This window comes from Nannobrachium achirus, assembly GCF_963921795.1.
Source record: "Nannobrachium achirus genome assembly, chromosome: 11".
Classification (NCBI taxonomy): Eukaryota; Metazoa; Chordata; class Actinopteri; order Myctophiformes; family Myctophidae; genus Nannobrachium; species Nannobrachium achirus.
In genome coordinates, this window is record NC_137820.1 from 8045161 (window position 1) to 8117249 (window position 72089).

Genomic DNA, 72089 nt, shown 5'->3' on the forward strand with positions numbered 1-72089 from the left:
TGCTCATTGTAACCACACCTAGGGGTCTATTAGAGTAAAGTTAACTTCATAGACACATGCAAAACACTAACAGAAAAAGTACAAAACTATGGCACCACCTCTTTAAAGTACAGTACCAAATGCAAAATGTAGAAAGTACAGTAGGCTCATTAATTTAAAAAAAAGGAAAAGAAGGAAATGTTGAGCAAATGTACTTACACCACTACTTTTTAATGTGTTTTTATTATATAATTTATCTTGTTTGTTTACTTAAAGCTATACTGTGTAAGATGCTCAACTAGTGGTCAGTAGCCCTATAGCAAACCGCGGTCGCGTTCGCGTCTTTCGGCCGTTTTTCGTACCTTCACACCCCCGCGTCTGCCTCCACCTCGCCGAGAGCTATCTTTAGAGGGGTCCCTGGTTCCTGTGCGTTCAGGCATTCCGGAGAAACGGACTCCTTCACCCTGCCTGGTAGGCGAGATTACCTTTTGAGTATAGAGACACACGGGCGACTACAAATATGGCCGCCATAGCGACCCCACTTCAAGATGCGCTGTGATTGGCCGGCAGTGTATAACCCTCGCTGTGATTGGCCGGTAGTGTGATGACGTAATTTTGCCGCGAAATCCGGTCCCCGGTCAGAATCATAGAAAACATATTTACAGAAGGCTTTAGGGGATGAAATTAACGGAGTTGGTGTTCTAAAACTTTAGCGATTTAACAGTTAGGACAATTTTATGATTTGTTTTATAAAAAAAGTTACATGGTATAACTTTAAGTTTGATATTTTTTTTGTTTTTTTAAATAAATGCCTATGCTTTGTATCGTTAGCAGCACCCCTCGAAATTGAGATGCTACATCTCAAGATTTGTTTTTGTTACTAATAAAGAATGTCAACCATCATCATCATCATCATCATCAACATCATATTCTACCCTGCTGTGGGTTTAGCCCGCCCTCTAGTGGTTTCAAATTGCCAAAGTAAGCAGTGTTCAAACAATCAGAGTAGGGAGTTTTTATTCTTTGCACAAAGCATTGCTCTACAGCATTATAGCAATTTCAATAATTATTCCAATTTAAAGTAACTTACTTCCATTACACTCATGTTAACTGATTGGTTTGTATCTTATAGAGTAACACATTGATTGATTGATTGATTGATTGATTGATTGATTGATTGAAGAGTTTATTAGCAGTTTGCAATAGAAAAGAGTACCATTTCATGACAGCACAAATCACTGGTACAAGGTCAACTAAAAGGAGATCCTAGTAAGCTTTACGGCTTATTTACACAGGAACCACTTCTTGTATCTCATATAACATTGAAAGACAGACGGATAGAACAGAGTACTTTGCATAGGATAACATCAATTACAAAAGCAGAAAAGAAAATAATAAAAAACAGGGCGATAAAAACAATAGATGAGGGCTTAGTCTATTTACACGTCACTAGTAGCAGCCACCTGCGGGTGACCTGTCAGACTGATTTTGAAGGAGGCTAGGGATTTGCATTCCTTTAAGGCCTGCGGGAGGGCGTTCCACATGTTGGTGATATAGCTGGAGAACGAATTAGAGCCTTTTATAGTGTTAAATCGGGGTTGAACATGATTAGCGGAGCTACCTCTGGTGTTGTGATCGTGGACATCCTTGGCATTTTGCAAGTAGTTTGTCAGGTACATGGGTATCTTGGAGTTGTAGTGTATCTTGTACACCAGGCCCATTGCAAGATGCTGTACTCTGTCAGCTACTGTAAGCCAGCCCGCACTTATGTTCAAGGTTGTACTTTATTGTTACATCTTTTGTACAGGTACGTAAGAGTAAAACGTATTTTTGTTCGGCTTCCTTCAGACAATGCAGTGGTATATATGTATATAAATATATACAAAAAGCAGCAGAACAACAAAAAAACACAACACATCTAAGATAAAATAATAAGTAATAATGGCTTAGGAAAGAAAGTGTGCAAAAGAGCAAAGAGAATGTAAAAAGCATCCTCAGCTGTACATGTGCATAAAGCTTGGTATATTGTATACACCAATGGCATTATTTATATTATATATAAAGTTTGGTATATTGTACACCAATGGCATTATTTTTCCGTACTAGCTACTGTACAATAACATTTTGTAAAAAACTTCACAGTGTGTTCCATGTGCAACTTATGTAGTGATAAGCAGTTATTATATGGGCACATTGCCTAATAATGATGGCTGAATCAGGCAATCTGGTACACTTCCCCTTCTTGAGAACACTCTGAAGAAGGGGAAGTGTACTAGATTGCCTAATTGACTGAGTGTACACATGAAACCAAATGTATCCGTACAGGTCCATTTGGTTCCATTTGAGACCCAGGTGGGGATGGTAGAAACAGTGGCGTCAGTTCAGCAAAAGCTAGGGTATGGCAAAGATGGGAGTCCTCATGGAAAACAGGCATTATGGATAACACGGTTCTATTGTGAAAATAGCAAATCTACATGCTCACAACGCCTAGATCGGCTATTTTCACAATGTCTGAAAAAAAAAAGAAAAAAAAAAACGACTTGTCAGTTTTTTACACAGGTTTCTACAGTTTCTTGGGCTGGATATGGCAGCCTGGAATGGTTTTTCAAGTGCAGCTAAACTTAGCATGTTAGTAAACGTGCCACAATTAACAATAATGCATTGCACCTGTGCAGGTGAGAGTAGTCTCGCGTAGCCAGACAACTATTCCACAATCTCTGAATGCTATATAGAGTCTGGAACAGCAGCTCCCGAACGGCGAGTAATGGAAACGGGCATTAACGTTCAAAGAAATACATTTTAAAATGTCATTTCTGCTAAGCAGCACGCTAAACATGCTTATATGATTTTTATTTATATAATGATAAATGTGTGTGATGTGAGACTGAAACGGAAGTGACGTGGGGGCTTCACTTCCGCTTCATCTCGCACTCACCGTTTCTATTTCCGTCTGCCAGACTGTATGCTGGGAGCATTTGACCAAATCGCGGAGGCAACAGTCTGGCCACGCGAGACTAAGCTGAGAGTGACCATTATGTAAAATGTTGCATTTGTAGTTATTTTACTGTAATTCAACAACATAACCAGCGCAGATAGACAAAGAGACATTCATGGATTATATTTAAAAGTAACTTTTATTTCCCCCCCTGGACCCAGGGTATGGCAGTTGCATACCCCTGCCATACCCAATTGATGCCCCTGGGTAGAAATGTTTTTAATGGTAAAGCTGTCAGAGATCACTCGTACACGGGCATGATGGCACCATTGTTTAAAAGCCAAGTTTATTTACACAATGATATCAACAACAGATATACAGAGAAGAGTCATATTATCATACAGTATACTCATACAGTACCTCACTAAACAAACTGATACCAATACCTCTCAGCCTCAAAGAGATAGTTCACCCCCAAAATGACTTTTCCCCCCTATCGATTACTCAAAATTTACACTTTAGGAATTTCATGGTGATGTTTTAGTTTTTGTCACATTCCTAAAGCAAATTTTGAGTCTCCGACTGTGACTCTGGAATGTGACAAAAAACAAATAAATCTCCATGAATTCAAGGCTTCATTGTGGTGTGTAATTGATAGAAAAGATGTTATTTTAGTGCCCTCAATACCCCTCACGCCTGTCAAACACAATCTCCAAAGTGAGTCTTTCTTTTTCCTTTATTTATTCAGGGGAGTCCATTGAGAGCAAGCTCTCTTTTTTCAAGGACACCCTGATCACAGCATATAATATAACATAATACAGCAATGAAAAAGAAAAAACCTATTGAGTCATAATACAACATCAGAGATGCACGTAAACTGTGTTCCTCAAGCAGCACTTTAAATGTCTCTATTGAGACCAATGGAGACAGTTTGAGCGAGTCCTGAAGTTTTTCCCATTCGTGTGGAGCACAGTAAATAAAGGCAGACTTTCCTTGCTCACTGTTCATACGAGGACAGGTGTATCTATCTAATGTACGTGCGCCCAGGGACGTGCTGGCCATTGGGAAAAGCGGGACAACTCCCGAACGGCCGGTTCATTCCTGGCCGGTCCAGGCCGGCCATTAGGAAAAAAATAAGAAATAAAATGTCGGCCTTCGTTCCATTTTGGGGGCTGGGTGGCCAACAAAGTAAATCGTCACCGTCGGGCAGAAACCTTGTATCTCCAAGCTTCAAATTTGTAAATTCTTTCGCGAAGCAAAGCCCTGCTTCATCATAAAAGGCCGTCGCACAAAAGTAGTGAAGTAGTGAAAAGTAGTGATCTACAAGCACACAACGCCTCGCGGTGCGAGGCTTTGTGTGCTTGTAGATCGGCTGTTTTCACTAGTTTAAATCATTTTTAAAATGATAAATACAAAACAAACGGTTTTGGACGTACAAGGTTTCCACCCGACAACGACGAAATATAACTCATGTAACTGGCCCACTGGCTTGTCACATGATCTGAGATGGCAACTCTTTGAGTAGCAGCAGCGCTATAGAGAGAGATCTCTCTCCATAGCGCGCAATGAGGGCCTCTCCAACTCTTTTTCCCGGGCTGAATCAGGGGCCCAGCACGTCCCTGTGTGTGCCTGTGCAAGTGTTGATTGTCCAGTGACAACCACACAGCCACAACACTGGAGGGAGCCATCATAATCTTGGTACCACCCACATTTAGAACAGAACAAACATGGGGACATTTCACATTCTACTGCTCCATTAAAGAGGTGGTGCCATAGTTTTGTACTTTTTTCTGTTTAGTATTAGGTTAACATTGCCCTAATAGACCCCCTGGTGTGGTTATAATATGCCCTGTCTTCCCTGTGTATGTTTGGTTACTTCCTGAAAGATGAAAGCCTCTGAGTCAAAACGCCCAATTGAAATATAATGACATCATAATATCATCCCCTCCCCTTTTCACCATCCAACTGTAGGAGTGTTGTTTGTGTTATCCTTTTAGCCTTAATGACTTACTGTACCGTGCTGTTTTGACTAATAAAGTATTCAATCAATCAATCAATAATCATGTCCTGAACATAATTAACCCCTGTTCATTGTTCTCCATTAAAAATCATATTATTAAATTATTAAATTGATGGTAAGCCACAACCAAGCATCTATTTTGATGGGCTGCATCCATTGAGGTAAAAGGCATATATCTTTTAATAGGAAACGTGTTAATGTCAAAAAAAATCTCCTGTTAACATTAAGCCTTAATATATTTTTTTTAAATTTAAATCATGCATGTGAGTGGTGGTCGAACAGTGACAATGCATAAACACCGTGCTATTCTTCTGAGAACACCTGTCAGCTTACTCGGACTCCTCATCTGAATTCCCCACCAACCTGCATACTTCGTGTAGCTTGGCCACCAGCACTGTAGAATAGAGATAAATATCATTTATTTTTGGGGATGTTTACGGTTATAGGGTTAGAGAGAACAACTGTGTTATTGAGGTGAAACAATAAATAAAATTGACATTTTAATGCATTTTGCCACTTGCAAAATGTATTATACTAGAAGTTTGTGGCCCTTCGGGACGCAAAAGTCTAGAGTTCAGGCCGCTGCGCAGCCCTCACCACCATGTTGCGGCTGCGTGGTGTGTAATGGTCAAATATGGAGATTATAAGAGTATAATAGAGTATTGAGAAATTACCGATGTAACAATGCAACAGGATTAGGTCAATGTGATCAGGAGGAAGAAGCTGACTGTCTTTCAGTAAGAACTGGACTGGGACAAAAGATTTGACAGTAACAATTAGTTGCCTATCAAATCAAGTCTGGGACCCCTGAATAGAGATGAATATACAGCGCATTGCCCTGTTTGCAGTGTCTGTGGATTGGATAATCTAGGTGAAGTGAATGAATAGGCTCTCCCCTAATCCTGCTGTCCGGAGGTGGAAAAACGGAAGCACTAACACACAGCAAGAGTGGACAGTCTGCACTGAGATCATATGTATGTAGAATACACATCATATTTTGCTGTAGGCAAGTTTAGAGGATGTAATAGTAGTGGGTAACATGACATAAGAGTATAATAGAGTATTGAGAAATTACAAATGTAACAATGCAACAGGATTAGGTCAATGAGGTCAGGAGGAAGAGGCTGACTGTCTTTCAGCAAGAACTGGACTGGGACAAAATATTTAACAGTAACAATTAATTGCCTATCAAATCAAGTCTGGGACCCCTGAATATATGGCAGGATCGACGCCAGTTTAAAAGTATTTTCTGCAGGTTTGAAACTAGGATAGGATTGTGTTGTGTTGCGTCGTGTCCATTGATTAATTAATGCTTTTCGTTTTTTGATACGATAAGTTTAATTTATCATATAGAAAATTTAACAGTGTCTAATACCAGACGGATAGTCTAGATAATCCATGGTCTTTGATGATGCGACCAGTCCTTAATAATATCAGACAATATTTAATCCCAATGCTGTTTATTTTTAAATGCATCATTTTTTGTCCATTGCAACCAAGGAATCAATGTAAGACATTGCAATTAATTAAAACATCGCTATACTATTAAAAATCGGATTTGTAAAACACTGAAAAACACGGAAAACCCCATTCTACTAATGGGGGTTGGTGTATGTTTTTCCCCACCCTCGACTCCGCCCCCAGCTATGACGCGCTGATGACAGAACGCCGTGTTGGTGTATCGCTGACTTTCCTTTTTGGATGCCTTCAATTATTATTATCAAGGGGTAAAAATCACCTCATGACATGTTTTGCCCTACACGTGTGGGCCGAGAGGAGGAACTTAACTTTTAAGCTGCATCTACGAGTGAGGAGAGGACGTAAAGTACAGAGTAAAATACAGAGTAAAATGTACACAGAATGAAGTAAGTGGAGCGATAGTGTCCTTGTTTTCTTTGGCATAACTGTCTGTTACGGTCTGCAGTAGATATTGTTAAGCGTGGACGCTTGCGTCTTGGAGAGAATGTGTCCTCCTTTTCTTTGGCATAGCTGTCTGTGTCGCGGTCCGCAATGAACCTAGGTACCATGCATTTGCAGGTGAAGTTTGTCGCGGAATAGGACTGTGTGTGTGTGTGTGTGTGTGTGTGTGTGTGTGTGTGTGTGTGTGTGTGTGTGTGTGTGTGTGTGTGTGTGTGTGTGTGTGTGTGTGTGTGTGTGTGTGTGTGTGTGTGTGTGTGTGTGTGTGGCTGCGCCACGCTAAAAAATTAAAAATATCCCTGCTGTCGCTCTCTCTCTCTCTCTCCTCTCTCTGTCTATGCCGAAGCCCCTAGCAGGCATCTGTGTGTGTGTGTGTGTGTGTGTGTGTGTGTGTGTGTGTGTGTGTGTGTGTGTGTGTGTGCGTGCGTGCGTGCGTGCGTGCGTGCGTGCGTGTGTGTGTGCGTACTGGGCTGTAATTACACCGCAAATGTTGACCTATATAATCTGGTGATAATGATGGCGTCCACTGTGTATAATGTAAACAGACGTTAATAAAGTATTGGTGATGCGATGACGTGGTGTATAATGTTTGGCTTGCGTTGTAGTTGAGAACTATTTGAGGGGACTATTAACGCGACTGGGCGACCAATAGTGAAATAGGGACATTACCGCGATTGAGGTGAAAGAGAAAAGTAGAAAGTTGTGAGCTAACTATTAGCTATTTGGCTAACTGTTTCAGGGTCGATGTGAGGCTATTTTATACAGAGGCAAAAGATTAGGGTAATAACGAATACAAAAAATATAAATATAAATATATTATATATTATATTTATTATATAAATATATTTACATAGAGTATATATATATATTTACATAGAGTATATATATATATATATGTATATATATATATATATATATATATATATATATATATATATATATATATATAATATAGACGATAAACACAGTTACCTCCAGCTGTTGGCCTTTGGAAGGGGTCGAAAGCACAACAGTCGTTGATCAGTTCTCCCAGCATTTCAGGGCAGTCATCAGGAAGTGGTTCCAGCCCTCGCTTCTCCTCGTACACTCTCTGAAAGATGTCGACATCTGTGGTACAATCTGTTGTGTGAGAGAAATTGTTATAATACATACCGTATATAAAGTGTGCAAGAAAGGCACAGTAACTGTGTTAACCACTGTTTACAGGACATACACACCATTGAGAGGTTTCTTGCGGGTTGCGATTTCCCACAGGACCATTCCAAGACTGGGAAAAATAAAATAAAATAAAAATACAGTGTGGTTGGGTTCATTCATTCGTTTCAGTTAATTTATTATCCTCTGAATCTTATTGTTTTCATGCATTTTATTTGTTTGTATATAAAACATATATAGACCATATTTTGTTTTCTTCTCTAAAACCTTTTATCCCACTATTTGTGTAACCCTTTTTTTTCACCCGGTGTCAATTGTCTAATGTAATCATGTGCGCTACACTCCCTCTGCCAACCTATTACTGTAGAGGACTGACCTGTACATCTCACAGATCTTGCCGTATGGATAGTTGACATCCTCCAGCTGCTCTGGTGATTTGTAGCGCAGAGCGCACTCTGGGTTCTTGCAATTCCTTCTCAAGGACGTCTCCGTTTTTGCCAGCTCCAGACCACCCAGCTAGTCACAAAAAAGACAGCCAATGAACGATAATACAGTATAACAATTACCATTAGGAAATACAGAAAAGGGTGTAGGTGGCAGTGAATGATGTCTAGAAAACAAAAGCCATAGGAATATTTAAAGATCACATATTGCATTCAGCTGTGAACAAAATTACAAGACCAAATTAACAAAATATGCTTTATATTTAACTCATGCATACCTTAACTCCGTAGCTTTTGTCTACCATGAACTTGTCGCTGCTGATGGCCCTATGGACTTTGGATTTTTCCTTTGACTCATGTAGCCTAAGAGGCAACAATACCAGTAGTTAGTTGTCAGTGTGATACTTATCCGAATCAACTAGCTTTATATATATATACATATATATATATATATATATATATATATATATATATATATATATATATATATATATATATATATATATATATAGTTGTCAGTGTGTTACTTATCCGAATCAACTAGCTTTATATATATATATATATATATATGTCACGGTTTTTTTGCGTCTCAGAGAATTAGAGAAACGGAGCGCTTGCCGTGCCGCACAGGGCGGAACAAGCGGTCGCCACAACAACGTCCTCCAGGCGGAGCCACTCGATTGTCCACGACATTGCAAGCGGCGCGAAGGCCAGCGGACCTTGGTCCTGCTCTTCGCCCCCGAGCGCCGCAGGCGCGAGTGCCCGCGAAGAGCGGGCCAGGGCCGCGCGGCCGGCGGAGCGCCGCGCGAGTTACGAAGCCGTGGTGAATGCAATCGTTATATTTATGCCCAGGCCGTAAGGCCTGGGCAAGCCCACGATAAACGCCCTGTCCAAGTGACTACAATGGAGCTAATGGCTAAGCTAGGCTAGGCTAGGCTAGGCTAGGCTAGGCTAGGCTAGGCTAGTAAATAAAGAAAGAGAGTCGCAAACGAGTGACGTCAGCGCCTTCACTATTGAATGGCTGCGTCGCCATCTGGTGGTGATTAGTGTGTGGTGAACTACAAAACGAGCGCTCTTACCACAGTCTCCCTGAGTTACCCAGTTACCCTGTAACATATATATATATATATATATACATATACATATACACACACACACACACACACACACACACACACACACACACACACACACACACACACACACACACACACACACACACAATCAAAGGCTCCTCCTTTGATTCCTTTGAAGATTCTTACTGGTTGAACTTATTCTGAATCTTATTGATTCGTCTTTCTCTGTCAAAGACTCTCCACTGGGAACTCACGTGTAGATGCCCTGCGCAGCATCCAGACACATGCGAGCCTTCTTGCGCCAAGACAGTTTACGCCTGGGGTTGTCCAAAACCTCTCTCAGACTTCCCAACTTGCAGTACTCCATGACGATGAGTGCTGTTAGGGGAAAGGACATTTTGACAGCTACCTTTGATGTAGTTTTAGTCATAGCCTTTATCATATATTAGTAGTTTAGTTTATTCTAGTTTTTGTTGACTAAATATCTACAGATGATTTAGTCGACAAAATGTATTTTGGCAAGCCTTAAAGGCGTCTTAATGGCTAAGTTTACATTTGGTTGCATGCTGAGAATAGCAGATCACAACATTGTGAGCTTGTGCTGCAGATCTGCTATTTAAGTGAAACACCTGACATAAAATGACTTGTCTTAGATCTACTGGATCCCTATCTAACATTTTACTCATCAAAGCTTAGCTTTTATTCAGTTTTTAATTTTGTTTTCGTCAGTGTAAAAGGCAGTCAACATAACACATTTTCATCATAGTTTTAGTCCACGGAATTAACACTGATTGGAGACATAGAGAGTAGTAGAGATGAAAGCAGACGATATTGTGATTTCAATAATGCTTCTAAACAAGCACAATTATGCAAAAAAGGACTCACCATCGGCATCCTGGAATACGACGCCAAACATCCGCAGTATGAACGGTGATTCATAACGATGCATGTCTTTGATCTCCTCTTCGAATACCTTCACCACCTCGCTTTTAGGGAAACAAGACAGTTCATAGATTAACACCCTCTTAGGGAAATAACACAGTGCCCTAGAGATCATACATGGGCCACTGGCGACCCGGGGGCCACATGCTGCACCCAGCCAGGCCCGCTCTCTCCCCACACTGTATCTGATTGCCTATTGAAATGTTAAACTATTTGTTCAATTACAGAGGTGGTTCTGAAATATTTTGTGCCAGGGACCCACAGACATCAAACCTTTACAAACCTTTTCGTTATTCCCTTTTTACAAGCTTGCAGCTTGTAGATCTGCTATTTTTGAATAGCCCAACATATACCGGTACATGGGTAAAGTGGATGTGATGCTCTGTTAAATACTTTTGCTGGGGACCCCTTTGGTGAATGTCCCCCCAGAATAGGGATAATGCAATCTTTTTGCCACTAGTGGGGCAAGAAGATCCTCTGGGCCAAAACTATGATATCCCGTGCCAGGAAGTTGTCCCAGGCTCAGAATCTGAGCTGGGACAATAACGGATGTAGAGCCCTGTGCAAAGCTTCAAAACAGTCAGAATAGAAACCAAACAACAACACTACAACAATCTGCAGCCCATGTTTCGAGGTGAATCCTACCAGACTAGGGATAATGGGGTTTAAGTGGTTAACGTATAAAAGTTATTTTCGATCTGTGCTATTAAATGGAAATAATATTTTTTGTTTTTTGTCGCATTCCTAAAAAAAAGAAACCTGACGGCTTCCCCATCCAGTGCCATGCATTTGGGTCCCCATCCAGGGCCATCCATCCGGGTTACCATGCGGAATCAATGGGGGTAAATTTACTATAATCGCATTTTTGTCTTAGGAATGTGACAACTACAAAAAAAATATTATTGAACTCAAGTCTCTATGGAATGAGTAATCAATAGAAAAAAAGTCATTTTGGGGGTGAACTACTCCTTTAAGGGGAAATATTTACATATTTGAGATAAATGTAAGGTACTGTACAGTAACAGTGTAAATCAGGGGTGCCGTGGATAAAAAAGTTATTTACAGGGGTGCCCTGAGTCAAAAATGTTTGAGAACCACTGGACTATATTGTACTAACCTAGTCTATACACATTTGATCAATTAAAACATGTGCCACAAACCTTGATATGACGCCCTTTGGGTAGAGGTATCTTTTGATGGCCACAGGGAATTTCCTGTAGGCTCCCTTGTAGACCTCTGAGATGTTGGTCGTTATGATGGGCGTTTTGGGATAATCGAAGAGCAGGTCCCCAGGGATGATCTTCCGGATGTCTTTGGGGATGTTCTCAGACTTCTGAACTGGTCACGGCCAAACCATCAATGAGAAGAAAACAGAAATATCAGACATCAGAACATAAAATCCCTTTCTGGAGTAAAAAACATTGAATAAACACAAATAGCACAGTCTAAAAGGGTATTTCTCAATCAGGTGCCGCAGGATACTTTGATAATATTTGGAATTCATCAATATCACTTCAGATTCACCAATTAAATGCCCTATAGGCCTACTTAGTGAAACAGACATGAGTTCTTTTTCCATCTACACCAACTCTCTTCACCAAATATGTTTAACCACTTGGGGTTCAAGTGTCAAAAATAAAGTATAAATCTATTTAGAAAAACCTGTCTAAAGTTCGATAGTTTATTCGTTTGCAAACCATGCACTGTATTGGATGGGACTTTAAAGTTGTTTACTTACGCAATTCAATATTTCGTTCCACTTTCTTCGTACCCATGTTCAACACAGCATTCAGTTTCTCCATCATAGTATCCTGGTTCTCCATCATAGTATCCTGGTTGCTCTTCGTGTTCACTGTCAGAGCATCCATTTTCTCCATCATAGTATCCTGGTTGCTCTCGATATGTTGTAGCACTGTGAAATACATCTGATATTTAAGCCTCAATAAAGCTTTCCTCTGTACAGCTTTTATCATGAGACAAATGTGATGCACTTTTCCACTTAATTATATAATTAGACCTATTTCAAATAGAAAATCTAATAATAAAACTAGACCTATTTCAAACTGAAATCCAGTTTCCACTGACTGGAGTCTAGGTGGGGATTAGGGGTTAAGTGCCTTGTCATGGACAAGAAGTAGTGAAAATGGCAGATCTACAAGCTCACAACTGTGTCTTGTAGATCTACCATTTTCATTAGTTTGGGTCCTGGGCAAATGTCTAATTTATTGAGCTAAAAGGTTTGGGAACCATATGAAGTCTATACCTGTAGGCCTACAGTATATTTGGTAAATCAGCAATGTTATATAAAAATGCTGGATTTCAGGTTGAGGAGTTTGACATGATACGATCTCCTGTGCAAATTTAAAAAGAAAGTCCTGTACACTTCTGGCTCAAAGAACAATGATAAACTTCTTGCACAAACGTCTCACACTCACTTTTCTGGATCTCTGCGCAATCCTCCTTCCTGTCCGCCTCGTCCTCCTCCCGTTGAGAAGACGCCTGGAACAGCTTGCGCAGGTTACGATCCATCTCCACCTGCAGGTTCAGCGACAGCCTCTGGAAGGCGTCGTTGAGGCGGTTGTTCAAGCTCTCAAACTCTTCCGTGTGGTTGTAGGTTTTCAAGAAGCGCTTGATGAGGTCCTCCCTGTCGGAGGTGTACTTCTCGATAACCTCCGCGGCGAACTCAAGCGTGAGCTTGAGCTCCTCGAGGGCCGCGTTGACTTCGGGGGAGACCTGGGGGGCCCCCTTCTGCTGGGTGGCCCTCAGCACCTGCTCCAGGCCCTGCACGCGGTGCTTCACACGCTGCCATCGTTTCTTGTTGGCCTTCACCTCCTCGCAGAGAGCGCAGAGCTTTTCCGCTATGAGCAGGATGGGGTCTATTAATGCCTCCATGACTGGGAGGGAGAAAGAGGGAAAGATGGCAATAGACTGAATGAGAACTTTGCAGGCACAAACAACATTTTTGCCATGTGTAAACATTGTCTTCGTGTAGCCTATGTACAGTATTATCATGTCATAGTTATAGCTTGGACCAGGGATACTGAAATAGCTGAACCTGGGGGCCACATTACAAAAATGTCAAGGGTACAGTTGATAAAATGACAACTTTAATGATACTTCATAACTTCTGTCTTTCATTTGGCACCATGTTATTTCATTGTCGATCTTAAAACTGACACTGTTTTCTGGCAAATTAAACATAGTGGTGTTGAATTTGGATGAGATGGTAAAATGAAAGCATTCGTCCATTCTGGGTTAAAGTGCAGGTTCTCTGCATCAGCTTTTCGGCGCTTATGCTGAGGCTCATCTTTGCTGCTGCTCTGAATGAGTGCATGCAGTTTTCACTTCCTGGATGATTATTCATGTAATTATAATGTAATTAAGCTAAAGATAAGATAATAACTTCATTCTGCCTAAATGTTTCATTGATTGGTAGGCCAGTTGAAAGGCCGGAAGTGGCCCGCGGGCCTGAGTTTGATAGATAGATACCTTTATTATCCCATGGGGGGAAATCAGTCGCCCAGAGACAGCACAGCAGTATAAGGATATTTACAAAGAGAAGTATGGAAAAGAATACAAAAAGAACAGAGTACAGTAAAGAGCAAGGTACATCAAATAAAGGGAACTATACCGGTATATATAAAGGTGTCAAAACTGTTAGAGTATCACTGGCCTACACTATTAAGGATACACATCCATCTAACTGTTCTAACTCGGCCGTGACAAAGACTGCTACAGAATTGGAGGCACACCAGGTCCAAGGAGCCTCAGGCCACAGGTAACTATGCATGGAACAATATCCTATTAACCCTGTAAAGCATTGTGCTCATGACACATACTTTACTTTACCGCATTGAATACAAAGACACCACTGTCACACATATAACGTATTGTGCAGATTTCATCAGCTGTTGTAGCCTACTTAACAAATATTAAGCATGCATACATTACAACTATGTGCACTTCTGCTGTGACTGAAGACAGTCAACAGGGGAAGAGGAGGACACATGCAGGAAACTACTCACTACTAAACTACTTTTTTCCCCATGTAATGCCTTGTATCCCCTACAATACCATATTTGCTGCATGAATACAACAATGCCATTATCAAATGCACGTTGTTGCATGTGTACAGTCTGTAAGTAATCACAATAGCAAATACCTTCACTTCTAGCTGAGCACAGGACTGAGTATGAGCCAACAGTCAGATGCAAACATTGGAAACAGCCACAGGTCACTTCCCCCCATAACGTTCTGCATTGTAGCCACTACACTTACATCATTGTCATTCAAAAAGTACACAATAGGGGTGCCTGCTGGCCTAATGGTCAAGGCGCATACCACACTATGATGCCTGCTGACATCGCCGGTTCGATTCCCGATCCTGACGACCTTTGCCACATGTCATTCCCCATCTCTCTCCCCATTTCCTGTCAGTCTACTATCCTATCATAAAAAGCCCAAAAACAAATCTTAAAATATATATATATATATGTACACAACAACATAACTGTCACAAACATTGTCATCGACAGCAGTGGTTCTCAATCCTTTCGGGCCATGACCCCCAAATAATTTGAAAATAGCCAATTTACAAGATCACAACATCTCACGGTTGCGAGGCGTAGTGTGCTTGTAGATCGGCTATTTTCACAATATATATCAGGCCTCAACTCCTTTCCAACTGCTTATCAGGGTGGGTCCCCAGTTCAAATACGAATATGTTGGGGGGTCACGGCCTGAAAAGGTTGAGAACGGCCGCACTAACAAATCCAGGCAATGCATGGACATCATCAGACAGTACAATATGGTATCTATGGCTTCCAAGAACGTCACTGGTAGTGGTGTTCAAAGGACAAGGACAAGAACGTCACTGGTAGTGGTGTTCAAAGGACAAGAACGTCACTGGTAGTGGTGTTCAAAGGACAAGGACCACTGGTAGTGGTGTTCAAAGGACAAGGACCACTGGTAGTGGTGTTCAAAGGACAAGAACGTCACTGGTAGTGGTGTTCAAAGGACAAGGACCACTGGTAGTGGTGTTCAAAGGACAAGAACGTCACTGGTAGTGGTGTTCAAAGGACAAGGACCACTGGTAGTGGTGTTCAAAGGACAAGGACCACTGGTAGTGGTGTTCAAAGGACAAGGACCACTGGTAGTGGTGTTCAAAGGACAAGAACGTTACTGGTAGTGGTGTTCAAAGGACAAGAACGTTACTGGTAGTGGTGTTCAAAGGACAAGAACGTCACTGGTAGTGGTGTTCAAAGGACAAGAACGTCACTGGTAGTGGTGTTCAAAGGACAAGAACGTCACTGGTAGTGGTGTTCAAAGGACAAGGACCACTGGTAGTGGTGTTCAAAGGACAAGGACCACTGGTAGTGGTGTTCAAAGGACAAGAACGTTACTGGTAGTGGTGTTCAAAGGACAAGAACGTTACTGGTAGTGGTGTTCAAAGGACAAGAACGTCACTGGTAGTGGTGTTCAAAGGACAAGAACGTCACTGGTAGTGGTGTTCAAAGGACAAGGACCACTGGTAGTGGTGTTCAAAGGACAAGGACGTCACTGGTAGTGGTGTTGGTGGTAGTGGTAGTGGTGGTAGTGGTGGTGGTGGTAGTGGTGGTAGTGGTGGTAGTGGTGGTAGTGGTGTTCAAAGGACAAGGACCGAAGACGAGTGTGCAGATGTACAACATTCAGGGATGTGTGCAGAGAATGTTAGAGAGTCAGGGGCTGAACTTTCTAAAGGGGCCATTTGGTGAAAATATCGAAAATAGCAGATCTCCAAGCTCACAATGTATCACAGTGATGCGTTGTGAGATTTGAGGTCGGCTATTTTCAGTGCTTGATACCACTGAATTAAGCATAATCAAGTCAATACTGGAAATGTGGCTAACGGCATGGATTTCTACAGAATCTACACAGAGAGGGAAATTATTTCAACACAGGAGTTTGGAAATGGTCATCTTCTTGAATGCTTAAGGTATGGCATGGAAAGGGGGCATTTGCATTTCTTTTATCATAGTAAAGACTGCATTCATGGTCTGGAGAGGGTACTTTTTACATACGGATAAAAGGGCAGGGTCTCAAGCCCCCTTTGATGTCTATGTTTGCAATGAAATGGTGTAAAGAACAATGAAATGGTGAAACTGTTGGTTTAATGCGACAGGAAACACAAAGATTTTTGGCTTAGGAACGTGACAAAAACAAAAATATATCCATGAATTCAAGTCTCCATGGGATGAGTAATCGATAGGAAAAAAGGTCCTTTTGTGGTTGATCTGTCCCTTTAAGGGTTATAGGTTTATAGGTCATACTCAGCACAACAAGTCTGTGTTGTCCTACAATGTGTTTTGTTTTTGTTTTCTTCTCTTTCTCTCCTTCTTGGGACTGCACCCCGGGGCCATGCAGTGTAACAACATAAATGAACCTTAGACATCTAGACAAGAAAAACTGGTCCAGTTGTCAGCTGTCTCCCTGCTGCATGTCAAACTATTTCAAAATTCACTTCTTTAAAAAAAAACACACAAAGGAACTGAAAGCTTATGGTGAAATCAGTGTCATATTGTTCCTCAAGTCACTGTCACTACTAAAGGGCCAAGATCCATGCTCAACCTTATCAGCCTTTCCAGTGCAACCTTAGACGAAATCATCATGTCAAAGTGCCTCTACAGTTGAAGCGAAAGTGAAAAAAAAAAAAGAAAACTGGTTCATAAGTCCATGTGCCTCTAGTAGTAAAGTAGGTCATTTGAACAGTCTACTGTATACAGTAAGCACTACACTTTTCATCCATATGACTAAGAAATACTAAATACCCTGACTGAAACATAATGTTAATGTAACTCTGACAATCTCACAAAACTAAATCCTCTCCTCTCTCCCTGTTAAATGAACACTGAGAATGGATCATCTGAGTTCATTTGTATTGATACAAACACAGTTTAATACTTACTGCAGTCAGACTCAGCTCTGTAGCAGGCCTACAGTCTGCTCTGTCCTGGAGAGAGAACTGTGGACACAATAAACAGGAAGTAAGAAAAGGAAATTATACAGTAGCATCATTACATGTAAACTTTAGCAACTACGGTTCAGCAACTAAAAGTGATTTAAATACAACACAACAAAGAACGTATAAGGAGCTCATTTACCTGCAGTGAGTGGATGCAAAAGTGAAAGCAAACTACAGCTGGTTTTCTGTGCAATCTCTGCTCCTCCTATTTTCTCTGCTTCCTCTTTTTGTCTGACAAGACTGACATGACATGCCTCTGCTGTTCAGTGGTGGAAAGTAACTAAGTACATTTACTCAAGTACATACTGTACTTAAGTACAATTTTGAGGTACTTTTTACCTTGCTGGAGTACTGTAGGCTACTTCCAGTTTCAGTACTTTTAATACTACTCCATTACATCTCAAATACAATTACAAAGGCAAATGTTGTGCCTCTTTTACTTCACTACATTTATTTGAACACTTTAGTAGTTAATTTTATATTTTGATTATTATTACAAAACATACATTAACCAGCCCTATATCCAGCCCTCCCCATTTGAAAATAGCTGATCTGCAAGATTTGTATACATTTGAAAACTTTAAATGGGACATTCTGCATAATGAGTACTTTCTACTATCCGTACTTTAACCACATTTTGATGACAATACGTCTGTCAAGTGCATTCTGAATTCCGGACTTTGACTTGCAAGAGAGTATTTCTACATTGCAGCACTGATACTTTTACTAAAAAGTACTTTTTCCCACCGTTGTTGCTGTTGGAATCAATGGCTCCATGTCTGACACACCCATAAAGCAGGGATTGCTGACTTACTATTATGATTTGTTCAATTAAATAATAAATTAACAGAGAGGGACCAGCGCAGGTGTTCTGAAATACTCTTTAAAACACTCAAACCCTGTACTTGGTCTGCTCCTTCTTACAGTTTACAGTTTAGGCATTTAGCAGACGCTTTTAATCCAAAGCGACTTACAATAAGCAGATAACATCACAATAATAAACAAGATAATATGTCAGTACATCATCAACAATATAACAAATGCAAATGGATATCTATCTAGAAAAAACACAATATAATCAAAGTTCTAAAAACCTAAAAAAACAAAAACAAAACAAATGCTAACTAGCTTCATGTGTGGTCATTGATTTTTTTCTGTAGTGCTAAGGGTTTAGGTGGAGTCTGAAAAGGTGAGTCTTCAGTCCACGGTGAAAGCTAGCGAGTGAATCCGTTGTTCTAAGTGCGACAGGGAGTTTATTCCACAACTTGGGGGCCAGGAGGGCAAACTGTCTCGGACAAGTGGATTTTTGCCCTGGAGTTTTTAGCGAGGGTTCTGTCAGCATCCCTGTGTTGGCTGATCTAAGTGAACGGGTGGGGGTGTAGGGGTTGATCAGGTTTTGGAGGTACGGAGGAGCCATACCTTTGGCTGCTTTGAAGGTCAGCATCAGTGTTTTGTATTCAGTGCGGGCCGCAACCGGGAGCCAGCCCTTCTACACCAAAACAATTTGTCCTTGGCAGATTTGGGTCTGGCCCCGCTCAATTGTGAAACCATTTCCTCACCCCGAAGAGTTGGGTGACCAGTCAGACCAATTCAATCAATCAATCAATCTTTATTAGCGGACTCAGGTCCATAAAAGAGGGTAGCCTACAAGACATAAAACATAGTACAAGACATAAAAGAAACACGACAGGCAATAAAAATCTATACGAAAATGTAAAATAAATAGTACATAACTACAGGAACACACACAGGCATTTTAGCCAGTGTACCCTTAGTCTGGATGTATAGCGTGAACTGCTCATAAGGGGGCTTGAGAGCGCCACAATGATGCCGTTAGTAGATACATCCAAACGTTTCATGAATTTGAACATTACGTTTCTTAAAAGTGCTTTAAAAGTCCTCACTCCAGCAGTGACAAACCTCTCACTAGCAATGCCCCCTCTGGCTTTTTTAAGGAGTATTCTCATAGCATCATTATATGCAACTTGCAGCCTATGCATACTAGATTTCTTATAAGATGACCATAGATGAGCAGTATAGAGCGGTGTGGAATATGTCTTAAACAATGACACTTTCACTTTAGTAGAACATTGACTTACAAGCAATAGTGTTTGCTTGAGCATACAATTTTCTCTGAAGATATCATCATCATCAGTCATTTGATCAGTAATAAAGTGACCAAGGTATTTGATTCTATTCCAGACTTCCAGATTATTGTCTGATAATTTAAATACAGGAACATTAAGACGCTTGTCCGCTTTAGTTCTACTTATTAAAACAGCACTTTTGCTGGAATTGTATTTTATGTCATGATGTACACCATACAAAGAACATACTGTATGTCCAGGAGCTGCTGTAGACCAGCACTACTGGGACTCAATTGTGTCCAGAGCCATTATTTTTTTCCACCAGACTCATATCCACACAGTGTAGCTAAGCGAGGCTACCATAACGCGTCATGAGCTTGCAGATCTGTATGTTTGCTGAATGTTCATTCCAGAATGGGGACACTAGGGTTCATGTGGTTAATCGTTTATGGGTAACCAGAACACACTCGCCCCCAAAATGCTTGCCCCCAGTGAGGTGGAACACACGGACCCACTGTTAAAGATGGGGTGCCATGCTTTGTTTTACCCCCTAAAACATGATGATCAGGTATTGTAGGAAGATTGTTTTCCAAAACGGTGTACAGAAAGAGTTAAAATTATGTTTTTATGCGACCACACCCACCAGATCATTAAGTATGCCCGGTTGTCATGGTGGGTGGTGACCCAGAAGTTATCCACACCCACAGTGTTGGGTGTATGGTAAAAGGGGAGGGGTTGACTTTATGACGTCATTAACTCAGTGTTTTTCAGTTGGGCCTTTTGACTCAGAGGCTTTCAGCTCTCAGGAAGTAACCAACAATACACAGGGAAGGCACGTTTGCTCATTATAACCACACCCTGTGGTCTATTAGAGTAAAGTTAACTTCATAGACACATACAAAACAGAAAAAGTACAAAACTATGGCACCACCTCTTTAAAGTACTGTACCGAATGCAAAATGTAGAAAGTAGGCTCATTTAAAAAAAAAAAAAAAAATATGGAAATGTTGAGCAAATGTACTTTACACCACTACTTTTTAATGTGTTTTTATTAGGCTATATAATTTCTCTTGTTTGTTTACTTACGTTTGATATTGGTTGTTGTGTGTGTGTGTGTGTGTGTGTGTGTGTGTGTGTGTGTGTGTGTGTGTGTGTGTGTGTGTGTGTGCGTGCGTGCGTGCGTGTGTGTGTGTGTGTGTTTTATAAATGTCTATGCTTTGTATTGTTAGCAGCACCCCTCGAAATTTAGATGCTACATCTCAAGTTTTTTTTTTGTTACTAATAAAGAACGTCAATCATCATCATCATCATATTCTACCCTGCTGTGCGTTTAGCCCGCCCTCTAGTGGTTTCAAATTGCCAAAGTAAGCAGTGTTCAAACAATCAGAGTAGGGAGTTTTTAGTCTTTGCACAAAGCATTGCTCTGTAGCATTATAGTAATTTCAATAATTCTTTAAATTGAATGTAATTACTTCCATTGAACTCATGTTAACTGATATATTGGTTTGTGTCTTATAGAGTAACACATTGATTGGTTGATTGATTGATTGATTGATTGATTGATTGATTGATTGATTGAAGAGTTTATTAGCAGTTTGCAATAGAAAAGAGTAGTTTCATGACAGCACAAATCACTGGTACAAGGTCAACTAAAAGGATGTCCTAGTAAGCTTTAAGGCTTATTTACACAGGAACCACTTCTTGTATCTCATATAACATTGAAAGACAGACGGATAGAACAGAGTACTTTGCATAGGATAACATCAATTACAAAAGCAGAAAAGAAAATAATAAAAAACAGGGCGATAAAAACAATAGATGAGGGCTTAGTCTATTTACAAGTCACTAGTAGCACTGTAGCAGCCGTCTGAAGGTGACTTTACAGACTGATTTTGAAGGAGGCGAGGGATTTGCACTCCTTTAAGGCCTGCGGGAGGGCGTTCCACATGTTGGTGATATAGCTGGAGAACGAATTAGAGCCTTTTATTGTGTTAAATTGGGGTTAACATGATTAGTAGAGCTACCTCTGGTGTTGTGATTGTGGACATCCTTGGCATTTTGGAAGTAGTTTGTCAGGTACATGGGTATCTTGGAGGTGTAGTGTATCTTGTACACCAGGCCCATTGCAAGATGCTGTACTCTGTCAGCTACTGTAGGCCAGCCTGCACTTATGTTCAAGGTTGTACTTTATTGTTACATCTTTTGTACAGGTACGTAAGAGTAAAACGTATTTTTGTTCGGCTTCCTTCAGACAATGCAGTGGTATATAAGTAATAATGGCTTTATTTCTTACAGGATGATGGTATACCTGCTGGGCCTTAGGCCTGAAGCACCTCCAACGGTGCCGATGGAGGACTGTGCATGGCAGGGGCGTCCACTTCCCTGAGCCTAGCCTAAACCTGACCGCATACCATAAAAGGAGTTGTGCTGCAGGGTCTTCAGCTGGGGACCACCGCTCACTGATGTTTCGCCCCTTAGCCCAGAACATCTCCCGGTGGCGGGGCAGTGTACAGGAACGTCTCCCTGACACTCCCTGCAGCACAACTTATTTTGATGTTCCCCCCCAAGCCTTGTCTCGCCGCCTCAGCCAGAGCCAGTGGCTTGCCTTCTCTGCTTCCTCAGAGAGTTCCTTGGTGGCTTTGCTCAGTCTGGCTCCCCGTAGCCCCACATCTTTGAATAACCGTGACGTGGAGCTACCAACAAAACCCCTGGCTCCCACCTCCACCGGGTATGTCTTCGCGGTCCAACCGCTTTCTCTGCACTCTGCCACCAGGTCCGCATATTTCGCCATCTTCCTCTCATAGGCAGCCTCCAGTCCCTCCTCCCATGGCACTGTCAATTCAACCAGCAGCACTGTTTTCACTGCTGCTGACCACAGCACCACGTCAGGTCTTAAGGTGGTGGTACAGATTTCCTGTGGGAACCGGAGCTGTCTACCCAGGTCCACTTCCATCTTCCACTCCGCCCCTGGTGTTAATAGTTTGGAGGGTGTTGGTCTCTTGCTGGAGTGTCCTGTAGGATTCCCCTGCCTGTGGAAGTGGATCTGCTGTTGGCTCCTTGATGGACTCTGATTATTTGCCTCCTGCCGACTTTTCTCCAGCACCTCTGCCAGCTTCCTGAGCACTTGGTCGTGTCGCCATGTGAGTCGACCCTGTGTCAGGGCTGTTTTACATCCTGACAGGACATGCTGGAGTGAGGCATTGATGGTCCCACAGAGGTCAAAGAAGGAGTGCAAAAGGCAAAAGAGCAAAGAGAATGTAAAAAGCATCCTCAGCTGTACATGTGCATAAAGCTTGGTATATTGTATACACCAATGGCATTATGTTTCCGTACTAGCTACTGTACAATAACATTTTGTAAAACACTTCACAGTGTGTTCCATGTGCAACTCATGTAGTGATAAGCGGTGATTATATGGGCACATTGCCTAATAATGATGGCTGAATCTGGCAATCTGGTACGCTTCCCCTTCTTGAGAACACTCTCAAGAAGGGGAAGTGTACCAGATTGCCTAATTGACTGAGTGTACACATGAAACCAAATGTATCCGTACAGGTCCATTTGGTTCCATTTGAGACCCAGGTGGGGATGGTAGAAACAGTGGCGTTAGTTCAGCAAAAGCTAGGGTATGGCAAAGATGGGAGTCCTCATGGAAAATAGGCATTATGGATAACACGGTTCTATTGTGAAAATAGCAAATCTACATGCTCACAACGCCTAGATCGGCTATTTTCACAATGTCTGAAAAAAAAAAAAAAAAAGACTTGTCAGTTTTTTACACAGGTTTCTACGGTTTCTTGGGCTGGATATGGCAGCCTGGAATGGTTTTTCAAGTGCAGCTAAACTTAGCATGTTAGTAAACGTGCCACAATTAACAATAATGCATTGCACCTGTGCAGCTGACCTACGGAACCTGGGAATATACCATTTTGTCAAGCTGGAGAGTGACCAAAATGTAAAATTTTGCATTTGTAGTTATTTTACTGTAATTCAACAACATAATAACCAGCGCAGATAGACAAAGAGACATTCATGGATTTATATTTAAAAGTAACCTTTATTTCCCCCCCTGGACCCAGGGTATGGCAGTTGCATACCCCTGCCATACCCAATTGATGCCCCTGGGTAGAAATGTTTTTAATGGTAAAGCTGTCAGAGATCACTCGTACACGCGGGCATGATGGCACCATTGTTTAAAAGCCAAGTTTATTTACACAATGATATCAACAACAGATATACAGAGAAGAGTCATATTATCATACAGTATACTCATACAGTACCTCACTAAACAAACTGATACCAATACTTCTCAGCCTCAAAGAGATAGTTCACCAACCAAAATGACTTTTCCCCCCTATCGATTACTCAAAATGTACAATTTAGGAATTTCATGGTGATGTTTTTGTTTTTGTCACATTCCTAAAACTAATTTTGAGTCTCCGACTCCACCGGTCATCTAATTATTGTCTCTGGAATGCGACAAAAAACAAATAAATCTCCATGAATTCAAGGCTTCATTGTGGTGTGTAATTTATAGAAAAGATGTTATTTTAGTGCCCTCAATACCCCTCACGCCTGTCAAACACAATCTCCAAAGTGAGTCTTTCTTTTTCCTTTATTTATTCAGGGGAGTCCATTGAGAGCAAGCTCTCTTTTTTCAAGGACACCCTGATCACAGCATATAATATAACATAATACAGCAATGAAAAAACAAAAACCTATTGAGTCATAATACAACATCAGAGATGCACGTAAACTGTTTTCCTCAAGCAGCACTTTAAATGTCTCTATTGAGACCAATGGAGACAGTTTGAGCGAGTCCTGAAGTTTTTCCCATTCGTGTGGAGCACAGTAAATAAAGGCAGACTTTCCTTGCTCACTGTTCATACGAGGACAGGTGTATCTATGTGCGCCCAGGGACGTGCTGGCCATTGGGAAAAGCGGGACAACTTCCGAACGGCCAGTTCATTCCTGGCCGGTCCAGGCCGGCCATTAGGAAAAAAATAAGAAATAAAATGTCGGCCTTCGTTCCATTTTGGGGGCTGGGTGGCCAACAAAGTAAATCGTCACGGTCGGGCAGAAACCTTGTATATCCAAGTTTCAAATTTGTAAATTATTTCGCAAAGCAAAGCCCTGCTTCATCATAAAAGGCCGTCACACAAAAGTAGTGAAGTAGTGAAAAGTAGTGATCTACAAGCACAGGCGAGGCGTTGTGTGCTTGTAGATCAGCTGTTTTCACTAGTTTAAATCATTTTTAAAATGATCAATACAAAACAAACGGTTTTGGACGTACAAGGTTTCCACCCGACAATGACGAAATATAACTCATGTAACTGGCCCACTGGCTTGTCACTTCGTCATGATCTGAAATGGCAGATCTTTGAGTAGCAGCAGCGCTATAGAGATCTCTCTCTATGGCGCGCAATGAGGGCCTGTCCAACTCTTTTTCCCGGGCTGAATCAGGGGCCCAGCATGTCCCTGTGTGCGCCTGTGCAAGTATTGATTGTCCAGTGACAACCACACAGCCACAACACTGGAGGGAGCCATCATAATCTTGGCACCACCCACGTTTAGAACAGAACAAACATGGGGACATTTCACATTCTACTGCTCCATTAAAGAGGTGGTGCCATAGTTTTGTACTTTTTTGAGCGGTGGTTACACCGTCTCCTATACGTGGCCGTGTGTGTATGCGTCCGTCCGTCCGTGTGTGTGTGGTGTATGTAGCCTTTAGTATTAGGTTATCATTGCCCTAATAGACCCCCTGGTGTGGTTATAATATGCCCTGTCTTCCCTGTGTATATTTGGTTACTTCCTGAAAGATGAAAGCATCTGAGTCAAAACGCCCAATTGAAATATAATGACATCATAATATCATCCCCTCCCCTTTTCACCATCCAACTGTAGGAGTGTTGTTTGTGTTATCCTTTTAGCCTTAATGACTTACTGTACCGTGCTGTTTTGACTAATAAAGTATTCAATCAATCAATCAATAATCATGTCCTGAACATAATTAACCCCTGTTCATTGTTCTCCATTAAAAATCATATTATTAAATTATTAAATTGATGGTAAGCCACAACCAAGCATCTATTTTGATGGGCTGCATCCATTGAGGTAAAAGGCATATATATTTTTAATAGGAAACGTGTTAATGTCGAAAAGAAATCTCCTGTTAACATTAAGCCTTAATATATATATTTTTAATTTAAATCATGCATGTGAGTGGTGGTCGAACAGTGACAATGCATAAACACCGTGCTATTCTTCTGAGAACACCCGTCAGCTTACTCGGACTCCTCATCTGAATTCCCCACCAACCTGCATACTTCGTGTAGCTTGGCCACCAGCACTGTAGAATAGAGATAAATATCATTTATTTTTGGGGATGTTTACGGTTATAGGGTTAGAGAGAACAACTGTGTTATTGAGGTGAAACAATAAATAAAATTGACATTTTAATGTATTTTGCCACTTGCAAAATGTATTATACTAGAAGTTTGTGGCCCTTCGGGACGCAAAAGTCTAGAGTTCAGGCCGCTGCGCAGCCCTCACCACCATGTTGCGGCTGCGTGGTGTGTAATGGTCAAATATGGAGATATGTATGTAGAATACACATCATATTTTGCTGTAGGCAAGTTTAGAGGATGTAATAGTATTAGTAGTGGGTAACATGACATAAGAGTATAATAGAGTATTGAGAAATTACCGATGTAACAATGCAACAGGATTAGGTCAATGTGATCAGGAGGAAGAGGCTGACTGTCTTTCAGTAAGAACTGGACTGGGACAAAAGATTTGACAGTAACAATTAGTTGCCTATCAAATCAAGTCTGGGAAACCTGAATAGAGATGAATATACAGCGCATTGCCCTGTTTGCAGTGTCTGCGGATTGGATAATCTAGGTGAAGTGAATGAATAGGCTCTCCCCTAATCCTGCTGTCCGGAGGTGGAAAAACGGAAGCACTAACACACAGCAAGAGTGGACAGTCTGCACTGAGATCATATGTATGTAGAATACACATCATATTTTGCTGTAGGCAAGTTTAGAGGATGTAATAGTAGTGGGTAACATGACATAAGAGTATAATAGAGTATTGAGAAATTACAAATGTAACAATGCAACAGGATTAGGTCAATGAGGTCAGGAGGAAGAGGCTGACTGTCTTTCAGCAAGAACTGGACTGGGACAAAATATTTAACAGTAACAATTAATTGCCTATCAAATCAAGTCTGGGACCCCTGAATATATGGCAGGATCGACGCCAGTTTAAAAGTATTTTCTGCAGGTTTGAAACTAGGATAGGATTGTGTTGTGTTGCGTCGTGTCCATTGATTAATTAATGCTTTTAGTTTTTTGATACGATAAGTTTAATTTATCATATAGAAAATGTAACAGTGTCTAATACCAGACGGATAGTCTAGATAATCCATGGTCTTTGATGATGCGACCAGTCCTTAATAATATCAGACAATATTTAATCCCAATGCTGTTTATTTTTAAATGCATCATTTTTTGTCCATTGGCAACCAAGGAATCAATGTAAGACATTGCAATTAATTAAAACATCGCTATACTATTAAAAATCGGATTTGTAAAACACTGAAAAACACGGAAAACCCCATTCTACTAATGGGGGTTGGTGTATGTTTTTCCCCACCCTCGACTCCGCCCCCAGCTATGACGCGCTGATGACAGAACGCCGTGTTGTTGTATCGCTGACTTTCCTTTTTGGATGCCTCCAATTATTATTATCAAGGGGTAAAAATCACCTCATGACATGTTTTGCCCTACACGTGTGGGCCGAGAGGAGGAACTTAACTTTTAAGCTGCATCTACGAGTGAGGAGAGGACGCAGTTCAGAGTAAAATGTACACAGAATGAAGTAAGTGGAGCGATAGTGTCCTTGTTTTCTTTGGCATAACTGTCTGTTACGGTCTGCAGTAGATATTGTTAAGCGTGGACGCTTGCGTCTTGGAGAGAATGTGTCCTCCTTTTCTTTGGCATAGCTGTCTGTGTCGTGGTCCGCAATGAACCTAGGTACCATGCATTTGCAGGTGAAGTTTGTCGCGGAATAGGACTGTGTGTGTGTGTGTGTGTGTGTGTGTGTGTGTGTGTGTGTGTGTGTGTGTGTGTGTGTGTGTGTGTGTGTGTGTGCGTGCGTGCGTGCGTGCGTGCGTGCGTGCGTGCGTGCGTGTGTACTGGGCTGTAATTACACCGCAAATGTTGACCTATATAATCTGGTGATAATGATGGCGTCCACTGTGTATAATGTAAACAGACGTTAATAAAGTATTGGTGATGCGATGACGTGGTGTATAATGTTTGGCTTGCGTTGTAGTTGGGAACTATTTGAGGGGACTATTAACGCGGCCAATAGTGAAATAGGGACATTACCGCGATTGAGGTGAAAGAGAAAAGTAGAAAGTTGTGAGCTAACTATTAGCTATTTGGCTAACTGTTTCAGGGTCGATGTGAGGCTATTTTATACAGAGGCAAAAGATTAGGGTAATAACGAATACAACTGTATACAGAGGTTTGGAAACGACATCTTGCAAAGGTGACGTGGGTGTTTGAATTTTTAAGCTATATTTAGTATATGTAGTACATCTTGGCCAAGTGGTTTGGTATTAAGTTAGCGATACATACAGGTGACGACCCGGGAGTAGATCACTTATTGTGTTGTAATATAAAGTTAAGGGTCTCTTTTTTTCACATTTTGTCTACTGCAATGTTTCCCAAACAAGTTTGGGAAGTTTGACAATTCTTATGGGCCGCGAGTAAACACCACTTTATATCTTGATTTTCATTATTATAAATTTCAAAACATTTTCAAAAGAAATCCCCCCAAAATACTCAAATTGACATTGAAAAATATATTTACATAGAGTATATATATATATTTACATAGAGTATATATATATATATATATATATATATATATATATATATAATATAGACGATAAACACAGTTACCTCCAGCTGTTGGCCTTTGGAAGGCGTCGAAAGCACAACAGGCGTTGATCAGTTCTCCCAGCATTTCAGGGCAGTCATCAGGAAGTGGTTCCAGCCCTCGCTTCTCCTCACACACTCTCTTAAAGATCTGGAGATCGTTGGTACAATCTGTTGTATGAGAGAAATTGTTATAATACATACCGTACATAAAGTGTGCAAGAAAGGCACAGTAACTGTTTTCAGGACATACACACCATTGAGAGGTTTCTTGCGGGTTGCGATTTCCCACAGGACCATTCCAAGACTGGGAAAAATAAAATAAAATAAAAATACAGTGTGGTTGGGTTCATTCATTCGTTTCAGTTAATTTATTATCCTCTGAATCTTATTGTTTTCATGCATTTTATTTGTTAAAAAATATATAGACCATATTTTGTTTTCTTCTCTAAAACCTTTTATCCCACTATTTGTGTAACCCTTTTTTTCACCCGGTGTCAATTGTCTAATGTAATCCTGTGCGCTACACTCCCTCTGCAAACCTATTACTGTAGAGGACTGACCTGTAAATCTCACAGATCTTGCCGTATGGATAGTTGACATCCTCCAGCTGCTCTGGTGATTTGTAGCGCAGAGGAGCGCTCTCTGGGTTCTTGCAATTCCTTCTCAAGGACGTCTCCGTTTTTGCCAGCTCCAGACCACCCAGCTAGTCACAAAAAAGACAGCCAATGAATGATAATACAGTATAACAATTACCATTAGGAAATACAGAAAAGGGTGTAGGTGGCAGTGAATGATGTCTAGAAAACAAAAGCCATAGGAATATTTAAAGATCACATATTGCATTCAGCTGTGAACAAAATTACAAGACCAAATTAACAAAATATGCTTTATATTTAACTCATGCATACCTTAACTCCGTAGCTTTTGTCTACCATGAACTTGTCGCTGCTGATGGCCCTATGGACTTTGGATTTTTCCTTTGACTCATGTAGCCTAAGAGGCAACAATACCAGTAGTTAGTTGTCAGTGTGTTACTTATCCGAATCAACTAGCTTTATATATATATACATATATATATATATACACACTATATATATATATATATATATATATATATATATATATATATATATATATATATATATAGTTGTCAGTGTGTTACTTATCCGAATCAACTAGCTTTATATATATATATATATATATATATATATATATATATATATATATATATATATATATATATATATACATACATATACACACACACACACACACACACACACACACACACACACACACACACACACACACACACACAATCAAAGGCTCCTCCTTTGATTCCTTTTTAGATTCTTACTGGTTGAACTTATTCTGAATCTTATTGATTCGTCTTTCTCTGTCAAAGACTCTCCACTGGGAACTCACGTGTAGATGCCCTGTGCAGCATCCAGACACATGCGAGCCTTCTTGCGCCAAGACAGTTTACGCCTGGGGTTGTCCAAAACCTCTCTCAGACTTCCCAACTTGCAGTACTCCATGACGATGAGTGCTGTTAGGGGAAAGGACATTTTGACAGCTACCTTTGATGTAGTTTTAGTCATAGCCTTTATCACATATTAGTAGTTTAGTTTATTCTAGTTTTTGTTGACTAAATATCTACAGATGATTTAGTCGACAAAATGTATTTTGGCAGGCCTTAAAGGCGTCTTAATGGCTAAGTTTACATTTGGTTGCATGCTGAGAATAGCAGATCACAACATAGTGAGCTTGTGCTGCAGATCTGCTATTTAAGTGAAACACCTGACATAAAATGAATTGTCTTAGATCTACTGGATCCCTATCTAGCATTTTACTCATCAAAGCTTAGCTTTTATTCAGTTTTTAATTTTGTTTTCGTCAGTGTAAAAGGCAGTCAACATAAATGATAATTTTCATCATAGTTTTAGTCCACGGAATTAACACTGATTGGAGACATAGAGAGTAGTAGAGATGAAAGCAGACGATGTTGTGGTTTCAATAATGCTTCTAAACAAGCACAATTATGCAAAAAAGGACTCACCATCGGCATCCTGGAATACGACGCCAAACATCCGCAGTATGAACGGTGATTCATAACGATGCATGTCTTTGATCTCCTCTTCGAATACCTTCACCACCTCGCTTTTAGGGAAACAAGACAGTTCATAGATTAACACCCTCTTAGGGAAATAACACAGTGCCCTAGAGATCATACATGGGCCACTGGCGACCCGGGGGCCACATGCTGCACCCAGCCAGGCCCGCTCTCTCCCCACACTGTACCTGATTGCCTATTGAAATGTTAAACTATTTGTTCAATTACAGAGGTGGTTCTCAAATATTTTGTGCCAGGGACCCCCAGACCTCAAACCTTTCCAAACCTTTTCGTTATTTCCTTTTTACAAGCTTGCAGCTTGTAGAGCTGCTATTTTTGAATAGCCCAACATATACCGGTACATGGGTAAAGTGGATGTGATGCTCTGTTAAATACTTTTGCTGGGGAACCCTTTGGTGAATGTCCCCCCAGAATAGGGATAATGCAATCTTTTTGCCACTAGCGGGGCAAGAAGAACCTCTGGGCCAAAACTATGATATCCCGTGCCAGGAAGTTGTCCCAGGCTCAGAATCTGAGCTGGAACAATACCGGATGTAGAGCCCTGTGCAAAGCTTCAAAACATTCAGAATAGAAACCAAACAACAACACTACAACAATCTGCAGCCCATGTTTCGAGGTGAATCCTACCAGACTAGGGATAATGGGGTTTAAGTGGTTAACGTATAAAAGTTATTTTCGATCTGTGCTATTAAATGGAAATAATATTTTTTGTTTTTTGTCGCATTCCTAAAAAAAAAAGAAACCTAGCGGCTTCCCCATCCAGTGCCATGCATTTGGGTCCCCATCCAGGGCCATCCATCCGGGTTACCATGCGGAATCAATGGGGGTAAATTTACTATAATCGCATTTTTGTCTTAGGAATGCGACAACTACAAAAAAAATATTATTGAACTCAAGTCTCTATGGAATGAGTAATCAATAGAAAAAAAGTCATTTTGGGGGTGAACTACTCATTTAAGGGGAAATATTTACATATTTGAGATAAATGTAAGGTACTGTAAAGTAACAGTGTAAATCAAGGGTGCGGTGGATAAAAAAGTTATTTACAGGGGTGCCCTGAGTCAAAAATTTTGAGAACCACTGGAGTATATTGTACTAACCTAGTCTATACACATTTGATCAATTAAAACATTTGCCACAAACCTTGATATGACGCCCTTTGGGTAGAGGTATCTTTTGATGGCCACAGGGAATTTCCTGTAGAATCCCTTGTAGACCTCTGAGATGTTGGTCGTTATGATGGGCGTTTTGGGATAATCGAAGAGCAGGTCCCCAGCGATGATCTTCCGGATGTCTTTGGGGATGTTCTCAGACTTCTGAACTGGTCACGGCCAAACCATCAATGAGAAGAAAACAGAAATATCAGACATCAGAACATAAAATCCCTTTCTGGAGTAAAAAACATTGAATAAACACAAATAGCACAGTCTAAAAGGGTATTTCTCAATCAGGTGCCGCAGGATACTTTGATAATATTTGGAATTCATCAATATCACTTCAGATTCACCAATTAAATGCCCTATAGGCCTACCTAGTGAAACAGACATGAGTTCTTTTTCCATCTACACCAACTCTCTTCACCAAATATGTTTAACCACTTGGGGTTCAAGTGTCAAACATAAAGTATAAATCTATTTAGAAAAACCTGTCTAAAGTTCGATAGTTTAATCGTTTGCAAACCATGCACTGTATTGGATGGGACTTTAAAGTTGTTTACTTACGCAATTCAATATTTCGTTCCACTTTCTTCGTACCCATGTTCAACACAGCATCCAGTTTCTCCATCATAGTATCCTGGTTGCTCTTCGTGTTCACTGTCAGAGCATCCATTTTCTCCATCATAGTATCCTGGTTCTCCATCATAGTATCCTGGTTCTCCATCATAGTATCCTGGTTCTCCATCATAGTATCCTGGTTGCTCTCGATATGTTGTAGCACTGTGAAATACATCTGATATTAAAGCCTCAATAAAGCTTTCCTCTGTACAGCTTTTATCATGAGACAAATGTGATGCACTTTTCCACTTAATTATATAATTAGACCTATTTCAAATAGAAAATCTAATAATAAAACTAGACCTATTTCAAACTGAAATCCAGTTTCCACTGACTGGAGTCTAGGTGTGGATTGTCCATGCCTTCTTGTCCATGCCTTGTCATGGACAAGAAGTAGTGAAAATGGCAGATCTACAAGCTCACAACTGTGTCTTGTAGATCTACCATTTTCATTAGTTTGGGTCCTGGGCAAATGTCTAATTTATTGAGCTAAAAGGTTTGGGAACCATATGAAGTCTATAGGCCTACAGTATATTTAGTAAATCAGCAATGTTATATAAAAATGCTGGATTTCAGAGTTTGACATGATACGATCTCCTGGGCAAATTTAAAAAGAAAGTCCTGTACACTTCTGGCTCAAAGAACAATGATAGACTTCTTGCACAAACGTCTCACACTCACTTTTCTGGATCTCTGCACAATCCTCCTTCCTGTCCGCCTCGTCCTCCTCCCGCTGAGAAGCCGATTCAAACAGCTTGCGCAGGTTACGATCCATCTGCACCTGCAGGTTCAGCGACAGCGTCTGGAAGACGTCGTTGAGGCGGTTGTTCAAGCTCTCGAACTCTTCCGTGTGGTTGTTGGTTTTCAAGAAGCGCTTGATGAGGTCCTCCCTGTCGGAGGTGTACTTCTCGATGACCTCCGTGGCGAACTCAAGCGTGAGCTTGAGCTCCTGGAGGGCCGCGTTGACCTCGGGGGAGACCTGGGGGGCCCCCTTCTGCTGGGTGGCCCTCAGCAGCTGCTCCAGGCCCTGCACACGGTGCTCCACACGCTGCCATCGTTTCTTGTTGGCCTTCACCTCTTTGCAGAGAGCGTAGAGCTTTTTCGCTATGCTCAGGATGGGGCCTATTAAATTCATGACTGGGAGGGAGAAAGAGGGAAAGATGGCAATAGACTGAATGAGAACTTTGCAGGCACAAACAACATTTTTGCCATGTTTAAACATTGTCTTCGTGTAGCCTATGTAGAATATTATCATGTCATTGTTATAGCTTATACCAAGGATCTCAAATAGCTGAACCTGGGGGCCACATTACAAAAATGGCAAGGGTACAGTTGATAAAATGACAACATTAATGATACTTCATAACTTCTCTTTCATTGGCACCATGTTATTTCATTGTCGATCTTAACAACTGACACTGTTTTCTGGCAAATTAAACATAGTGGTATTGAATTTGGATGAGATGGTAAAATGAAAGCATTCGTCCATTCTGGGTTAAAGTGCAGGTTCTCTGCATCAGCTTTTCGGCGCTTATGCTGAGGCTCATCTTTGCTGCTGCTCTGAATGAGTGCATGCAGTTTTCCCTTCCTGGATGATTATTCATGTAATTATAATGTAATTAAGCTAAAGATAAGATAATAACTTCATTCTGTCTAAATGTTTCATTGATTGGTAGGCCAGTTGAAAGGCCGGAAGTGGCCCGCGGGCCTGAGTTTGATAGATAGATACCTTTATTATCCCATGGGGGAAAATCAGTCGCCCAGAGACAGCACAGCAGTATAAGGATATTTACAAAGAGAAGTATGGAAAAGAATAAAAAAAGAACAGAGTACAGTAAAGAGCAAGGTACATCAAAGAAAGGGAAATATATATATATATATATATATATATATATATATATATATATATATATATATATATATATATATATATATATATATATACATATATATATATACTGTACATAAAGTGTCAAAACTGTTAGAGTATCACTGGCCTACACTATTAAGGATACACATGCCATCTAACTTTTCTAACTCAGCCGTGACAAAGATTGCCACAGAATTGGAGGCACACCAGGTCCAAGGAGCCTCAGGCCACAGGTAACTATGCATGGAACAATATCCTATTAACCCTGTAAAGCATTGTGCTCATGACACATACTTTACTTTATCGCACCACTGTCACACATAACATATTGTGCAGATTTCATCAGTTGTTGTAGCCTACTTAACAAATATTAAGCATGCATACATTACAACTATGTGCACTTCTGCTGTGACTGAAGACAGTCAACAGGGGAAGAGGAGGAAACTACTCATGTATTTCCCATGTAATTAATGCCTTCTATCCCCTACAATACCATGAATACAACTATGCCATTATCAAATGCACATTGTTGCATGTGTACAGTCTGTAAGTAATTACAATAACAAATACCTTCACTTCACTGCACAGAGAGGACTGAGAATGAGCCAACAGTCAGATGCAAACATTGGAAACAGCCACAGGTCACTTCCCCCCATAACCCTGTTCTGCATTGTAGCCACTACACTTACAGCATTGTCATTCAAAATGTACACAACAGGGGCGCCCGCTGGCCTAGTGGTCAAGGCGCATACCACACTATGATGCCTGCTGGCGTCGCCGGTTCGATTCCTGATCTGGATGACCTTTGCCACATTGCCCATCTCTCTCCCCATTTCCTGTCAGTCTACTATCCTATCAAATAAAAGCCCAAAAACAAATCTTAAAACAAAAAAATAGAAAATGTACACAACAACATAACTGTCACAAACATTGTCATCGACAGCAGTGGTTCTCAATCTTTTCGGGCCATAACCCCCAAATAATTTTAAAATAGCCAATTTACAAGATCACAACATCTCACGGTTGCGAGGCGTAGTGTGCTTGTAGATCGGCTATTTTCACAATATATATCAGACTCAAACTAATCGGAAGGCCTCAACTCCTTTCCAACTACAGAATCTACATAGAGAGGGCAATTATTTCAACTTAGGAGTTTGGAAAAGGTCATTTTCTTGAATGCTTCAGGTATGGCATGGAAAGGGGGCATTTGCATTTCTTTCATCATTGTAAAAACTGCATTCATGGTCTGGAGAGGGTACTTTTTACATACGGATAAAAGGGCAGGGGCTCAAGCCCCCTTCTATGCATGCAATGAAATGTTGTATAGAACAATGAAATGGTGAAACCGTTGGTTTAATGCGATAGCTCCTGACACGGGCGGGTCCACTTTTTTTTTGACAAACATACTTTCAAAGGACTCTATTCTGTTGTGCATTACTTAAGCCATTTCACATTCAAGCACTGAAGGCTGGTTTACTTGTGCACCAGTGACGACAAGCTCACAACACATTGCACGCTGCAACGTGTTGTGAGCTATTTTCTTTTTTTTTGTCACATTCCTGGGCCCAAAAATGTGATGACCAGCAGTGGTTCCCTATGGAGACACTAAAATGCCTGCTTTGTTCCCTATGGAAACACAAAGATTTTTGGCTTAGGAACGTGACAAAAACAAAAATATATATCCATGAATTCAAGTCTCCATGGGATGAGTAATCGATAGGAAAAAAGGTCCTTTTGTGGTTGATCTGTCCCTTTAAGGGTTATAGGTTTATAGGTCATACTTAACACAACAAGTCTGTGTTGTCCTACAATGTGTTTTGTTTTTGTTTTCTTCTCTTTCTCTCCTTCTTGGGACTGCACCCCGGGGCCATGCAGTGTAACAACATAAATGAACCTTAGACATCTAGACAAGAAAAACTGGTCCAGTTGTCAGCTGTCTCCCTGCTGCATGTCAAACTATTTCAAAATTCACTTCTTTAAAAAAAACACACAAAGGAACTGAAAGCTTATGGTGAAATCAGTGTCATATTGTTCCTCAAGTCACTGTCACTACTAAAGGGCCAAGATCCATGCTCAACCTTATCAGCCTTTCCAGTGCAACCTTAGACGAAATCATCATGTCAAAGTGCCTCTACAGTTGAAGCGAAAGTGAAAAAAAAGAAAACTGGATCATAAGTCCATGTGCCTCTAGTAGTAAAGCAGGTCATTTGAACAGTCTACTGTATACAGTACTATACTTTTCATCCATATGACTATACCAGCAATACTCTGGATATCTATAGTTGAATGCCACACAGACACAGATGTATGACCCACCCCTGACTGAAACATAATGTTAACGTAACTCTGACAATCACACAAAACTAAATCCTCTCCTCTCTCCCTGTTAAATGAACACTGAGAATGGATCATCTGAGTTCATTTGTATTGATACAAACAAAGCAGTTTAATACTTACTTCAGTCAGACTCAGCTCTGTAGCAGGCCTACAGTCTGCTCTGTCCTGGAGAGAGAACTGTGGACACAATAAACAGGAAGTAAGAAAAGGAAATTATACAGTAGCATTACACGTGAACTTAAGCAACAACGGTTCAGCAACTACAAGTGATTTAAATACAACACAACAAAGAACGTATAAGGAGCTCATTTACCTGCAGTGTGTGGATGCAAAAGTGAAAGCAAACTACAGCTGGTTTTCTGTGCAATCTCTGCTCCTCCTATTTTCTCTGCTTCCTCTCTCTGTCTGACAAAACTGACATGACATGCCTCTGCTGTTCAGTGGTGGAAAGTAACTAAGTACATTTACTCAAGTACATACTGTACTTAAGTACAATTTTGAGGTACTTTTTACCTTGCTGGAGTAGGCTACTTCCAGTTTCAGTACTTTTAATACTACTCCATTACATCTCAAATACAATTACAAAGGCAAATGTTGTGCCACTTTTACTTCACTACATTTATTTGAACACTTTAGTAGTTAATTTTACATGTTGATTATTATTACAAAACATACATTAACCAGCCCTATGTCCAGCCCTCCCCATTTGAAAATAGCTGATCTGCAAGATTTGTATACATTTGAAAACTTTAAATGGGACATTCTGCATAATGAGTACTTTCTACTTTCCGTACTTTAACCACATTTTTGATGACAATACGTCTGTCAAGTGCATTCTGAATTCCGGACTTTGACTTGCAAGAGAGTATTTCTACATTGCAGCACTGATACTTTTACTAAGGAGTACTTTTCCCACCACTGTTGCTGTTGGAATCAATGGCTCCATGTCTGACACACCCATAAAGCACAGATTGCTGACTTACTATTATGATTTGTTCAATTAAATAATGAATGAACAGAGAGGGACCAGCGCAGGTGTTCTGAAATACTCTTTAAAACACTTAAACCTGTACTTGATCTGCTCCTTTTTACCCTTCCACACCAACACACTTTGTCCTCGGTAGATGTGGGTCTGGCCCCGCTCAATTGTGAATCCATTTCCTCACCCCGAAGAGTCGGGTGACCAGTCAGGGCCCAGTCAATCAATCAATCAATCAACTTTATTTAGAAGACACAGGGTCCATTAATAACAAGACACATAAAAACACATAAAATAAAATAAAAATAAAAACTGTACAGAATCATAAATAAAACATCATCTATACACAAGACAATCGTACCAGTGTTCCCAGAAAGGAGACTGGTACCTGGTAGTACTGAGGCAGGGGTTGATCAACAACCCAATAATAGAGTTTTGCGACTCATTCAAACGACACATAAATCTATACATTAAATTCCTCCGAAGAGCTTGAAAAGTGCTTATACCCAGGTTACAGAACAGCTCACTAGCACTGCTCCACCTAGGTTTTCTCAGAAGTATACGTAAACAGTCATTATAGGCAACCTGAAGTTTATGCATGCTTGCCTTCTTGAACTTAACCCACAGGGGGGCGGTATACAAAGGAGTACAATATGCTCTAAAGAGGTTAGCTTTCACATTAACAGAGCAGAAATGAAATTTCCTCCCCAACATGTTAGCTTGAGCATATAATGCTCATCGCTGCCTATACAGATCATCATCATCATCAGTATTGGTCTGGTCTAACCAATTCAATCAATCAATCAATCAATCAATCAATCTTTATTAGCGGACTCAGGTCCATAAAACAGGGTACAAGACATAAAAGAAACACGACAGGCAATACAAATCTATAAGAAAATGTAAAATAAATAGTACATAACTTAGCCCACAGGAACACACACAGGCATTTTAGCCAGTGTACCCTTAGTCTGGATGTATAGCGTGAACTGCTCCGAAAGCGCCACAATGATGCCGTTAGTAGATACATCCAACCGTTTCATGAATTTGAACATTAAGTTTCTTAAAAGTGCTTTAAAAGTCCTCACTCCAGCAGTGACAAACATCTCACTAGCACTGCCCCCTCTGGGTTTTTAAGGAGTATTCTCATAGCATCATTATATGCAACTTGCAGCCTATGCATACTAGATTTCTTATAAGATGACCATAGATGAGCAGTATAGAGCGATGTGCAATATGTCTTAAGCAATGACACTTTCACTTTAGCAGAACACTGACTGAACTTACGAGCAATAGTGTTTGCTTGAGGATACAATTTTCTACACTGTCTGAAGATATCATCATCATCAGTCATTTGATCAGTAATAAAGTGACCAAGGTATAGGTATTTGATTCTATTCCAGACTTCCAGATTATTGTCTGATAATTTAAATACAGGAACATTAAGACGCTTGTCCTCTTTAGTTCTACTTATTAAAACAGCACTTTTGCTGCCATTGTATTTTATGTCATGATGTACACTATACTAAGAACATAATTGTGTCCAGGAGCTGCTGTAGACCAGCACTACTGGGACTCAATTGTGTCCAGAGCCATTATTTTTTCCATATAGAAGTACCAGACTCATATCCACACGGTGTAGCTAAGCGAGGCTACCATAACTCGTCATGAGCTTGCAGATCTGTATATGTTTTCTGAATGTTCATTCCAGAATGGGGACGCTAGGGTTCATGTGGTTAATCAGTTGATGGGTAACCAGAACACACTCGCCCCCAAAATGCTTGCCCCCAGTGAGGTGGAACACACGGACCCAACGTTAAAGATGGGGTGCCATGCTTTGTTTTACCCCCTAAAACATGATGATCAGGTATTGGAGGAAGACTGTTTTCCAAAAAGGTGTACAGAAAGTGTTAAAATTATGTTTTTATGTGACCACACCCATCAGATCATTAAGTATGCCCGGTTGTCATGGTGGGTGGTGACCCAGCTGAAGTTATCCACACCCACAGTGTTGGGTGTATGGTAAAAGGGGAGGGGTTGACTTTATGACGTCATTAACTCAGTGTTTTTCAGTTGGGCCTTTTGACTCAGAGGCTTTCAGCTCTCAGGAAGTAACCAACAATACAAAGGGAAGGCAAGTTTGCTCATTGTAACCACACCCTGTGGTCTATTAGAGTAAAGTTAACTTCATAGACACATACAAAACAGAAAAAGTACAAAACTATGGCACCACCTCTTTAAAGTACAGTACCAAATGCAAAATGTAGAAAGTACAGTAGGCTCATTAATTTAAAAAAAAGGAAAAGAAGGAAATGTTGAGCAAATGTACTTACACCACTACTTTTTAATGTGTTTTTATTATATAATTTATCTTGTTTGTTTACTTAAGTTTGATATTTTTTTTGTTTTTTTAAATAAATGCCTATGCTTTGTATCGTTAGCAGCACCCCTCGAAATTGAGATGCTACATCTCAAGATTTGTTTTTGTTACTAATAAAGAATGTCAACCATCATCATCATCATCATCATCATCAACATCAAATTCTACCCTGCTGTGGGTTTAGCCCGCCCTCTAGTGGTTTCAAATTGCCAAAGTAAGCAGTGTTCAAACAATCAGAGTAGGGAGTTTTTATTCTTTGCACAAAGCATTGCTCTACAGCATTATAGCAATTTCAATAAGTATTCCAATTTAAAGTAACTTACTTCCATTACACTCATGTTAACTGATTGGTTTGTATCTTATAGAGTAACACATTGATTGATTGATTGATTGATTGATTGATGGAAGAGGTTATTAGCAGTTTGCAATAGAAAAGAGTACCATTTCATGACAGCACAAATCACTGGTACAAGGTCAACTAAAAGGAGATCCTAGTAAGCTTTACGGCTTGTTTACACAGGAACCACTTCTTGTATCTCATATAACATTGAAAGACAGACGGATAGAACAGAGTTTTTTTTCATAGGATAACATCAATTACAAAAGCAGAAAAGAAAATAATAAAAAACAGGGCGATAAAAACAATAGATGGGGGCTTAGTCTATTTACACGTCACTAGTAGCAGCCACCTGCGGGTGACCTTTCAGACTGATTTTGAAGGAGGCTAGGGATTTGCATTCCTTTAAGGCCTGCGGGAGGGTGTTCCACATGTTGGTGGTATAGCAGGAGAACTAATTAGAGCCTTTTATAGCGTTAAATCGGGGTTGAACATGATTAGTGGAGCTGCCTCTGGTGTTGTGATCGTGGACATCCTTGGCATTTTGGAAGTGGTTTGTCAGGTACATGGGTATCTTGGAGGTGTAGTGTGTCTTGTACACGAGGCCCATTGCAAGATGCTGTACTCTGTCAGCTACTGTAAGCCAGCCCGCGCTTATGTTCAAGGTTGTACTTTATTGTTACATCTTTTATACAGGTACGTAAGAGTAAAACGTATTTTTGTTCGGCTTCCTTCAGACAATGCAGTGGTATATATGTATATTAAAAGAAAACACCAGAACAACAAAAAAACACAACACATCTTAGATAAAATAATAAGTAATAATGGCTTAAGAAAGAAAGAGTGCAAAAGGCAAAAGAGCAAAGAGAATGTAAAAAGCATCCTCAGCTACATGTGCATAAAGCTTGGTATGTAAACACCAATGGCATTATTTCTCCGTACTAGCTACTGTACAATAACATTTTGTAAAAAACTTCACAGTGTGTTCCATGTGCAACTTATGTAGTGATAGGCGGTGATTATATGGGCACATTGCCTAATAATGATGGCTGAATCAGGCAATCTGGTACACTTCCCCTTCTTGAGAACACTCTGAAGAAGGGGAAGTGTACCAGATTGCCTAATTGACTCTGAGGGTGTACACATGAAACCAAATGTACCCGTACAGGTCCATTTGGTTCCATTTGAGACCCAGGTGGGGATGGTAGAAATGTTTTTAATGGTAACGCTGTCAAAGATCACTCGTACACGCGGGCATGATGGCACCATTGTTTAAAAGCCAAGTTTATTTACACAATGATATCAACAACAGATATACAGAGAAGAGTCATATTATCATACAATATACTCATACAGTACCTCACTAAACAAACTGATACCAATACTTCTCAGCCTCAAAGAGATAGTTCACCCCCAAAAAGACTTTTCCCCCCTATTGATTACTCAAAATGTACAATTTAGGAATTTCATGGTGATGTTTTTGTTTTTGTCACATTCCTAAAACTAATTTTGAGTTTCCGACTCCACCGGTCATCTAATATAATTATTGGCTCTGGAATGCAACAAAAAACAAATAAATCTCCATGAATTCAAGGCTTCATTGTGGTGTGTAATTTATAGAAAATATGTTATTTTAGTGCCCTCAATACCCCTCACGCCTGTCAAACACAATCTCCAAAGTGAGTCTTTATTTTTCCTTTATTTATTCAGGGGAGTCCATTAAGAGCAAGCTCTCATTTCTCAAGGACACCCTGATCACAGCATATAATATAACATAATACAGCAATGAAAAAACAAAAACCTATTGAGTCATAATACAACATCAGAGATGCACGTAAACAGTTTTCCTCAAGCAGCACTTTAAATGTCTCTATTGAGACCAATCGAGACAGTTTGAGCGAGTCCTGAAGTTTTTCCCATTCGTGTGGAGCACAGTAAATAAAGGCAGACTTTCCTTGCTCACTGTTCATACGAGGACAGGTGTATCTATCTAATGTGTGCCCAGGGACGTGCTGGCCATTGGGAAAAGCGGGACAACTCCCGAACGGCCGGTTCATTCCTGGCCGGTCCAGGCCGGCCATTAGGAAAAAAATAAGAAATAAAATGTCGGCCTTCGTTCCATTTTGGGGGCTGGGTGGCCAACAAAGTAAATCGTCACGGTCGGGCAGAAACCTTGTATATCCAAGTTTCAAATTTGTAAATTCTTTCGCGAAGCAAAGCCCTGCTTCATCATAAAAGGCCGTCGCACAAAAGTAGTGAAGTAGTGAAAAGTAGTGATCTACAAGCACACAACGCCTCGCGGTGCGAGGCTTTGTGTGCTTGTAGGTCGGCTGTTTTCACTAGTTTAAATCATTTTTAAAAATGATAAATACAAAACAAACGGTTTTGGACGTATAAGGTTTCCACCCGACAACGACGAAATATAACTCATGTAACTGGCCCACTAGCTTGTCACATGATCTGAGATGGCAACTCTTTGAGTAGCAGCAGCGCTATAGAGAGAGATCTCTCTCCATAGCACGCAATGAGGGCCTCTCCAACTCTTTTTCCCGGGCTGAATCAGGGGCCCAGCACGTCCCTGTGTGCGCCTGTGCAAGTGTTGATTGTCCAGTGACAACCACACAGCCACAACACTGGAGGGAGCCATCATAATCTTGGTACCACCCACATTTAGAACAGAACAAACATGGGGACATTTCACATTCTACTGCTCCATTAAAGAGGTGGTGCCATAGTTTTGTACTTTTTTCTGTTTAGTATTAGGTTATCATTGCCCTAATAGACCCCCTGGTGTGGTTATAATATGCCCTGTCTTCCCTGTGTATGTTTGGTTACTTCCTGAAAGATGAAAGCATCTGAGTCAAAACGCCCAATTGAAATATAATGACATCATAATATCATCCCCTCCCCTTTTCACCATCCAACTGTAGAAGTGTTGTTTGTGTTATCCTTTTAGCGTTAATGACTACTGTACCGTGCTGTTTTGACTAATAAAGTATTCAATCAATCAATCAATAATCATGTCCTGAACATAATTAACCCCTGTTCATTGTTCTCCATTAAAAATCATATTATTAAATTATTAAATTGATGGTAAGCCACAACCAAGCATCTATTTTGATGGGCTGCATCCATTGAGATAAAAGGCATATATTTTTGAATAGGAAATGTATTAATGTCGAAAAAAATCTCCTGTTAACATTAAGCCTTAATATATATATTTTTAATTTAAATCATGCATGTGAGTGGTGGTCGAACAGTGACAATGCATAAACACCGTGCTATTCTTCTGAGAACACCTGTCAGCTTACTCGGACTCCTCATCTGAATTCCCCACCAACCTGCATACATTGTGTAGCTTGGCCACCAGCACTGTAGAATAGAGATAAATATCATTTATTTTTTGGGGATGTTTACGGTTATAGGGTTAGAGAGAACAACTGTGTTATTGAGGTGAAACAATAAATAAAATTGACATTTTAATGCATTTTGCCACTTGCAAAATGTATTATACTAGAAGTTTGTGGCCCTTCGGGACGCAAAAGTCTAGAGTTCAGGCCGCTGCGCAGCCCTCACCACCATGTTGCGGCTGCGTGGTGTGTAATGGTCAAATATGGAGATCATATGTATGTAGAATACACATCATATTTTGCTGTAGGCAAGTTTAGAGGATGTAATAGTAGTGGGTAACATGACATAAGAGTATAATAGAGTATTGATAAATTACCGATGTAACAATGCAACAGGATTAGGTCAATGTGATCAGGAGGAAGAAGCTGACTGTCTTTCAGTAAGAACTGGACTGGGACAAAAGATTTGACAGTAACAATTAGTTGCCTATCAAATCAAGTCTGGGAAACCTGAATAGAGATGAATATACAGCGCATTGCCCTGTTTGCAGTGTCTGTGGATTGGATAATCTAGGTGAAGTGAATGAATAGGCTCTCCCCTAATCCTGCTGTCCGGAGGTGGAAAAACGGAAGCACTAACACACAGCAAGAGTGGACAGTCTGCACTGAGATCATATGTATGTAGAATACACATCATATTTTGCTGTAGGCAAGTTTAGAGGATGTAATAGTAGTGGGTAACATGACATAAGAGTATAATAGAGTATTGAGAAATTACAAATGTAACAATGCAACAGGATTAGGTCAATGAGGTCAGGAGGAAGAGGCTGACTGTCTTTCAGCAAGAACTGGACTGGGACAAAATATTTAACAGTAACAATTAATTGCCTATCAAATCAAGTCTGGGACCCCTGAATATATGGCAGGATCGACGCCAGTTTAAAAGTATTTTCTGCAGGTTTGAAACTAGGATAGGATTGTGTTGTGTTGCGTCGTGTCCATTGATTAATTAATGCTTTTCGTTCTTTGATACGATAAGTTTAATTTATCATATAGAAAATTTAACAGTGTCTAATACCAGACGGATAGTCTAGATAATCCATGGTCTTTGATGATGCGACCAGTCCTTAATAATATCAGACAATATTTAATCCCAATGCTGTTTAATTTTAAATGCATAATTTTTTGTCCATTGGCAACCAAGGAATCAATGTAAGACATTGCAATTAATTAAAACATCGCTATACTATTAAAAATCGGATTTGTAAAACACTGAAAAACACGGAAAACCCCATTCTACTAATGGGGGTTGGTGTATGTTTTTCCCCACCCTCGACTCCGCCCCCAGCTATGACGCGCTGATGACAGAACGCCGTGTTGTTGTATCGCTGACTTTCCTTTTTGGATGCCTCCAATTATTATTATCAAGGGGTAAAAATCACCTCATGACATGTTTTGCCCTACACGTGTGGGCAGAGAGGAGGAACTTAACTTTTAAGCTGCATCTACGAGTGAGGAGAGGACGCAGTTCAGAGTAAAATGTACACAGAATGAAGTAAGTGGAGCGATAGTGTCCTTGTTTTCTTTGGCATAACTGTCTGTTACGGTCTGCAGTAGATATTGTTAAGCGTGGACGCTTGCGTCTTGGAGAGAATGTGTCCTCCTTTTCTTTGGCATAGCTGTCTGTGTCGCGGTCCGCAATGAACCTAGGTACCATGCATTTGCAGGTGAAGTTTGTCGCGGAATAGGACTGTGTGTGTGTGTGTGTGTGTGTGTGTGTGTGTGTGTGTGTGTGTGTGGCTGCGCCACGCTAAAAAATTAAAAATATCCCTGCTGTCGCTCTCTCTCTCTCTCTCTCTCCTCTCTCTGTCTATGCCGAAGCCCCTAGCAGGCATCTCTGTGTGTGTGTGTGTGTGTGTGTGTGTGTGTGTGTGTGTGTGTGTGTGTGCGTGCGTGCGTGCGTGCGTGCGTGTGTGTGTGTGTACCAGTGTTGTACCCGAACGCGTTCAAAGAACGATCGTTCATGAACACGTTCATATTTTGGGCGAACGTGAACTGAACGTAATTGTTTTCGCTTGATGAACGATATTGTCGAACGCGGTCATTCTGACGCCCGTGAACGACGTTCGTCGGCGTTCGTCGGCCGTTCATGCGGCGGTCCGCGCCTCCGCGGTCATCTGTCCTCTGCTCCTCTCGTCTCTCTTTTCATTCACATGCTCCAATAGTAGGCACTGCACGCAGCAGCACGCAGCAGTGCCTACTGCATCTCGTGAACGTTCCGATATGCGGTGCTGTCTGCACTCTGCTGCTGCACTGTGAATCTCCTCCTCGTCTCGCAAGCCTGACTGACTATACTTTGTCCTATGTGTGTTGCACGGCGAAAATAGCTGATCTGCAAGCTCACAACGCGTCGCATCCACGAGACAACGTGAGCTTGTAGATCAGCTATTTTAACCAACGCGGAAACATGCTGTGCACGGTTTAGAAACGTCTGCCTTCTAGTGGGGTTCCTTGTACATGTAATTTTTTGGTTTTTTTCTAGTGGGGTTCCTTGTACATGTAATTTTTTGTTTTCATTTCAAATGTGTGTTAAAGTTTCTTTCACTTCCAATTTGTAGATTATGGTTTATAGAACAATTTTGGTTAGAGTGTCAAGACAGTAGATTGAAGAAAAATATATGTTTTGCCCTATTTCCAAAATGACCAAAATCGGAATTGTGTTTTTTGAACAATGTCTTAGTTTTCCCACAACTGCTGTGTAATATATATATTTTTTTATTGCTATATCAAGTCAATACTGTGTGGGGAATCAATTGGAGTCAAATATTTGTTTTGAATATTATGATATTTCACACAATGAGACAATAACATGGTTATTACATTCAGCCCTTCACAATAAGGGTGCAGGAAGACTGGGAACTAGGCAGTGGGCAGTCTGGGCACATAAATATTGTGGGCACCTCAATGTTAAGTTGGATGAAATTATTGCTGTGTGTGGTTCTATATGGGCTGAGTCAATAATTTCGACAAATAATAGCATGCAGCAACGTCTAAACATTTATATATATATAGACCTTTATATATTTTTTTTTCCTTTTTTTTTTTTTTTTTTTAATAGCCAAAAGTATAAAAAAAATATGGTTAAAAAAAGAACTAAAAAAGAACTATGTAGTTCATTTTGGGGAACCATGAACTTTAGTTCATAATGGGGAATTATGAACTAAAAATGAACTAGTTCATTTTTGAAGTTCTGAACTTGAACTTGAACTAGTTCGTTTTTAAAGTGAACTTTCCCAACACTGGTGTGTACTGGGCTGTAATTACACCGCAAATGTTGACCTATATAATCTGGTGATAATGATGGCGTCCACTGTGTATAATGTAAACAGACGTTAATAAAGTATTGGTGATGCGATGACGTGGTGTATAATGTTTGGCTTGCGTTGTAGTTGAGAACTATTTGAGGGGACTATTAACGCGACTGGGCGGCCAATAGTGAAATAGGGACATTACCGCGATTGAGGTGAAAGAGAAAAGTAGAAAGTTGTGAGCTAACTATTAGCTATTTGGCTAACTGTTTCAGGGTCGATGTGAGGCTATTTTATACAGAGGCAAAAGATTAGGGTAATAACGAATACAACTGTATACAGAGGTTTGGAAACAACATCTTGCAAAGGTGACATGGGTGTTTGAATTTTTAAGCTATATTTAGTACATATGTAGTACATCTTGGCCAAGTGGTTTGGTATTAAGTTAGCGATACATACGGGTGACGACCCGGGAGTAGATCACTTATTGTGTTGTAATATAAAGTTAAGGGTCTCTTTTTTTCACATTTTGTCTACTGCAATGTTTCCCAAACAAGTTTGGGAAGTTTGACAATTCTTATGGGCCGCGAGTAAACACCACTTTATTTCTTGATTTTCATTATTATTAATTTCAAAACATTTTCAAAAGAAATCCCCCCAAAATACTCAAATTGACATTGAAAAATATATTTACATAGAGTATATATATATATTTACATAGAGTATATATATATATATATATATATATATATATATATATATATAATATAGACGATAAACACAGTTACCTCCAGCTGTTGGCCTTTGGAAGGCGTCGAAAGCACGACAGTCGTTGATCAGTTCTCCCAGCATTTCAGGGCAGTCCTCAGGAAGTGGTTCCAGCCCTCGCTTCTCCTCGCACACTCTCTTAAAGATCTGGAGATCGTTGGTACAATCTGTTGTATGAGAGAAATTGTTATAATACATACCGTATATAAAGTGTGCAAGAAAGGCACAGTAACTAAGTTAACCACTGTTTACAGGACATACACACCATTGAGAGGTTTCTTGCGGGTTGCGATTTCCCACAGGACCATTCCAAGACTGGGAAAAATAAAATAAAATAAAAATACAGTGTGGTTGGGTTCATTCATTCGTTTCAGTTAATTTATTATCCTCTGAATCTTATTGTTTTCATGCATTTTATTTGTTTGTATATAAAAAATATATAGACCATATTTTGTTTTCTTCTCTAAAACCTTTTATCCCACTATTTGTGTAACCCTTTTTTTTCACCCGGTGTCAATTGTCTAATGTAATCCTGTGCGCTACACTCCCTCTGCAAACCTATTACTGTAGAGGACTGACCTGTAAATCTCACAGATCTTGCAGTATGGATGGTTGACATCCTCCAGCTGCTCTGGTGATTTGTAGCGCAGGGAGCTCTGTGGGGTCTTGCAATTCCTTCTCAAGGATGTCCCTGTTTTTGCCAGCTCCAGACCACCCAGCTAGTCACAAAAAAGACAGCCAATGAACGATAATACAGTATAACAATTACCATTAGGAAATACAGAAAAGGGTGTAGGTGGCAGTGAATGATGTCTAGAAAACAAAAGCCATAGGAATATTTAAAGATCACATATTGCATTCAGCTGTGAACAAAATTACAAGACCAAATTTACAAAATATGCTTTATATTTAACTCATGCATACCTTAACTCCGTAGCTTTTGTCTACCATGAACTTGTCGCTGCTGATGGCCCCATGGACTTTGGATTTTTCCTTTGACTCATGTAGCCTAAGAGGCAACAATACCAGTAGTTAGTTGTCAGTGTGTTACTTATCCGAATCAACTAGCTTTATATATATATATATATATATATATATATATATATATATATATATATATATATATATAGTTGTCAGTGTGTTACTTATCCGAATCAACTAGCTTTATATATATATATATATATATATATATATATATATATATATATATATATATATATATATATATAGTTGTCAGTGTGTTACTTATCCGAATCAACTAGCTTTATATATATATATATATATATATATATATATACACACACACACACACACACACACACACACACACACACACACACACACACACACACACACACACACACACACACAATCAAAGGCTCCTCCTTTGATTCCTTTGAAGATTCTTACTGGTTGAACTTATTCTGAATCTTATTGATTCGTCTTTCTCTGTCAAAGACTCTCCACTGGGAACTCACGTGTAGATGCCCTGCGCAGCATCCAGACACATGCGAGCCTTCTTGCCCCAAGACAGTTTACGCTTGGGGTTGTCCAAAACCTCTCTCAGACTTCCCAACTTGCAGTACTCCATGACGATGAGTGCTGGCAGGGGAAAGGACATTTTGACAGCTACCTTTGATGTAGTTTTAGTCATAGCCTTTATCATATATTAGTAGTTTAGTTTATTCTAGTTTTTGTTGACTAAATATCTACAGATGATTTAGTCTACAAAATGTATTTTGGCAGGCCTTAAAGGCGTCTTAATGGCTAAGTTTACATTTGGTTGCATGCTGAGAATAGCAGATCACAACATAGTGAGCTTGTGAGCTTGTGCTGCAGATCTGCTATTTAAGTGAAACACCTGACATAAAATGACTTGTCTTAGATCTACTGGATCCCTATCTAACATTTTACTCATCAAAGCTTAGCTTTTATTCAGTTTTTAATTTTGTTTTCGTCAGTGTAAAAGGCAGTCAACATAACACATTTTCATCATAGTTTTAGTCCACGGAATTAACACTGATTGGAGACATGGGCTGCGTCCGAAATCCACCCTATTCTCTAATGTAGTGTACTAAAAGGGGGCTCCGCCATTTTGAACTAGTGTCCGAATATATAGTGAGCATTTTTGTACCCTAATATAGTGTACTGAAGTATCCCACAATGCATTTGGATTTGTAGTGAGCATTCGATGGTCACTATTCAAGCGCTATTCAAGCCCTGCCGCCCCACAATGCACTGCGCTGCGGCCGCTGTTTCGCGCTTTGAGCACGCACATGTGGTGTGCACGCGCACACGCATACTGCAGGCTCGTCTCTGCGTCTCTGGGCAGGAGGAGTAGCCACAATGGTAGCCACCTGTTGCTGAGCAAACGCAACAGAGCCGTCCGTAGCAGAACCACCGGCTAAAGAAAACAACTCGTACAAATGTCCACAGCATTGTCACCAGAGAACAACATTTGTTTTTCATCATTTAATGATGAAAACAGCTCTAAAGTTGTTTATGAAGAGAATATACGAGAATAGACGCTGGAGGCTTTTTTTTTCTCGATCTTTTCTTCCCAACCTTCCACAGCTGATAATAATCATGATAAAATAATGTTATTTAAATTAGCAAGAATAACCTATTTTATCACAAACATGGGTGTATGTCTGCATGTGAGACAAATTGAATGTGGCATAAACATTATTCATTCATTGATTCACCAATGAATGAATACAATTTAAAAAAAATATAGGCCTATATATTTTTTAACATTATTTTATTGAATTGTGATGAATAAAAACATAATTATATTTGGCCTATTTCTCATAATAACACCGCAACATGTTGTTATGTTATTTACAATCCACAACAAGCATTGGGGAGTTGATGCACAAGCTCACAACGCGTCGCTTCGCCCCCTGTTGAGAGCTTGTAGATCGGCTATTATTTATCTAGCGCTAGAGCGTTTTAACTGTGCGACAGCGATGACGCAACCAGGTGGCGACGGAGTAGTGTCCGAAATGCGCTGATTTGTTCACTACTTTAGTATACTACATCTGGATCCCTCATTTAGGGTTAGGGAGTAGGGAACGTGTTCCGCATTTCGGACACAGCCATAGAGAGTAGTAGAGATGAAAGCAGACGATATTGTGATTTCAATAATGCTTCTAAACAAGCACAATTATGCAAAAAAAGGACTCACCATCGGCATCCTGGAATACGACGCCGAACATCCGCAGTATGAACAGTGATTCATAACAATGCATGTCTTTGATCTCCTCTTCGAATACCTTCACCACCTCGCTTTTAGGGAAACAAGACAGTTCATAGATTAACACCCTCTTAGGGAAATAACACAGTGCCCTAGAGATCATACATGGGCAACTGGCGGTCCAGGGGCAACATGCTGCACCCAGCCAGGCCCGCTCTCTCCCCACACTGTATCTGATTGCCTATTGAAATGTTAAACTATTTGTTCAATTACAGAGGTGGTTCTCAAATATTTTGTGCCAGGGACCCCCAGACCTCAAACCTTTCCAAACCTTTTCGTTATTTCCTTTTTACAAGCTTGCAGCTTGTAGAGCTGCTATTTTTAAATAGCCCAACATATACCGGTACATGGGTAAAGTGGATGTGATGCTCTGTTAAATACTTTTGCTGGGGAACCCTTTGGTGAATGTCCCCCCAGAATAGGGATAATGCAATCTTTTTGCCACTAGTGGGGCAAGAAGAACCTCTGGGCCAAAACTATGATATCCCGTGCCAGGAAGTGGTCCCAGGCTCAGAATCTGAGCTGGAACAATACCGGATGTAGAGCCCTGTGCAAAGCTTCAAAACATTCAGAATAGAAACCAAACAACAACACTACAACAATCTGCAGCCCATGTTTCGAGGTGAATCCTACCAGACTAGAGATAATGGGGTTTAAGTGGTTAACGTATAAAAGTTATTTTCGATCTGTGCTATTAAATGGAAATAATATTTTTTTTTTTGTCGCATTCCTAAAAAAAAAGAAACCTAGCGGCTTCCCCATCCAGTGCCATGCATTTGGGTCCCCATCCAGGGCCATCCATCCGGGTTACCATGCGGAATCAATGGGGGTAAATTTACTATAATCGCATTTTTGTCTTAGGAATGCGACAACTACAAAAAAATATTATTGAACTCAAGTCTCTATGGAATGAGTAATCAATAGAAAAAAGTCATTTTGGGGGTGAACTACTCATTTAAGGGGAAATATTTACATATTTGAGATAAATGTAAGGTACTGTAAAGTAACAGTGTAAATCAAGGGTGCCGTGGATAAAAAAGTTATTTACAGGGGTGCCCTGAGTCAAAAATGTTTGAGAACCACTGGAGTATATTGTACTAACCTAGTCTATACACATTTGATCAATTAAAACATATGCCACAAACCTTGATATGACGCCCTTTGGGTAGAGGTATCTTTTGATGGCCACAGGGTATTTCCTGTATTCTCCCTTGTAGACCTCTGAGATGTTGGTCGTTATGATGGGCGTTTTGGGATAATCGTAGAGCAGGTCCCCAGGCATGATCTTCCGGATGTCTTTGGGGATGTTCTCAGACTTCTGAACTGGTCACGGCCAAACCATCAATGAGAAGAAAACAGAAATATCAGACATCAGAACATAAAATCCCTTTCTGGAGTAAAAAACATTGAATAAACACAAATAGCACAGTCTAAAAGGGTATTTCTCAATCAGGTGCCGCAGGATACTTTGATAATATTTGGAATTCATCAATATCACTTCAGATTCACCAATTAAATGCCCTATAGGCCTACTTAGTGAAACAGACATGAGTTCTTTTTCCATCTACACCAACTCTCTTCACCAAATATGTTTAACCACTTGGGGTTCAAGTGTCAAACATAAAGTATAAATCTATTTAGAAAAACCTGTCTAAAGTTCGATAGTTTATTCGTTTGCAAACCATGCACTGTATTGGATGGGACTTTAAAGTTGTTTACTTACGCAATTCAATATGTCGTTCCACTTCCACTTTCGTACCCATGTTCAACACAGCATCCAGTTTCTCCATCATAGTATCCTGGTTCTCCATCATAGTATCCTGGTTCTCCATCATAGTATCCTGGTTGCTCTTCGTATCCATGTTCACTGTCAGAGCATCCATTTCCTCCATCATAGTATCCTGGTTGCTCACGATATGTTGTAGCACTGTGAAATACATCTGATATTAAAGCCTCAATAAAGCTTTCCTCTGTACAGCTTTTATCATGAGACAAATGTGATGCACTTTTCCACTTAATTATATAATTAGACCTATTTCAAATAGAAAATCTAATAATAAAACTAGACCTATTTCAAACTGAAATCCAGTTTCCACTGACTGGAGTCTAGGTGGGGATTGTCCATGCCTTCTTGTCCATGCCTTGTCATGGACAAGAAGTAGTGAAAATGGCAGATCTACAAGCTCACAACTGTGTCTTGTAGATCTACCATTTTCATTAGTTTGGGTCCTGGGCAAATTTCTAATTTATTGAGCTAAAAGGTTTGGGAACCATATGAAGTCTATAGGCCTACAGTATATTTGGTAAATCAGCAATGTTATATAAAAATGCTGGATTTCAGGTTGAGGAGTTTGACATGATACGATCTCCTGTGCAAATTTAAAAAGAAAGTCCTGTACACTTCTGGCTCAAAGAACAATGATAGACTTCTTGCACAAACGTCTCACACTCACTTTTCTGGATCTCTGCAAAATCCTCATTCATGTCCGCCTCGTCCTCCTCCCGCTGAGAAGCCGATTCAAACAGCTTGCGCAGGTTACGATCCATCTCCACCTGCAGGTTCAGCGACAGCGTCTGGAAGACGTCGTTGAGGCGGTTGTTCAAGCTCTCGAACTCTTCCGTGTGGTGTTTGGTTTTCAAGAAGCGCTTGATGAGGTCCTCCTCCCTGTCGGAGGTGTACTTCTCGATGACCTCCGCGGCGGACTCAAGCGTGAGCTTGAGCTCCTGGAGGGCCGCGTTGACCTCGGGGGAGAACTGGGGGTCCCCCTTCTGCTGGGTGGCCCTCAGCAGCAGCTGCTCCAGGCCCTTCACACGGTGCTTCACACGCTGGCATCGTTTCTTGTTGGCCTTCACCTCCTCGCAGAGAGCGTAGAGCTTTTCCGCTATGCCCAGGATGGGGTCTATTAAATCCATGACTGGGAGGGAGAAAGAGGGAAAGATGTCAATAGACTGAATGAGAATTTTGCAGGCACAAACAGCATTTTTTATCATGTTTAAAGGGATACTCAAATAGCTGAACCTGTGGGCCACATTACAAAATGGCAAGGGGCCAGTTGATGATGACAGCGTTAATGATACTTGTTAACTTCTGACTTTCTTTGGCGCCTTATATTGTCGATCTCAACAACTGACACTGTTCACCTGGCAAATTAAACATAGTCATATTGAATTTGCATGAGTTGGTAAAATGTGACCGAAAGCATTCGTCCATTTTGGGTTAAAGTGCAGGTTCTCTGCATCAGCTTTTCGGCGTTTGCTGAGGTTCACCGTTTCTGCTGCTCTGAATGAGTGCATGCAGTTTTCCCTTCCTGGATGATTATTCATGTAATAATAATAATGTAATTAGGCTAAAGATAAGATAATAACTTCATTCTGTCTTTAAAAAGGTGTCATTGATTGGTAGGAAGGTCAAAAGGCCACAAGTGGCCCACGGGCCTGAATTTGAGTAGGCTATCACTTCACTGGCCTACACTATTAAGGATACACATCCATCTAACTGTTCTAACTCGGCCGTGACAAAGATTGCCACAGAATTTGAGGCACACCAGGTCCAAGGAGCCTCAGGCCACAGGTAACTATGCATGGAACAATATCCTACCAGTAAGACTCCCTAATCGGGAGATAAGCGACCGTTGGTCGCTTATCTCCACAAATAGGCCAAAAGTTTGTTTTACCAATTATCAAGACGGGCAGTTGACAGTTTGCCATGGTTACTCATTGAAGTTGAATCTCCATATATGGAGATAACCTACGCATCACACTAAGGCTGTGTCCGAAATCCACCCTATTCACTAATGTAGTGTACTAAAATGGGGCTCCGCCATTTTGAACTAGTGTCCGAATGTATAGTGAGCATTTTTGTACCCTAATATAGTGTACTGAAGTATCCCACAATGCATTTGGATTTGTAGTGAGCATTCGATGGTCACTACTTCAGCCGGCTTGAGCTCAGCTATCCCACAGTGCACTGCGCGGCAGCCGCTCTCTCGCCGTCTCTCGCGCTTTGAGCACGCACATACAGTAAGCACGCGCACATGCACGCCGCAGGCTCGTCTATGGGCAGGAGACAACGAACGCAGCTAGCCGTAGCCATCTGTTGCTGAGCAAACGCAACAGAGCCGCTCGTAACAGAACCACCGGCTAAAGAAAATAACTCGTACAAATGTCCACAGCCTTGTCACCAGAGAACAAATGATGAAAAAAGCTCTAAAGTTGTTTTTGAAGAGAATATACGAGAATAGACGCTGGAGTCCTTTGTTTTTCGATCTCTCTTTTCTTCCCAACCTTACACAGCTGATGATAGGCTAATAATCATGATAAATAATGTTATTTAAATTAGCAAGAATAACCTATTTTATCACAAACATGGGTGTATGTCTGCATGTGAGACGAATAGGCACAAACATTATTCATTCATTCACCAATGAATGAATACAAATTTAAAAATATATCTTTTTTACAGTATTATTTTATTGAATTGTGATATATAAAAACAATTATATAGGCCTATTTCTCATAATAACACCGCAACATGTTGGTATGTTATATACAATCCACAAGCATTGGGGAGTTAATGTACAAGCTCACAATGCGTCGCTTCGCCCCCCGTTGAGAGCTTGTAGATCGGCTATTATTTATTGCTCCAAAAGCCTCCAAGTAGAGCGTTTTAACTGTGCGACAGCCATGACGCAACCAGATGGAGATGGAGTAGTGTCCGAAATGCGCTGATTTGTTCACTACTGTAGTACACTACATCTGGATCCCTCATTTAGGGTTAGGGAGTAGGGAACGTGTTCTGCATTTCGGACACAGCCTAAGTCTGACCTCACCAGCCCATATTTGGGCATGAGCAACTTATGTCTCCATATATGGAGATATGATGACATCACACAGTCCTCAGCCGATGATGTGGCGTGATGTACGTCATACAATACACAAACGAGCCCTACAGTATAAAGGGGCAATTCTTACCAGGAAAGAAGCATTTCTTCGACTCAGACCTTATCGCCAGGGTTGGCTTATAGCAGCTGTCGGTAGATAATGCCGGTCTTATATAAGGGTCATTTGTGTACGGTGTGATTTGCCATGGTTACTCATTGAAGTTGAATCTCCATATATGGAGATAACCTACGCACAGCGACGGCGCCAGGGGGGGTCTAGGGGGCGCTCTAGCCCCCTCTGGTGGAGGCTTAGCCCCTGCTCAGCCCCCCCTCCCCACAGACCCAATTGTCATGAAAAATATTTACAGAATAAATAAATAAAAGATAATAAATATGTGAAAGAAAATGGACTTGCTTCTATGTAAAATCATACAATAAAATGTATTTTCTATAAAGATAATTCTTTGCTATGAGTCTGCATGTCACATGATCTTGCGTGCTGCTAGTGCGTAGTCTTGATTGGTTCCTGAAAATGTAACACTATTTACTTCCTGGTGGCTGTACCTGTTGAACATTTGGTGGGAATTAGGCAATGTGAAGTGTGGAAATATCACAGTGTTTGAGCTCTTAAGTGATACGTCAGTCAGTGTGTGATTGTGTGAATCATTTTATGATTAAGTCATGGATCGGTAATCGCGAAAAAACGACCGAGAGTGGATTCAGTGGCCGGCGGCGGCGATGGGGAAACAACGGTGGCGACCGCGGCTGCTGTTCCCCTACAAAGCGGCATGATGAGGAGCAAGAAGTGGGCCGTGTTCAGCGTGTTGTGTTCCCAAACATGGATGAATAGGAGGATAATATGGACACAGACTCGGATGATTATGAAGAAGAGGGTGGCGAGGGGTCAACGTTAACGTTAGGGACGTCTTCTGCAGAAGAGTCAGAGAGCGAAGAGGAACTACAAGAGCTGAGAGCTGCAGTGAGTACAACACAACAGTCTGTTGATCTGTTGGTTTAAATCACTCATATATCCTACGTGTAGCTGTGTGTGAGCTGTGGGCAGTGGTGGAAAAGTACTCACTAGCCCCATATAGAACCTCACCCGTCGCTGCGTCCTGTTGTGCTCCGAGATGAGGTCCTAGAAACATGGCCACCGGAATCTTGCGACAGCCTCCACATCACAGTTGGAAAACACACAAAACGAAATTTTGTCCAAAAAGTAACGGCAGTTCCGAGCTCCCAGGTTGTGAAAACTTAACAGCGGTACATAAAACTTGAACCGCGGCATGAAACAACCCCTTAAAATCGCTAGTTTTGTCAGCCGGTAATGTTTACAAGCCTGGAAGTTGCAGCCGGAATGGCAGCATTAGCGCCCTCTCTGGTCGAACGTAGCCCCAACCGTCGCTGCATTCGAACAGACATCCGGTGGCCATGTTTCTAGGACCTCATCTCGGAGCACAACAGGACGCAGCGACGGGTGAGGTTCTATATGGGGCTAAGTACTCACATTCTTTACTTAAGTAAAAGTATCAATAATGCAATGTAAAAATACTATTTAAATGTCTGGAATTCAAAATGTACTTGAGTAAAATAAAACATGCTCACAACGCGTCGCGACGCCTTTTAGATCGCTATTTTGTAGGGATGCGAAGATATACCGGTACGGATCGTAATCGCGATACAAACGTCCGCGATACGGTTGAATCGGTTCATTCAGTGTGTACCGGTACAATAGACGGCCGAAATCGTGATGGATCGTACCGTGAGTGTCTGGATCGGTAAATTCCGCGATTGTATCGGTTCTTCCATATAGTATTTCATTCTATCCTGTGTTTCCGAGGCGCCATGAATGCACCATCATCAGCCGTTCAACCCCCTCCCCAAAAGCCAGTCTTTAACGCGAGCTGCGACTCGGACAGACGGACAACATCTGCACTCTGCATGCAGGCAACCAGGGAGACAGAGACAGTGCAGCGAAATGCGAGTGAATCAACAGAGACGAACTAGCAGCCCCACGGGTTAAAAAGATGCAAGATTAGTTGTACAGTACTTAGCTTTATAACATCCAAGTCCGCTGCGCTGATTGTTGTCACAGAGTAGCACAGGCTGATCGAGTGATATGTAATCAACAGCCGTTTCTTAGCGAATCTCCGACGGACAATTGATTGAGATCATCTTCTGCGCTATATTAACTGCACACACACAACAACAATGTTGCTGGGTGTTGTAGGACTACTGCTTGCGTTTAAAACAAAGTATTTGTCACTGTTCTACAACTTTCCTGTTGATGCAAGCAACTCTCTCACTTTCTCTGCTGCTAGTTCTGCTCTGGGAAAGAAGCCTAATTTATACATCGCAGTACAAGGGTGTCGCACCTAAAATAGCAGACCTACAAGCTCACAATGCGTCGTGGATGCGACGCGCTGTGAGCTTGTAGGTCTGTTTTAAAACATTTTGGCTATAAAAAATGCATAATCCTGGATTAAATATAATATAATGTAATATAATATAATATAATATAATATAATATAATATAATATAATAATACAAACCAGGGAGGGACTTTATTGTTTTTCAGGTCAAGGACCCCTTAGCTCAGACAGAGATCAAGCAGGGACCCTCGCTGTAGGCTAGGCATTATAGCCTACTGTATCACACAAATATTTGGCAGGCCCCCTGTAATAACCCTGGTTTGGGGTCCCTGACTCCCAGTTGAAGACATATAGGCCTACTAATAATGACATAGGCCTTCTATATGATTAGTTATGAAACAATTCTACAATAGCCAGCAGCTTTGTGTTCTCCCAGAATACTATAGGCCTATGTTGGGTTGTTAGACAGAGCGCCTAGTACTACAGTGAAACAATAAATTGCCTTGAATTTAAATTTCATACATTTTTAGTCGCTATGTTTTGTAAATTTTGGGATTTGGGCTTGAATCGTGGTGAATCGTGAATCGTATCGCATCGTATCGGGAACGGGTGGATCGCGATGTATCGTATCGGCAGGATTTCAATGTATCGCAATTATATCGTATCGCTGGCAGTGTATCGAGGTCCGTATCGTATCGCCTCAGTGGTCGAGATTCGCATCCCTACTATTTTGTAGTGGAGTAGGAGTAAAAGTGTTGGAATTTGGAAATACTCATAGTACAAATACCTAAACATTAAAGCACAATACTTAAGTAGGCTACATGTGTTTTCTTACGTGTGTGTGTGTGTGTGTGTGTGTGTGTGTGTGTGTGTGTGTGTGTGTGTGTGTGTGTTCTCTCAGTGTTTTGAGAGATGTCTGCTATCTGATCTATTCTTGCTGGTCTTGATCCGGGCTGGGTCTGCCTTACATCCCACGTGTCTGCGAGTTGTGTATTCCTGTGTCCATGACAACATAAGTTGTGTCATAGTATTGGATTCTAGCCTGTGCTGTTTTTGTAAATCCTCGGTTACCTTGTTTACATTGCAGTTTTTTCGTGTGTGTGTTTGGGTGTGTGGGTGGGTGTGTGTCCATTTGCATTCTGCAGATCTACCAACTATACCAGCACCAAAATAAAGCTAATTATTGCATCACTGACACTGACACTGTGCCTGGCCCCAGAAGCCCAAGGAACTGAATTCATGTATAAGTCTTGGCAGGACTGTCTGTTGTTTCACATCTTTAGGAGGTCATCATTATTATGTCATCATAACATGACATACGATTTCTCTGAATTGCTCTGATTGCTCTGATGATTGCTCTGATTGCTCTGATTATTTGCTCTGATTGCTATGCTTTGATTGCTTTTTGGTGTAATATGTGTTATAGCTTATCTTAGTGCACTATTGCACATATGCATATTATGTGGACAAATAACAGCAGTCATAAGAAGCATAATGGAAGTGAGCCTATGAGTACTTGATTTTCTGTGGACTTCTTAAAGCAGTGCTGTCTGCTTTTACTACAGAGCCTTATCTATAAAAATGGGACCTTTATCTTTTTTTTTAATCTCATGTGTCAATTTACTGCACAGTTGAGCCTTATTGTAAGGCAAATTGTTAAAGTCCTAATAAGAGTTTACAACCTTATTTGTGTTTTTTAAGTAGAGCATTTATTTTCTTTACCTTTTAATATATAAGGCCCTATTGCACTATTGTTGTAGGGATATGCACTATGCAGTGAGTGACACTGACCTCCCCTGTTCTGTTCTCAGTGCTGTTCTCAGGTGTTTTGTTTTGTTTTGTTTCACATCTTTATGATGACATTAAATAGTTGAATAATGATCAAGTCTCTTTTGGCTACTGTCTATGACGGTAGTCCCATATGACATGATGGACTGGACTATCTCCATATATAGTGTTATCCACATTTTGTGTAGCCGCCCCGTACAGGAAGTGATGTCACAACTCGCTGACATCACACTGACATCACAGAGGTTACGGAAGGACACTCAAGCGACACGGTTCTTCAGAGTATATTCGGTCGCATATACTCTGACTCATATACTCTGCTGACTCATACTCGGACTCATATACGTGTCTCCTAGGGTTGATACCCTCACAAAAACATGAACAAACTCCCCCCAGAATGACAACAACTAGAATCGTCAGAGAAACGCTGTGGTTGGCCAGATGGTCAGTCACCATGAGGTCGCATTCCACCCTCAGGTGTCTTACTAGTCCAGGTGGATGGACATTCTTTCATGGACATCCTTTCATAGGTGATCTAAGTCCAGCCGCCCGTATCAGATCGGAGGAGGATACCGCACATTGTACCTCATCCACCCTTTCTTCTCTCTCCTTTTGGTATCTTTATCATCCTCCTTCTTTTTTTCTTTTTTATTCTTCTCTTTTTTGTCGTTCTTAGTCTTGTGTATCCTTATCTTTTTTTTTTTGTCTTTCTTAGTCTTGTTTAGCCGCCCCGTACAGGAAGAGATGGGGACTTGAGGTCGCAAGTCAGGACTTGAACCTGTGACGCTGCAAAAGCTGGATTATCAGCCTAGATGTTTGGAACACTACCCTGTGTTCCAGATGGACTGGACTATCTCCATATATAGTGTTATCCACATTTTGTGTAGCCGCCCTGTACAGGAAGTGATGTCACAACTCGCTGACATCACACTGACATCACAGAGGATACGGAAGGACACTCAAGCGACACGGTTCTTCAGAGTATATGGTACGGAAGGACACTCGAGCGACACGGTTCTTCAGAGTATATGCGACCTTTGGTCGCAACAATTGCGACCGAAGGTCGCATATACTCTGAAGAACCGTGTCGCTTGAGTGTCCTTCCGTACCCCTGTGATGTCAGTGTGATGTCAGCGAGTTGTGACATCACTTCCTGTACGGGGCGGCTACACGAAATGTGGATAACACTATATATGGAGATAGTCCAGTCCATCATGTCATATGGGACTACCGTCATAGACAGTAGGCAAAAGAGAAGGATACACAAGACTAAGAAAGACAAAAAAAGGAGGAGGAGGATAAAGATACCAAAAGGAGAGAGAAGAAAGGGTGGATGAGGTACAATGTGTCTCAGAAAAGAAAAGGAGGTGGCAACGGGGGCGGCTAGATAAAGTTATTAGGCCTGGATCCGACTTTAAGTCGACGCACAGGATTCCAGAAGTGTAGCGCTTATTCGCTTTTGTATCAAACTGGTACTCGAAACGTTCTTAGAATTTAATATACTAGAAGCTGGGCCGCCCTTTGGGCGGCCCAGCGTCTAGTCGGTGACCTGGCCAACTCGGGAACGATGTAAATAGGGAATGAATGCCCCGCCCTTTAATGCAAACCCCATTATACCTGTTGTCATAGGACCCGTTTTGACCATCTGTCTGCATGTGTCCATTTATGCCCATATATGGAGATATCTGTATCTGTCTGTCTGTCGGCGTCCATTTTATGTCCATATATGGAGATCACTGCAGATATAGTTCTGGGTCCATTTTATGCCCATATATGCCCATATATGGAGATATCTGTCTATTTGCGTCCATTTCATGCCCATATATGGAGATCTCTGTATCTGTCTGTCTGTGTCCCTTTATGCCCGTATATGGAGATCTTTGTGATTCTGCGTAAATTTTATGCCCATATATGCCATTTGCGTCCATTTTATGCCCATTTATGGAGATCTCTGTATCCGTCTGTCTGTGTCCCTTTATGCCCGTATGATCTTTGTGATTCTGTGTCCATTTATGCCCATATATGGAGATATCTGTATCTGTCTGTCTGCGTCCATTTTATGCCCATATATGGGGGCCCATATATGGAGATCTTTGACCATCTGTTTGCCTCTGTCCATTTATGTCCATATATGGAGATATCTGTATCTGTCTGTCTGCAATCCATTTTATGCCCATATATGGGGGCATTCATTTTATGCCCATATATGGAGAACGCGCATGCCCGTGGGACGAACGGTTCTCGAGATACGCGGATTACATACATACATACACACTCACAGAGATCTTTTGTTGACTCATGTGGCGTACGTGATGTCAGAGCCTTTTATGAAGTGATGTCACAATGAGTCAGAGCTTTCGCCGATTTCCTCCGGAACAGCCTGATGTCAACAATCAACCCCGCATAAGGAGTTTCCGAACGTTTCGCGCCGGTTTGGGAAAACCGCGCGTCGGGTCGGGTCGAGACCCGGCACTGCACTCCGTGCCGCGGCGGGGAACGCGCGTGCCGAATCTGAAGCCGGTGGGACGAACGGTTCTCGAGATATTTTCTAAAGTAAATATGGGGGCGGCTGTGAAAAAAAGAGAAGAATAAAAAAGAAAAAAAGGAGGAGGAGGATAAAGATACCAAAAGGAGAGAGAAGAAATGGTGGATGAGGTACAATGTGCGGTATCCTCCTTGTCAAGCTCGACGTTGGTCATTTGGACCTATACATGGAGAAATGGAGCGAACCTGTTTGGCCTAAACATGGAGATGTGGTACAGAATGACTCATATATGGGCATAAAAAGTATGTCATGTGACATCACTTGCTGTACAGACAGTCAGACAGACAGCCATTGACCCGGCCTAACAATGGCTACTGTCTATGACGGTAGTCCCATATGACATGATGGACTGGACTATCTCCATATATAGTGTTCTCCACATCTCCATGTTTAGGCCCTATCGCCGTAGTGCCGTTACACTACTCGTTACCGAAAAAAGTAGTATTATTACAGTAACGCGTTACACCCAACTCTGGCTGCAACTGTAATACCAATAATGAAAGTAGCTATTTTACATAATAATGAACACAATTTGTAAAACCATATACTGCTATACTGCTAGCTATACTACTACAGCAGTGACTGAGACAACAGGAAGAAAAACAGAGAAAATATGTGCGTGAGGTTGCACCATTGTGGCCCTTATCAAGTCACCTTTTGTCCAATGCGGCCCTCACCCCAAAATGAGTTTGCCACCACTGGTCTAGACAGGTTCTGAACCTGGTGAGAGCAGGTGAGGACCTGGTGAGACGTAGGAGGAGCCCGGCCAGGAGTCAACCCATAGAGCCTAGTTCTTCCACGCGCCAGAATAGTGCCCCCAGTCCCGGCAGAGTAGTTCCGGTGCAGCACATTGAGTGACCCTGTCTTTCCCTAATAGGACTGATCGTGGATAGCTACTGGGACGTAAGTCGGGACTTGATCAACCCCGGCTGGGTCACCTGGGCGAGGGTGTATGATGTTGCGAGACCCGAAACAACCGATGACCCCAGGCTACATCACTGATGATACGTCCCAGGTGCATCCTTGTGATGTTTTTTTACACTATTAGTTCTATTTATAGTGGCTCATAGGAATAGACTATGTGACAACCAGGAATAGTTTGGTGACCACCGGAGACTCGGTTGACGGCCGGAATATAGACGGCACCCGGGAGCAGGTTGGGTTAGCGCCCCAGCCTGTGTCTTCCGTGAGGAAGAAGCCCAACAAATCCACGGTGAGGCCTTTAGGAGGGCCATTCAACTGCAGCAGCTGAATGGAATGTTTGGATTGGGGTCTGGTGCAACGCACAGGTTCTGAACCTGGTGAGAGCAGGTGAGGACCTGGTGAGACGTAGGAGGAGCCCGGCCAGGAGTCAACCCATAGAGCCTAGTTCTTCCACGCGCCAGAATAGTGCCCCCAGTCCCGGCAGAGTAGTTCCGGTGCAGCACATTGAGTGACCCTGTCTTTCCCTAATAGGACTGATCGTGGATAGCTACTGGGACGTAAGTCGGGACTTGATCAACCCTGGCTGGGTCACCTGGGCGAGGGTGTATGATGTTGCGAGACCCGAAACACCCGATGACCCCAGGCTACATCACTGATGATACGTCCCAGGTGCATCCTTGTGATGTTTTTTTACACTATTAGTTCTATTTATAGTGGCTCATAGGAATAGACTATGTGACAACCAGGAATAGTTTGGTGACCACCGGAGACTCGGTTGACGGCCGGAATATAGACGGCACCCGGGAGCAGGTTGGGTTAGCGCCCCAGCCTCTGTCTTCCGTGAGGAAGAAGCCCAACAAATCCACGGTGAGGCCTTTAGGAGGGCCATTCAACTGCAGCAGCTGAATGGAATGTTTGGATTGGGGTCTGGTGCAACGCACAGGTTCTGAACCTGGTGAGAGCAGGTGAGGACCTGGTGAGACGTAGGAGGAGCCCGGCCAGGAGTCAACCCATAGAGCCTAGTTCTTCCACGCGCCAGAATAGTGCCCCCAGTCCCGGCAGAGTAGTTCCGGTGCAGCACATTGAGTGACCCTGTCTTTCCCTAATAGGACTGATCGTGGATAGCTACTGGGACGTAAGTCGGGACTTGATCAACCCCGGCTGGGTCACCTGGGCGAGGGTGTATGATGTTGCGAGACCCGAAACACCCGATGACCCCAGGCTACATCACTGATGATACGTCCCAGGTGCATCCTTGTGATGTTTTTTTACACTAGATGGAAAGAGGGGTTCATCCACATAAGAAGGATTTTCTATTTACACTTTTCTTTTATTTATTCTTTTTTATCCTGGCTTCAACACTTGCGATGGTGCATGTAACATTTTCAAAATTGGTCTTATCCGCCATTACTATGCGAGAGGCTGTAGTGTGAGCCTCGTTGTAGACATAGAAATAGAGAAACTAGATCCAGGGCTGAAAGAAAAATGAACAGCAAAGTGTTGTCAACATTTCAGAGCAGCTCCTGTGAGAACGAGAGACACCCGCCCCTCCCCCCATGCATGTGCTCAGTCAGGCTCTGCTGGGGAATTGACGAAAGCTCGTTATGGCAGCGTGAAAAAAATGATGAGCGTTTGTCAAGGCAGTAAGAGAGTTAATAAATGAACCCACACTCCATGGATGGCAAATCACAACCTCCACCCCTCATTTCTCACATCTTCACGCCCTCTTCTAGCGCCACCATCACACAAAGCGGTAGACAGAATCTCTAAAGTCATGTCATCAACATGGATCTGTCCCATTTCCCATATTCCCTCCTGATTGGCTACGACTGCCTTCTAAAGTTTGTGTGTGCGACGTGACGGTAATTTATCTCCCGATTAGGGAGTCTTACTGGTGCTTACCATCCTGTGTTGGCTGTGCATCTGAAGACTCTCCAAGACCATCTGAGAGATTGAGAGACACACACACACACACACACACACACACACACACACACACACACACACACACACACACACACACACACACACAATATAGACATGGAAAGAGGAGTTTATCCACATGAGATGGATTTTCTTTTTACACTTTTCTTTTATTTATTTATTTGATCCTGGCTTCAACATTTGCGTGATTCCACTGAGTCGACCTAAGTGAACAAGTCAGTGAGTTAATTATCACATTTTGTAAAAGAAAAAAAGAAAGGATTTCAGAATTCCATTATTTAAAAGCTATTTTATCCTTTGAAGTCTCACTATTTTTTTACGAATGCTACTACACATTATAGGTTATTGTGTTTTTCTTTTAAATTTTCTTTATGTATTAAAACATACATAAATGAATGAATGAATGCAAACGCCATTTATTAAGTTATTTACTGTAGTAATACATGTGGATCTTACCAGGTGTCTCAGAGAGGAGTTGTGTCAGAGCATGGTAAAAGGCTGCTCTAACAGATGTTCCTCCTGGTTCTAGCAGTGATGTGTACAGGATCTTCATTTGGTCCTCGCTCCTCTCTGCAGCTTGGATCTCAGCATAGAGCTCAGAATCGACCTCGTCTCCTAGACTGTCTACTATGGGCATTACTGTGGAAGGTGGAACCAGTTCAATCAACTGTGTCTTGTGCTGCATCACAAAGTGTTCTGTTAGGAAGAGAACAAGAAGAGTGTTTGAGATAAATACATCACAAAAAATAAAGCTCCTGCATCTCTACTTCCACACATAAATACTAGTGTAACAACTGGTACATTTATGGGTTTGGAACAAGATGAAGTACATAGGCTACTGGTAAACCAAAGGTAGCAGCAGCCAACAACCTACTCATTCATTGTTTACCTCTAGTATTGAACTGTCAAAGCTCACTAGTGTGGGGATTTAAGGAGAGCAAATGCTAATTTCGTGCAATTTTGACTTAAAGCGCAACATTTTGCACAGATGTAGCCCAGGGCTTGCTCTAATGATTTAGCTAGGGCGCCCGAGTCTGCGATCTTCGGGGTCGCCACAGCGGCCAAATCAAGTTGGGCTCCCATTGACTTTCTATACAGGAGGAAAATACCCAGAATAATTCTTTTTTCTGGGTATTTAAGGAGGATCTGAGGGGTCTAACTAGTAGTCCGGGAGCCGTGGGGGTGAACGTGGATTCGCCTGTAAAAGTTTTTTTCTCAACTGATTCTTGTAGCTTGAGAAAAAAAACCCTAAGGCCTCCGACTAACATGAATACTCACCCATACGTGTATTGTTTTCTGAGGCCATTTCTAGACCACGGAATGTTTTTTGTGCAAAACAAATGCCTGCAATGGATTCAGCATCATGACAAACCCCTAGTTAGACCACTCAGATCCTCCTTAAATACCCAGAAAAAATATATTTTTCTGGGTATTTTCCTCCTGGGTGGATTTCTTGTGTTTCAGGCATTAAGGGGTTAATAATAAAAAATGCTCAATGGATATCACTGGTCATCATCTTGAATCCTAAAGAGGTGACCCCAAGCTACAAGAATCAACTTTTACAGGCGAATCCACGTTCAGCCAAAAATCACCATTTGGCTCCCGGACTATAGGGGTTTGTCATGATGCTGAATCCATTGCAGGCATTTGTTTTGCACAAAAAACATTCAGTGGGCTAGAAATGGCCTCAGAAAACAATACACGTATGGGTGAGTATTCATGTTAGTCGGAGGCCTTAGGGTTTTTTTTTTCTCGTGCTAATCAGCCTAAAAGTGCAAAATTTTGCACAGATGTAGCTCAGGGCATGCTCTAATGATTTAGCTAGGGCGCCCGAGTCTGCGACATTCGGGGTCGCCACAGCGGCCAAATCAAGTTGGGCTCCCATCAACTTTAGTGATGAAAAGTGATGAGTCATCACTTTTCAGAGTTCTGTGGGTGCTGTGGTGACCCCGAAGGTCGCCGACTCGGGCGCCCAAGCTAAATCATTAAAGCATGCCCTGAGCTACATCTGTGCAAAACTTTGCACTTTTAGACTGATCAGCACGAGAAAAAAAACCCTAAGGCCTCTGACTAACATGAATACTCACCCATACGTGTATTGTTTTCTGAAGCCATTTCTAGCCCACAGAATGTTTTTTGTGCAAAACAAAATGCCCTAGTTAGACCCCTCAGATCCTCCTTAACACATCGGACGCCCACGTGGTGCCCACGCGCCAATCTCTTTGATGTTTACGTGTGCCCACGTCGCGTTCGACGCGTTGTACAGTAAACTATACTGTACTGTAGCTACTGCACTTGGCTACCGCGGTGATGAAACAAACTCCATTTCCCAACATGCAGCGCGAAATTACGTCACCCGGACGTGCTGTCTGTCTCGTTGACTTCCTGTTTAGCGGCTGCACAAAAATGCTGTTTTCTCCGGATTCTCTTCCTTTTTTCTTTTTTTTCTCAAAACGGCAGCCTCTTCTACCGGCCGTAACACAAACACTGTGGCTTAGAATTGATAAAAAACGGTCCTGACAGAAAGAAAAGATTTTCGCGAAATAAACATGACATACTTGGATTACATTTACTCGGATTACTTTTCTCGCCAGTACTTCGAAGGTAGGTAAAATGGCGGGTTACCATGGGCACCAGCAAATTAAACGTTGAATAATTCTGGGCACCCGATGTGTTAAATACCCAGAAAAAAAAATCTTTTTCTGGGTATTTTCCTCCTGTATAGCAAGTCAATGGGAGCCCAACTTGATTTGGCCGCTGTGGTGACCCCGAAGGTCGCAGACTCGGGCGCCCTAGCTAAATCATTAGAGCAAGCCCTGGGCTACATCTGTGCAAAATTTTGCGCTTTAAGTCAAAATTGCACGAAATTAGCATTAGCTCCCCTTAATCCCCACACTACACCTTTTTCTTCATCTGTTTCAGGCAAGATGTTGGGTCATCATGTGGTGATATGAACAGTATAAAACAAAAACACATGTAAGCTTGATTAAATGAGCTGATATTCTTTTTGCATCTTAATGTCTAAATATCATGAACAGTATACTGATGCACCTTATGACTATCCTCATGTACCTACTGTAACTAATGCACCTTAGATACAACCTTATGCGCCTAATGTGTATCCTCATGTAATGTACATTTTAACCGTATGCACCTTATGACTATCCTCATGTACATACTAACCTTATGCACCTAATGTGTATCCTCATGTAATGCACATTTTAACCTTATGCACCTTATGTCTAACCTCATGTACATACTGTATGGATGGATATACTTTGCCCCTACAAGGCAACCAAATGTATGAGACCGCCATATCTTCAAAGCCTGATCCAAACCTACAACACCTCCTGCTCACTCAGCTCAGCTAACACCGGGAATCTGTCTGAAACTTCCCTACCCTGGGCGACGCTCCACGCGTCCCAGATTCTTCTCCCTTCTCCCTTCCCTAAAGCACCCTGGGCGACGCTCCACGCGTCCCAGACTCTTCTCTCTTCTCTAAAACACCCTGGACAACGCTCCACATGTCCCAGACTCTTCTCCCTTCTCTAAAACACCCTCCACGATGCTCCACGCGTCCTAGACTCTTCTCCCTTCCCTAAAACACCCTGGACGACGCTCCACGCGTCCCAGACGACGCTCCACGCGTCCCAGACTCTTCTCCCTTCCCTAAAACACCCTGGACGATGCTCCACGCGTCCCAGACTCTTCTCCCTTCCCTAAAACTCCCTGGACGACGCTCCACGCGTCCCAGACTCTTCCCCCTTCCCTAAAACATCCTGGACGACGCTCCACGCGTCCCAGACGACGCTCCACGCGTCCCAGACTCTTCTCCCTTCCCTAAAACACCCTGGACGACGCTCCACGCGTCCCAGACTCTTCTCCCTTCCCTAAAACACCCTGGGCGACGCTCCGCGCGTCCCAGACGACGCTCCACGCGTCCCAGACTCTTCTCCCTTCCCTAAAACACACTGGGCGACGCTCCACGCGTCCCAGACGACGCTCCACGCGTCCCAGACTCTTCTCCCTTCCCTAAAACACCCTGGGCGACGCTCCACGCGTCCCAGACGACGCTCCACGCGTCCCAGACTATTCTCCCTTCCCTAAAACACCCTGGGCGACGCTCCACGCGTCCCAGACGACGCTCCACGCGTCCCAGACGACGCTCCACGCGTCCCAGACTCTTCTCCCTTCCCTAAAACATCCTGGGCGACGCTCCACGCGTCCCAGACGACGCTCCACGTGTCCCAGACTCTTCTCCCTTCCCTAAAACACCCTGGGCGACGCTCCACGCGTCCCAGACAACGCTCCACGTGTCCCAGACTCTTCTCCCTTCCCTAAAACATCCTGGACGACGCTCCACGCGTCCCAGACGACGCTCCACGTGTCCCAGACTCTTCTCCCTTCCCTAAAACACCCTGGGCGACGCTCCACGCATCCCAGACGACGCTCCACGTGTCCCAGACTCTTCTCCCTTCCCTAAAACATCCTGGACGACGCTCCACGCGTCCCAGACTCTTCTCTCTTCTCTAAACACCCTGGACAACGCTCCACATGTCCCAGACTCTTCTCCCTTCTCTAAAACACCCTGCACGACGCTCCACGCGTCCTAGACTCTTCTCCCTTCCCTAAAACACCCTGCACGACGCTCCACGTGTCCCAGACTCTTCTCCCTTCTCTAAAACACCCTGGACAACGCTCTAAAACTACACACATCCACAGACCAACACAAATACACACATCCACAGACCAACACAAATACACAACATCAACACAAATACATACCATTAACACAACTACACAACAGCAACACAAATGGCATCACAACATCAGCACAACTACAAAACACCATTACAATACCAATGAAACAGGCATGTGGGTTTACTAAACAGTAAAGTTTATTTAACTCATTGATTGCCAAGGCCCGAGTTTCCCGAGTTATTACAGTAGTCCCAGGCTGCCACAGCCCGAGTTTCCCGAGTTGGCAGCCATTTTTTTTTCTTCAAATTTTCTTTTTTATAAAAAAAAAAATCCAAAAATGCCTAAAATAGATAGATAGATAGATACCTTTATTATCCCAAGGGGAAAATTCAGTTGTCCAGTTGTAGCATAGCAGTATACAGCATTTACAAAGTTACAGAGAAGTAAGACAAAAAATAAAATGTATTAGGCATGATCGCAATCGCGAAATTGCATGTTTAGCCCCATAACAAACACATCTTTCAAAATGGCAAAATGTTTGTTTTGTCTGACTTTGAAGGCATCTATCTCATGAATGCCTGAACGGATTCCCAAGCGGATTTTTTTGTTTGAAAGCTGTTAAAAAGTACTACACATATGGTGCATATCATCTAGGCATCATCTAGGCATGGGCGTGCACAATCTGTGCACAAAGAATTGATCCGTACACGGTGCACTAGAAATTTAGGAAGGTGGCAGTGTTTGTTTTGTCTGACTTTGAAGGCTGACTTTTCTAGGCATGGGCGTGCACGATCCGTGCACTAAAAATTGATCTGTGCACTAGAAATTTATGAATGTGGCAGTGAGGAACTTGGCGGCCATTTTGAAAATGGCAATCAATGAGTATGTCTGAATATCAGTTTGTTCAATAAACAAAGGACCCACCTGAAGATGCTGCAGTCAGGTTCAATGAATCCATCAATGTCTTCAGCTCTGAAACATGAGAGACAATTCATATTAGTAAAATCATGTTTCCAGCCACCCGTTTCGGATGTATCATGCCATATAATGGCAGATTAGCACGTATTATCAGCCCAATGGCCAATGTAATGCATGGGCCTGAAGGGCCATGCTCTGCCGACTGCCGACTCAGGAGGCTGTCATCAGCCCATTAGTATCTACATTATCTGCCAACTCAGTAGGCTGTCATCAGCCTATTCATAAGTAATGCAATTGCACCTTCTAGTGGTCAAAGAAAAAAAAGAAAAAAAGGGGAATGGAGTAGGATTTGAACCCAATACGCCACATGATCCACGTCGGAGGCGTGCCATCTCAGGCGACGATGAGCCCCGCGAGGCCCCCCCGAGCGAGCGGGTCGCCAGGCCGAAAAAGGAGCGTGTCCGACAGTTTTTTGTCCGCCCCGAATCGACGTCCGAGCATTAATCATTAAAATGCGTCCGACCCGTACCATTAGATTTCTCACCGCTTTTTCCCCTCCTTCTTTTTCTTTGAGGAAGCCGTGGATTACACTGACTACAGTCTAGCAAATGTATTCTTATGTTCAGAGCATGTAGCTAGTCTGCTTGTTACCCTTAATATGAATATTAAGCCACACTGTGGCTTGTGAAAGTGTTTTAAATAGTATGTTGATTATTAACTAATATAAATAGTAACGTGTGCTGCGCTGCACGTCTGGTCTGACTGCAGTGACTCGCTGCACAGCACACTCATTCTGCAAGTTTCACCGTCTGAGAAATAGCCGATCTGCAAGCTCACAGCGCGTCGCGCAGCTCACAACACATCGCTGATGCGAGGCGTTTAGTCCATAGTCCTGAAACATGAAGGTTGTTGAGAGCTTGTAGATCAGCCACTTCTTGCATGGAACATGCGTGACGACGAAGTAGGTCTATAAGCTGCGAGCTCCCTTCATCACAACAACACGTTTACTTTA

The 72089-nt window shown here is 41.7% G+C and overlaps 2 protein-coding genes across 2 annotated transcripts; both read right to left on the bottom strand.

Annotated features, from left to right (window-relative positions):
* Positions 1–5263: 5263 nt before the first annotated feature.
* On the bottom strand, positions 5264–13359 carry LOC308293697 (mixed lineage kinase domain-like protein; the record flags this gene model as incomplete). The annotated part of the gene is made up of 9 exons (XM_080736292.1): positions 5264–5328; positions 7824–7970; positions 8396–8522; positions 8728–8812; positions 9780–9903; positions 10411–10511; positions 11628–11805; positions 12239–12379; positions 12903–13359. The coding sequence occupies 9 exons, from the start codon at positions 13357–13359 to the stop codon at positions 5264–5266; spliced, it is 1425 nt and encodes a 474-aa protein (XP_080592418.1).
* A 30271-nt stretch (positions 13360–43630) lies between these two features.
* Positions 43631–53918, bottom strand: LOC308293698 (mixed lineage kinase domain-like protein; the record flags this gene model as incomplete). Its single annotated transcript, XM_080736293.1, has 9 exons — positions 43631–43695; positions 47770–47916; positions 48342–48468; positions 48674–48758; positions 49228–49351; positions 50937–51037; positions 52151–52328; positions 52765–52932; positions 53459–53918. 9 exons carry the CDS (start codon positions 53916–53918, stop codon positions 43631–43633), a joined length of 1455 nt encoding a protein of 484 aa, XP_080592419.1.
* Between the last annotated feature and the right edge of the window lie 18171 nt (positions 53919–72089).